The sequence below is a fragment of the Sus scrofa genome, chromosome 8 (genome assembly GCF_000003025.6).
Source record: "Sus scrofa isolate TJ Tabasco breed Duroc chromosome 8, Sscrofa11.1, whole genome shotgun sequence".
Lineage (NCBI taxonomy): Eukaryota > Metazoa > Chordata > Mammalia > Artiodactyla > Suidae > Sus > Sus scrofa.
This window is the reverse complement of record NC_010450.4, coordinates 54,278,201-54,350,289: the sequence shown is the minus strand read 5'-3', so window position 1 is coordinate 54,350,289 and position 72,089 is coordinate 54,278,201. Positions and strand designations below refer to the sequence as shown.

At 36.8% G+C, this 72,089-nt stretch overlaps 1 protein-coding gene and 3 pseudogenes across 1 annotated transcript; all 4 read right to left on the bottom strand.

Moving 5' to 3' along the window:
• Positions 26,630–27,427, bottom strand: LOC110261958 (annotated as a pseudogene).
• Positions 30,271–31,249, bottom strand: LOC110261957 (annotated as a pseudogene).
• On the bottom strand, positions 51,078–57,802 carry LOC110261956 (annotated as a pseudogene).
• Positions 62,104–63,084, bottom strand: LOC110262008 (olfactory receptor 10AG1-like). The gene has a single exon (XM_021100799.1). It carries the CDS (start codon positions 63,082–63,084, stop codon positions 62,104–62,106), a length of 981 nt encoding a protein of 326 aa, XP_020956458.1.

Below are 72,089 nucleotides of genomic sequence, written 5' to 3'. Positions count from 1 at the left end.
GCTACCACTTAGAAGCTTCTAAAGTCAAGGACAAAATTCATAGCTGGGTTTCTTTTGATCAAGAATAATATATGTCTGTCTTCTATAAACCTCATTAAAATCCTAACTCTAATGTTTACTGTAACTAGTTAGTAGATAAACACTGTATATTAATTAAGTTGGATATGAATATGGTAATGTCCTTCAGGATGAAATTTTATTATATTATTATTGTAACTTTGTTAAATCACAAATCACCACAGGAAAATAAGAATGGAAAATAAGAATTAAAAGTGAATAATCAGGAAAGACTGAAGAAAGCTTAATAACATATAAAGCAGCAGGAAAGACTAGGTCACCTGAGAAACAATCCATGTTCTCCAGTGCAAACATAGAAATTGCTTTCCCATGAAAGCCCCAATTCTTCCCCATAAACATCAAAATAAGAGTTGTGTAAACTGAGGCCTGCCCTTGGCTTGTACCACGCAGGCAGGCTTTTTATCCTGACCAGAAGCCAACCTTCAGCATGCACCATTCAGGCAGGCTTTTTATCCTATCCAGAAGCCCACCTTTGGCATATACTTTTCAGGTGAGCTTTTATCCTGTCCAGAGGCCCACCTTCGGCATGTACCATTCAGGTGAGCTCCCTTCCTTGGTTAGGAACCTGCCTTCAGGTTTTACTGTCATCAGGCAAAGTCCTTTTTTTGAGTCCTTGCATCTCCTCAGCTTCCCACAATTACACACAGTATGCACACAAAGACCACAAGACACACAATGAGCACTCAAGGCACATCACAGTCAAAATCACACCACACACACTCACACACTATGTGACACACACTCACCACCCAAAAAGATACACAATCCCATAACACACATCGCACAGACAAAATCAAACCCCATGCCTCAAGCACCACACACAGGATCAACCACACAACACACACAAATCCCTGCCACACACACACACACACACACACACAAATCCAAACACACTTGAAACACACAGGCATAAACACACACACAAACATTCCACTGACACTCACCACATCACATGCCCATCGTCACAAAACCCTACAAACCCTCCAGACACAAACCCAAAACACACCCTCACCCCAAACAAGGCCACTTCCCACCCACATAGCACAGAAAACGCTCACAAATCCCTCACAACCTAACCACAGTCAACAAACAAAAATGCTCAAATTTCACAATACACACTCTCCACCAACCTACACACACAAACCTCAACACCCTCTAAACAATACACACTCCAAAATATCACCACCCCCACACACCCACAGAGACTGCATCCACACACAATCACACATCATAACCCAGACACCCCACATGAATCCACACAACACACTCAAACCCATCACACACATCACTCCCACTCCACAAAAAGCTCAAAAACCACACACACACCCCACCAGGCACAACACAACACACAATCCCCAAACACACACCCACCATATTCCACAACAAAGCACAAAACACTCACCACTATAACACACAGCCCACAGCACCCATAAACCACTCCAAACAATACACACCCAACCGCACCAAACCAAATGTACCCTTGCAACCCAAAACACACACAATCACACACACCACAATACAACACACTTCAAAAGGCACACTCACACTTGTAATGTAAACCACAACCCCAAACCCCACGACACACTAAAATTTACACATTCCTGACTTATTTCACTGAGCATAATGCCCTCAAAGTCCATCCATGTTTTTGCAACCATGATTTTGTAGGGGAGAAAAATTTGCCATACCAAAATATGCATCCTTGGTATGAAGATTATTTTGAGTTAAATATTTTTAAGAAGTGGGCAACTTGGAAAATCTTTTTTTTTTCTTTTTTATCTTCTCTTTAACTGCCTAAAAGTGTTTAGATAGAGGATCTCTTTCCGGAAGGGAAATATTACCATAGATAAGTACAGAATAATATGAACTAGGTGTATAGATAGGGAGGAAATTAAAAGCATTAAATACAATTTCTGTCTATTCTACATTGTTTATGTACAGGCAATGAAACAGTTGTTTATATTGTCTTCCTGTGAATTTCCTTCCTCCACTTTTAATTTAACCCTACCCTTGTGAAAGATAACACATATACCTCATTTTACTGATCTTTGGAATCTCTCATATTATAGGGATTATTACTAGGTACATTTAAATTTTTTTTCCTTTGTTAATCTATCGCATACCAACTTAATTTAGGTTAGCCAACAGAATTTAGGAGTTAGAATTAATTTTTTCCTCCCTCAAAATTCCATTACTTCTAAAATGTCCACCTCCATAATGGAGGCTTTTCCACCTCCAGACCTCTCTAACTGTCATATTCTCTACCTGCTATATTTTCCTATCCCAATATGCATCTTTTTATATTTGAGAATGAAATCTCCACTCAATGAAGATTTTCTTGTGCACTAGATTTGGAATCATTCCTTAGATTTAATACCCATTGTTTTTACTTCATGATGACATTGAGATTAGAAGCAGTTATTTGGTACTAATTAACCTCCATGCCATGATGAATAGATAAGATATATTGGTATGGAAAATATTTAATGTATTTTTTATTAAGTGCTTAATACAAAGCACTTAAATGTTCCAAGTTCATTTAGTAAACACACAATAAATTTAAATATATCAAATTATTAATTGAATGAAATAATGAAACAAAACAATTGGCAGCATAAGAAAGTTTGCCTCTACAAAGAAGGAGTCACATATACAAATTCTAGACACATAATGAAGTATGACATATTTGAGGAATTGTGACATTTCTTAAGATTGGGCTTTACAATAAATACTCATTTTATCAATTAAAGTATTTGAGACATTATCATTTATCTTGTATCATGCAAAATAATTTTACAAAGAAATTAAATACAGTGTGTACCTGTAAGTGTAGTATAAACACACAAAACCACATTTTGAGTTCCAGTTTTTCCAGGGCCTCTTTCACATCATTGTTCCATAAGCTGTAAATCAGAGGGTTTAACACAGGAATCACAAGGGTGTAAAAAAATGAGGTCCTTTTTTTTGAAGGTGTTAATTTAAATTTTTAATACCTCCAGAACATTTGAAGAAAAAGATTATAGGCAATTACATGGAACAATTAAAAATAATAAGATCATGTTGAAAGAAAAATGCATCCTTCAGGAAAATGACAATGACATATCAGAGCCAGGTATAACCCTAAAAAGCTTATAGCATACCTGGATATGTACCAAAAGCATTTATTTTTCAATTTTCAGTTATTTTTAAAATTTTTATTTTGATTGATTTACAGTGTTCTGTCAATTCTTACGTGTAGAGCAAAGTGACACAGTCATACATATATCTACATAATTTTTCTCACATTATCTTCCATCGCATTCCAGGAACATGAAAAAATGCTCACCATCATTAATTATTAGAGAAATGCAAATCAAAATTACAATGAGGAATCACCTCACACCCATTTGAGTGGCCATGATTAACGAGGCAACAAACAACTAATTTTGGAGAGGTTGTGAAGAAAAGGTATCCATCCTTGGTGGGAATGTAAATTGGTACAACCACTATGGGAAACAGTATGGAAATACCATAGAAAACTAAATATAGAACTACCATAAGACCCAGAAATACCACTCTTGTGCATATATGCAAACAAAAATTTCATTGAAAAAGATACATGCATCCATATCTTTATTGCAGCACTATTCACAATAGCCAAGACATGGAAAATACTTAAATGCCCATTGACAGATGAATGGGTTAGGAAGATGTGGTGCATATATACAATATAATATTACTGAGCCATCAAAACTACAAATTAATGCCATTTGCAGCAATATAGGTGGGATTAGAGACCCTCATACTGAGGGTCAGAAAGAAAACGACAGACACCATACTTATATGTGGAGTCTAAAATATGGCACCAATGATCAACCTACAAAACAGAAAAGATCATGGACATTTTGGAAAGACTCATATTTGCCACAAGGAGGGAGTAGGATGGATTGGGAGTCTGGGGTTGTGGACGAAAATTTTTGCATTTGGAGTGGACAGGCAATGAGATCCTGATGTATAGTACAGGGAAGTACATATCTAATCACTTGTACTGAAACATGATGGAGGAAAATGTGAGAAAAAGTATATATATATATATGTATGTCTGGGTTACTTTGCATATAGCAGGAATTGACAGAACACTGTAAATCAATCATAATAAAAATTTTTAAAAAGTTAAAGGAGGTAACTCATTATTTGGACATTGCTATATTTCTATTGAACTTGTAGGGCAATATGTAGCAACTGATGTGCATGTTATGACTTGATAAACTTCCTCCAAACCCTCCCTAAATTCCTCCATATTTTTGTTTATTCTTAATATTATTAACATTCTTGTCACTTTATTTACATCATAGAGAGACTGGACCTTTCAGTTTGTCAACTGTCAAGGACTAATTTTTTTGTAATCAAATATTTGAATAAAAATATATTGGAATAAAATAATTATAGTATATTGTCATATAAAATTAATACTACAGTTGATTTTAATTACTAAAAGTAATATACATAAGTTTGAACTATGCATATATAAATATAATAAACTATTTTTGCTTTTTGGAAAAGCTTATTGGAGAGAGGTACAGTAAATTGTTAATATTTTCATGGCTTCTGAGATAAAAATGCTTAATATTTTATGTTTTTCCCCAAATATAGTCCATAAATAATTACAATTTTTATAATAAAGTAAAATTTTCTAATATCAGATTTAAAAGAACTATGTCTAAACATAACCCAGTATCTCATTTCAAAAATAAATCTGTGTACCTTAAAATGAGAGTCCTTAAACGATGTACAAATAGTAAACAGAAAGTATCGAAAATTACAAGTGTTTATACTTTATTTCATTCCTTTTAAGTCATTATTAACTAGCCGTACAAGTTATCTAAGGAAGTTATGTAATTTTCCATAGAACAAAAACATTAAGAAAAGGAACCTGTGTATAAATAAATCATTTATAAAATATTTTTTTCCACACCCTCAACATGTGAATGTTCCTAGGCCAGGGATAGAAACTTAGCCACATGAGTGACAATGCTGGATACCTAACTGCTAGGCAACCTGGAAACGTATTTTGAATGTCAATAAAATTTAATGCATACTACAATGATGATGTTTAAAAATCAAGAGAAGTTAGAAAAAGTATAAAAGAAATGTAACCAACATTAATATTGTCTTTAAAATAGCACTCTGTGCTTAAATCAGATTAATAAGAAGGGGTTTAATTTAAATATATGTGTATATAGATATTCATGTGTATGAACACTAAGAAAGACACTATAAAAATTCAAGAATGAAGATGATCACAAACTGCATTAAAAATAATTCCAGGAGTTACCATCATGGCTCAGCAATAACGAATCTGACTAGGAACCACGTGGATGCAAGATTGATCCCTGGCCTCATTCAGTGGGTTGAGGATCCAGCATTGCCATGGGTTGTGTGTAAGTTGGAGACTCTGCTCATATCCCAAGTTGCTGTGGGAAATGATTTGACTCTTAGCCTGGGAACCCCCATATGCCATGGGTGTGGTCCTAAAAAAAGACTAAATAAATAAAAATAATTATGCCCCACACTCTAGACTTGACTAGAACTCTATATAATGTTTAGAGAAAAAGAAGTAACTATCTTCTTATTCTTTCAGAAAACTAAAGAGAATGTGAATTTCCCAATTTTATTTGGAGAGTTATTCCCTGGTATAAAGTGTAAGAGAAAGTTTTATAGAAAATAGGATTTCCCATTTTGACTCAGTGAATGATGAACTCAAGTAGTATCCATGAGGATGCACATTCAATCCTTGGCCTTGCTCATTGGGTTAAGGATACAGAGTTGCTCTGAACTTTGTTGTAGGCCACAGACATGGCTTGGATTACTTGGTGTTGTGAGGCTGGCTGCTGTGGCTTCACTTAGGTTTGCCTTGAGTATGGCCCTAAAAAGAAAAAAAAAGCAATATAATTCCTAACAAGTATTCCAAAATTTGAAACAAAATTCCAGAAAATTGAAGTTGGCAATATAGAAAAATATTAATGCAAAATGTTTATCTTACCCCAGAAAATTATGTTAGGTTTAACATTCAAAAATCAAATTATGAGAGATGAGACAAGATGGCAGAGGAGTAGGGGACATGCTCACCCTCTCCCACAAACACAACAACAAAAAGCACATCTACAGAATAAATGACTTGCACAGAACAGCAACCAATCGCTGGCAGAGGAACCTAAACTCCAATAACAGCAAGAAGTTTGTGACATTACTGGGCAGAACAGGAGAAAAGAGGAGAGTGAGAGAAGGTGAATCCGAGTGGGACAGGCGCTCCTGAAAGGGAACTGAGGAGGAGAAAGGGATCCCGCACCCCGGAAAGTCACCTACTCGGGGGAAAGATCAAATGAAACGGAGGAATCTCCAGATGCAGAGAAGAGTGTAGCAGTAAGTTGGAGTACTGAAAAGCTGATCAAGAACTGAATGGACCATCTGAACCACGGGCACAGTCACCAAAAATTGAGATGCCTGGGTGAGGGCTGGGCACCGAGTCCTTGGCTCTAGAGGTTAGCCCCCGGGAAAGGGCTGGGGGTGCGGGGCAGAGCAGAGACTGCTTGGGAGGTCTAGAAACCGGTCTGTCAAGTTTGATGGGGCAGAGACTGCCTGGGAGACTAGAAAACAAAGCTGTTGCAGAGGAAGGGAGCAATACTCTAGGGGCTGGGAAGTGGAAAGCCACATCAGAGGGAACCTGGGTGAAGAGCCTGGTCTGCGCCTGTGCTGGGGAGGGGAGAGAAGAAGGGGTGGGTCCCCACAGAATACTCCCCATGCCACAGCAAGCTTATAGGCCCACTAGCTAGCAGAAAGATGTGCTTGCCAGTGCACCCCCTCCCCCCACCCCTGGCAACTCCTATGCTCTCACCAGACCTGGGGCTGCCTGCCATCTGGGAGGGCTGGCCTCAACAATTGCCTGAAGCCTACCACCACAGGGGCTGTCCCTGCACAGGCCTGCCTGCCCTTTGGAGGGGCTACACTTCTGCAGAGCAGCACCAAACACCACCAGCCCCTGAGAAGAGGCCTGCAGACAGAAAAGCTAGAACAAGCCTAGCCAGGCCATGAATAGATCTGCCTAATTCTCAGATGGTTTTTCTGAGTCGGGCTGCCCTGGGGAGGAGCCTCTTGGGTTTCCAGCGGCCCAGCTACCCGCCCAAACCACCAGGGGGTGCTGAGCTCCAGCATATCAACTGCATAGGACTGCCAGCTCCAGGCAGGACCCCCTGCAGCCCAGAAAAGCTGCAACAAGCCTGGCCAAGCTGTGAAAAGATCTCAGACGGACTTTATGAGTGAGGCTGCCCTGGGGAGGAGCCTCTTGGGTTTTCTGTAGACCTGCTAGCCACCCAAGCCCTCAGGGGGTGCCCCACTCCCACGGAATAGCAGCTTAGCACCACCAGCCCCCTGGAAGAGCCCCTGCAGCCCAGAAAAGCTGCAACAAGCTTGGCCAGACTGTGAAAAGATCCGCCTACATTTCAGGCCGTCCTTCTGAGTTGGGCTGCCCTAGGGAAGAGCCTCTTAGGTTCTCAGTGACCCAGATATCTGCTTCAGCCCCCAGGGGGTACTGCACTCCTGAGGAACAGCTGCCCAACACCGCCAACCCCCTGCAAGAACCCCACATCCTAAAAACACCAAAGCAAGATCTACCTGACTGAGTGAAATCTGCTACCATCGTGGTGTGGACCTCCCAGTCCTGTCTGCCCACAGGAAGTCCGCCTTTGCTTCAAAGAGACCCTGTTAGCCCCATCAACACTCCAGAAAAGCCACACTGCCTCCAAAAAGACTGACCAACAACACCAGCCCTCAGGAAACATTCCATGGCAGTGACAAGGCAAACACTGCCCAGTCATGGAGAGTACAACTACAGCAAGAAAAAGAAAACAACAAGCAAGGTGAAGAAGCTGAGAAACCACCTCCAGTCAAACCAACAGAAGAACTCACCTAAAGCAGTCAACAATGAAACAGATCTCTGCAGTCTGACAGACCTGGATTTCAAAGGAGAAATAGTGAAAATACTGAAGGAATTAAGAGAAGATATGAACAGTAATGCAGATACCCTCAGAAAGGAACTAGAAAATATAAGGAGGAGCCAAGAAAAACTAGAACATTCATTTGCAGAGATGCAAACTGAACTAGGGGCAGTAAAAACCAGAATGAATAATGCAGAAGAACGAATCAGTGATATGGAAGATAGAATAATGGAAATCACCCAATCAGGTCAGCAGACAGAAAACCAAATCAAAAAACAGGAAAGCAATATAAGAGACCTATGGGATAATATAAAGCAGGCCAATCTACACATAATAGGAATTCCAGAAGGAGTAGAAAAATATAAGGGAATGGAAAATATATTTGAAGAGATTATTGCTGGAAACTTCCCAAATCTAAAGGATACTGAGCTCAAGATACAGGAAGCACAGAGGGCCCCAAACAAACTGAACCCAAATAGACCCACACCAAGACACATCATAATAAAAATGGCAAAAGTTAGTGATAAACAGAGGATCCTAAAGGCAACAAGAGAAAAGCAGATTGTTACCTACAAGGGAACCCCCAAAAGATTATCAGCTGATTTCTCTACAGAAACACTACAGGCAAGAGGGGAAGGGCAAGAGATACTTAAAGTCCTAAAAGGAAAAAATATGCAAGCTAGAATACTCTATCCAGCAAGAATATCATTTAAAATAGAAAGGGAAATAAAAATTTTTCCCAACAAACAAAAACTTAAAGAATACAGCGACACAAAGCCCAGGTTAAGGGAAATATTGAAAGGGCTTCTCTAAACCAAAAAGATAGAAGGAAAGGGAAGAAAAAAGAAAAAAAAGGAAGAAGAAGAGGAAGAACTAGGACTGAGGAAACCGCAATCAGAGAGCAGTCACTCAAATAAGCCAGCATACAGATTTAATCATGAACATGCTTCAGACAAAATAAAATTAAAAAGAAAAAATAAAAAAGAGTCATCAAAATCATAAAATGTGGGCGAGGGATGTTAGGAAATAAATAACCCTTTCTGTTTGTTTGTATGTTTCTCTTCTTAATTTTAATATAGAAATGAAGTGTTTGAACTTACAGGACCATCAGGCTAAAACACACAATTATGGGAAGGAGTTAGTATACTGAAAAAACAGGGCAACCACAAGCCAAAAGCAAATATTGCATTCGCAAAAAATGAAAAAAAATACACTCAAGCAGATAATAACAGGAGACCATACAACAACAACAAAAAAAAGGAGAAATGGAGAACCATAGAATCAACTGAAACACAGGTTCAAAATGGCAATAAATAATCATCTATCAATTATCACCTTAAATGTCAATGGACTGAATGCCCCAATCAAAAGACACATAGTGGCTGAGTGGATAAAAAGGCAAAAACCTTCAATATGCTGCCTACAAGAAACTCACCTTAGGACAAAAGATACATATAGATTGAAAGTGAAAGGGTGGGGAAAAATATTTCACGCCAATAGACATCACAGAAAAGCGGGAGTCGCAACGCTTATATCAGACTAAATAGACTTTAAAACAAAAGACATAAAGGAAGACAAAGAAGGACATTACTTAATGATTAAGGGATCCATCTAAGAAGTGGATGTTACTATCGTCAACATATATGCCCCAAATATAGGAGCACCCAGATACATACAACAAATATTAACAGACATAAAGGGAGATGTAGATGAGAATACAATCATAGTAGGAGACCTTAATACCCCCCTCACATCAATGGACAGATCCTCTAGACAGAAAACCAATAAAGCAACAGAGATCCTAAAGAAAACAATAGAAAAGTTAGACTTAATTGATATCTTCAGGACACTACATCCAAAAAAATCAGAATACACATTCTTCTCAAATGCTCATGGAACCTTCTCAAGAATCGACCACATATTGGGACACAAAGCTAACCTCAACAAATTTAGGAGCATAGAAATTATCTCAAGTATCTTCTCTGACCACAATGCCATGAAATTAGAAATCACCCAGGGTAAAAGGAAAGAGAAAAAACCTACTACATGGAGACTAAGCAATATGCTACTAAAAAACCAATGGGTCAATGAGGAAATCAAGAAGGAAATTAAAAACTACCTTGAAACAAATGATAATGAAGACACAACCTCTCACAATCTATGGGATGCTGCGAAAGCAGGGCTCAGAGGGAAATTCATAGCAATACAGGCCTTTCTCAAAAAAGAAGAAAGATCCCAAATTGACAACTTAACCCTCCACCTAAATGAATTAGAAAAGAAGAACAAAAAAGGCCTAAAGTCAGCAGAAGGAAGGAAATTATAAAGATCAAAGAAGAAATCAATAAAATAGAGACTCAAAAAACAATAGAGAAAATTAATAAAACCAAGAGCTGGTTCTTTGAAAAGCAGAACAAAATTGACAAACCCCTGGCCAGACTCACCTAAAAGAGGAGAGAAAGAACCCAAATCACCAAAAGTAGAAATGAAAAAGGAGAAATCACAATGGATACAGCAGAAATACAAAAAACCATAAGAGAATACTATGAACAACTGTACGGCAACAAGTTTGACAATCTGGAAGAGATGGACAATTTTCTAGAATCTTACAGCCTGCCAAAACTGAATCAAGCAGAAACAGACCAGCTGAACAGACCAATCACTAGAAATGAAATTGAAGAGGTCATAAAATCACTCCCTACAAATAAAAGTCCAGGACCAGATGGCTTCACAGGTGAATTCTATCAAACATATAAAGAGGAATTGGTGCCCATTCCCCTTAAACTCTTTCAAAAGGTTGAAGAAGAAGGAATACTCCCAAAGACATTCTATGATGCCACCATCACCCTCATTCCAAAACCAGACAGAGATACCACCAAAAAAGAAAATTATCGGCCAATATCATTGATGAATATAGATGCAAAAATTCTCAACAAAATCGTAGCCAACTGAATCCAACAACATAACAAAAAAATCATACACCATGACCAGGTAGGGTTCATCCCAGGTTCACAAGAATGGTTCAACATACACAAATCAATCAGCATCATACACCACATTAACAAAAAAAAAGTCAAAAATCATATGATCATCTCAATAGATGCAGAAAAAGCATTTGACAAAGTCCAACATCCATTCATAATCAAGACCCTCGCCAAAGTGGGTATAGAGGGAACATTCCTGAATATAATCAAAACCCTTTATGATAAACCCACAGCAAATATAATACTCCATGGGGAAAAACTGAAAGCCTTCTCACTCAAATCTGGAACAAGACAGGGATGCCCACTCTCACCACTGCTCTTCAACATAGTTTTGGAAGTCCTAGCCACAGCAATTAGACAAACAAAAGAAATAAAAGGCATCCATATAGGAAGAGAAGGGATAAAACTGTCACTGTATGCAGATGACATGATACTATACCTAGAAAACCCTAAGGACTCAACCCCAAAGTTACTTGAACTGATTAATATATTCAACAAAGTAGCAGGCTGTAAGATTAACATTCAGAAGTCAGTCGCATTTCTGTATACCAGCAATGAAATGTTAGAAAAGGAATATAAAAATATGATACCTTTTAAAATTGCACCTCACAAAATCAAATACCTCAGAGTACACCTGACCAACGAGGTAAAGGACCTATACGCCGAGAAGTATAAAACTTTAACCAAAGTAATCAAAGAAGATGTAAAGAAATGGAAAGATATTCCATGTTCCTGGATTAGAAAAATCAATTTCGTAAAAATGGCCATACTTCCCAAAGCAATTGACAGATTCAATGCAATCCTGACCAAATTACCCATGACATTTTTCACAGAACTAGAACAAACAATCCAAACATTTATATGGAACCACAAAAGACCCAGAATCGCCAAAGCAATCCTGAGAAACAAAAACCAAGCAGGAGGCATAACTCTCCCAGACTTCAAGAAATACTACAAAGCCACAGTCATCAAAACAGTGTGGTACTGGTATCAAAACAGACAGACAGACCAATGGAACAGAATAGAGAATCCGGAAATTAACCCTGACACCTATGGTCAATTAACCTTTGACAAGGGAGTCAAGAACATAAAATGGGAAAAAAGAAAGTCTATTCAGCAAGCATTGCTGGGAAACCTGGACAGCTGCATGCAAAGCAATGAAACTAGAACACACCCTCACACCATGCACAAAAATAAACTCCAAATGGCTGAAAGACTTAAATATATGACAGGACACCATCAAACTCCTAGAAGAAACATAGGCAAAACACTCTCTGACATCAACATCATGAATATTTTCTCAGGTCAGTCTCCCAAAGCAATAGAAACTAGAGCAAAAATAAACCCATGGGACCTCATCAACCTGAAAAGCTTTTGCACAGCAAAGGAAACCCAAAAAAAAAACAAAAAGACAACTTACAGAATGGGAGAAAATAGTTTCAAATGATGCAACTGACAAGGGCTTAATCTCTAGAATATATAAGCAACTTATACAACTCAACAGCAAAAAAGCCAATCAATCAATGGAAAAATGGGCAAAAGACCTGAATAGACATTTCTCCAAAGAAGATATACAGATGGCCAACAAACACATGAAAAAATGCTCAACATCACTGATTATAAGAGAAATGCAAATCAAAACTACCATGAGATACCACCTCACACCAGTCAGAATGGTCATCATTAGTAAGTCCACAAATGGCAAGTGCTGGAGGGGGTGTGGAGAAAAGGGAACCCTCCTGTACTGTTGGTGGGAATGTAAACTGGTACAGCCACTATGGAAAACAGTTTGGAGATACCTTAGAAATCTATACATAGAACTTCCATATGATCCCACAATCCCACTCTTGGGCATCTATCTGGACACAACTCTACTTAAAAGAGACACATGCTCCCATATGTTCATCGCAGCCCTATTCACAATAGCCAGGACATGGAAACATCCCAAATGTCCATCAACAGATGATTGAATTCGGAAGATGTGGTATATATACATGATGGAATACCACTCAGCCATAAAAAAGAATGACATAATGCCATTTGCAGCAACATGGATGGAACTAGAGAATCTCATACTGAGTGAAATGAGCCAGAAAGACAAAGACAAATACCATATGATATCACTTATAACTGGAATCTAATATCCAGCACAAATGAACATCTCCTCAGAAAAGAAAATCATGGACTTGGAGAAGAGACTTGTGGCTGCCTGATGGGAGGGGGAGGGAGTGGGAAGGATCGGGAGCTTGGGCTTATCAGACACAACCTAGAATAGATTTACAAGGAGATCCTGCTGAGTAGCATTGAGAACTTTGTCTAGATACTCATGTTGCAACAGAACAAAGGGTGGGGAAAAATGTAATTGTAATGTATACATGTAAGGATAACTTGATCCCCTTGCTGTATAGTGGGAAAAATAAAAAAAAAAAGAAAGAAAAAAGAAATACCAAGTATTGTATGTTAAAAAAAAACTCTAATAAAAAATTAAGAAAAACAACAAAAATCAAATTATTATTTCCTATTGTGGCCCTGTAGGTTAAGAACTCAGCTTGTATCCTTGAGGATGCAGATTGCTTCAATCCCTGGCCTCCCTCAGTAGGTTGTATCTAGTGTTGATGTACCTGATGCAGCTATGGTATAGGCAACAACTAAGGTGCAGTTTTGATGCCTGGCCTGGGAATTTTCATGAGACATGGGCATGGCCAAAAAATAAAATATAAAAAGATCAAATAAAAGTCAATCTAAATACATACCATTTTAATCACTCCAAGTATAATGAAATACTCAGGTAGAAACTAAGAAAACATGTAAATCCCCCAAGTGTATGAACACTTTTGTGAAACTAAGGAAAAATGGACAAGATCTGTATACTAAAGTTTAAAAAGTGCTGATTAATAAAATCAAAAAGATCTGAAAGTGTTGGTAACACTCTCAGTCCACAATCAGAAGACTAAATACAACGGTTCTCTCCAAAATTATATATAGGCTTAATACAAAGCCAATAAAAATCTCAGCAGGAAATTTTGTAGATAGAGATGAGATTACACTAATATATATATATACACATATACATATATATGTGTATAAATCCGAAGACCTTGCTTAACCAAAACACAAGTTAAAGTGTAGAATAAAAAAAAAAGGAACACCACTTTATGCTAAAACTTACTATATAGCTAGAGTAATCAAGAATGTGTGGTACTGGAGGTGAGGCAGACATATCAATCAATGGGACAGAATGAGAACCTCGAAGTAGACCTTGCAAAAGTGTGATTAGTTATTCATGAACATGCAAAGGCAATTCAATTAAAGACAGACTGTTTAAAAATGATGCTGGATTTTTTTTTTGGTGGAGCAAGATGGCAGAGGAATAAGAGGTCGTGCTCAACTTCTCCCACAAATACATTAAAAAACCACATCTACATGTAAAATGACTCACACGGAACATCAACTGAATGCTGGCAGAAGAACTTAAACCTCCAAAAAAAGACAAGAAACTCTTGACATATCTGGGTAGAACAAAAGAAAAAAAAGGAGAGTGAAAGGGGTCAGGATGGGACTAGCATTCCCAAGAAGGAGCTGTGAAGGAGAAAAGGAAACCATATCCTGGGAAGCCACCTAACTGATGGAAAGATCACCTGAGTTGGAGGGACCTCAAAGTTGCCAGGAAAAGCACAGCAGGTGGACAGAGAACAGCAAAGCAGAGTGAGAGCCTCACAAATCATCTGAACCACCATCCTGGACACCACACACTAAGAAGTTTGGGTGCAGGATGGGTGCTGAGACTTAGGGTATGAAGGCCAGCCCCAGGGAGAGAGGACTGGGGCTGGCTGTGTAGGGACAGCCTGAGGGGCTAAGGATCAGTGGGCCACCAGCTGGGAAGAGGCACATCACAGGCTGAGGAGGGGAATGCCATAGAAAAGGGAACCTGGGAGAAGGTCTGGACCAACAGAAAAGGCAAGGTGCCATTGTTGGGGAGGGCAAGGGAAGGAGGGGTGGACTGCCATAGGAACTCCCTGTAAGAGTGCCTGCAGGCTCACAGTGGGTGTGGTGGCTATGGTGCAGGCTGTGGGTGGCAAGTACCTTCTTGCTGGTTTAGGGGAGACTGGGCACTTCTTGTGTAGGCTACTGGTAGCCAGGCACCTCTTGTGTGGGATAAGGGCATCAGGGGGCTAAGTACGATGTGTTGCCTTTTGCATGATCTACAGGTGTCAGGGAGAGACCACAGAGGTCATTTCAGAGGCCAGAGGGAGGATGGCTTTCTATAACTGGGGGCCTGTGAGTGGGCTCCAACTGTGACACCAGTCACATCAGGGGTTGTCAAAAAGAAAAAAGAGAAGGCACTTCAGCCAAGCACCATACACTGTTGCTCTCACTCTCCTGGGACCACTCTGACCCTGCAGCTGACACTGCCAAATTCTCTGGGCAGCACCAAGACACTTGTTCACTGTCCCTTCCCAAGACCCTACAACTAAGAGCAGCTGGTGCAGCACCTCCTGTGTGGGCTACGTGGGACAGGATGCATCTTGCATGGTCTGCAGTTGGCAAGGGCAAGGCATCACAGTTACCTCTGGCTCCAAAGGTGCGAGTGGCCTGCCTCAAACAGAGTTCCATAAACAGACACCAGGTGCAGCTGCATTCACCTCAAGAAAACCACAGAGGAGGGCATTGTAACCCAATAAATCCTCTTGGGTAAGTGAGATGGGTTGCTTCATGTATGGTATACAGGTGGTGGGGGCAATCAACCACAGTTATCACTGACTCTAGAGATGATCATGGCTGCCCCAACTAGGCATCCCTGAACAGGCACCACCACCTGTGGTTCCTTCACCTCAGGGGGGAATTGGAATTGAACACAAGCTGTTGTTCTCACTCCCCTGGGAACACATGCACCCTGCTGCTGCTCCTGCCAAATGTTCTGGTCAACTTATAGATCTGGCTAGAGCTCATTACCACTTTCAAGGACCCTGCAACTAGGAGTAGCCTGTGCCACCTTCCTGCAGGTCCTTGCTGCTATTGAAAGCCCAACAACTAGGCACTGACTGCTGGCCCTACCCATTGCCTCCTTCTCCCTGAAAACACACTGAGCATCCAGGGAATAACAGTCTGCTCACACCAAAGAAAGAGACAGCAAAGATTAAAACTCCCACAACAAAAATAAATAGCAATCCCCCCAAAAAATGCAAAGGGGTATACTTGTATAGAAATATCCTTACAAGACTATAGTTTGTGTTCACTAAACTCACAGAAAAAGAAAAACACAAGCAAGATGAAGAAGCTCAGAAACTGTTCTCAGTTAAAGGAACAGGAGAGTTCACCTAAAGCAGGCAACAATGAAACAGACCTCTGTAGTCTGACAGACATTGAGTTCAAAAGGGAGATAGTGAAAATACTGAAGGAATTAAGAGAGAATATGAACAGTAATGCAGATTCCTTTAGAAAGGAAATAGAAAATATGAGGAGGCAAGAAACTAGAAAATTCATTTGCAGATATGCAAGATGAGCTAAAGGCAATAAAGACCAGAATGAATAATGCAGAGGAACGAATTAGTGATGTGGCAGATGGAATAATGGAAATCATGCAATCAGTATAGCAGACAGAAAACCAAATGAAAAAAAAAAAGAAAGCAATATAAGAGACCCATTGAATAATATAAAGCAGACCAATCTATGCACAATAGGAATTCCAGGAGGAAAAGAAAAGGAAAAAGGCATTGAAAATATATTTGAAGAAATGATGGCTGAAAACTTTCTAAATCTAAAGGACACTGATATCAAAATACAGGAAGCACAGAGGGCCCCGAACAAGGTGAACCCAAACAAGCCAACACCAAGACATACTGTAATAAAAATGGCCAAAGTGAAAGAAAAAGAGAGGATTCTAAAGGCAGCTAGAGAAAAAGCAAAGTTTTAATTATAAGGGAATCCCAGTAAGTCCATCAGCTGATTTTTCTACAGAAACACTACAGGCCAGGAGGGGGAAGCACCCAACAGCCACATCCACCACTGCAGCTACAGCCCCTGATGTTGTCACAGTAATCACAGCCAAGGCAGCACCTGCACCTTTTCCAGCTGCAGCATCAGCACTGCTGAGCCAAGTATGGAGTCTGCCAACTACAATCACTGTTATGTGGGCTGCCTATGAAAATTGTGTGGTGTTTAAAAGTTGGGACACATTGAGATGGGATTAAGATGGTGGAATAGGACTGGAGTTAACTTCTCTCCTAAAAACAACAAAATTCACAACTAAAGACTGAGTGCTCTTCACTAAAATGGACTGGAAACCTTAAAAAAGATATCCTACTCCAGAAGAAAAAGAGGAGGATACATCAAGAGGTAGGAGGGGCGATTTCAAAATATAAACAACCCCATACCTCCTGGGTGGGAAGCTCCACAGACTGGAAACTAACTGGTTCACAGAGACTCATCTACAGGAGTGAGAGTTCTGAGCCACACAACAAACTCTCACATGTGGGGATCTGGCACTGGGAGAAAGAGCCCTGAGCACCTGGCATTGAAGGCCAGTGGGGCGTGTGTGCAAGAGCTCCAAGGGACTGGGGGAAATGGAGAACCCTTTCTTAAAAGGCACACACAGACTTTCACATGCACTGAGTCCCAGGGCAAATCAAAGTCTCCAAGGGAATCTGGGTCAAACCTGAGCACAGTTCTTGGAGGACATCTTTGGAAAACAGGGGTGAACGTGGCTTATTGTGAGGGAAGGACATTGAAAGCGAAGTTCTTGGAAATATTCAACAGCAGTGCCTTTCTCTGGAGGTGGCCATTTTGGGAAAATCTGGCGCCACCCTTCAGCCAGCTGCTGAAAAGTCCCAGGGCAAACAACAATCCAGGTGGGATCTCGGCCGCAACCCTCAGTAAACAGGCTTCCTAAAGAGCCCTCAGGCACACAGCTGCCTCTAATCCCATCCAAAGGCTAAGCCCCACCCATCAGAGGGAGTAAAATTGGCTCCTCCTACCAGGGGGCAGGCATTAGCCCCTCACATCAGGAAGCCTACACCAAGCCCCCATACTGACTTAAGCCACAGGGGGGCAGACATCACTAGTAAGAGAGGCTTCAACTCTATTATCTATAAAAAGGTCACCACACCAAAAACCTATAAAAATGAAAAGACAGAGGACTATAACTCAGACAAGGGAGAAAGGAAAAACCCCAGAAAATCAGCTAAGCGAGGAGGAGATTCTCAGCCTCCAGGAAAAAGACTTGAGACAGTTGATGCTGAAGATGATGCAAGACATTGGAAATAAACTGGAGGCAAAGATGGATAACTTACAGGAAACATTGACCAAAGAGATACAAGATATGAAACTTAAACAAGAAGAGATGCAAAATACAATAACTGAAATAAAAAATTCACTAGAAGCAGCTAACAGCAGAATACAGAATGCAGAAAAATGAATAAGTGAGGTGGAGGACAGATTAATGGAAATTATGGATGCAGACCAGAAAAGATAAAAAATATTGAAAACAAATGAAGAGAGTCTCAGAGAACTCTGGGACAATGTGAACTGCAACAACACCCATATTATAGGTGTGTCAGAAGGAGAAGAGTGAGAGAAAGAGACAGAAAAAATATTCCAAGAGATAATAGACGAAAACTTCCCTAACATGGGGAAGGAACCACTCACTCAAATCCAGGAAGCATAACGAGTACCATATAAAATAAACCCAAGGAGGAACACCCCGAGACACATACAAATCAAACTGACCAAAATTAAAGACAAAAAGAAAATCTTGAAAGCAGCTAGGGAAAAGAAACAAATAACATACAAGGGAACCCCAATAAGGTTATTGGCAGATTTTTCAATAGAAACTCTGCAGGCCAGAAGGGAGTGGCATGATATACTTAACGTGATGAAAGGAAAAAACCTCCAACCAAGATTACTCTACCCAGCAAAGCTCTCCTTCAGATTGGAAGGAGAAAGCAACACCTTCACAGATAAGCAAAAGCTGAGAGAATTCAGCAACACTAAACCAGCCTTACAACAAATACTAAAGGAACTTCTATAGGCAGAAAAGAACAAGAGAAGAAGGAAAGGAAAAAGAGCAGCAAAAACAAATCCAAAGCAATTAATAAAATGGCAATAAGAACATACATATCCATAATTACCTTAAATGTGAATGGACTAAACGCTCCAACCAAAAGACATAGACTGGCTGAATGGATACAAAAACAAGACCCATATATATGTTGTCTTCAAGAGACCCACTTCACATCTAGGGACACATACAAATTGAAAGTGAGAGGATGGAAGAAAATATTTCATGCAAATGGGGATAAAAAGAAAGCTGGAGAAGCAATACCCATATCAGACAAAATAGACCTTCAAATGAAGAATATTTTAAGGGACAAAGAAGGTCATTAATAATGATCAAAAGATCACTCCAAGAAGATGATGTAACAATTTTAAATATCTACACACCCAACAGAGGTTCACCACAATATATAAGGCAACTGCTAACAACCTTAAAAGGAGAAATTGACAATAACATAATCATAGTGGGGGACATTAACACTGCACTTACAGCAATGGACAGATCAACCAGACAGAAAATCAATAAGGAAACACAGGCCCTGAATGAAGCATTAAATCAGATGGACTTAATATTTATAGGACATTCCATCCAAAAGCAATAGAATGCACATTCTTCTCAAGTGCACATGGAACATTCTCTAAGATTGATCATATCCTGGGCTAAAATTCAAGCCTCAGTAACTTTAGGAAAATTGAAATCATATCAAGCATCTTTTCCACCACAACGCTCTAAGACTGAAACTCAACAACAAGAAGAAAAAAACTGCAAAAAACATGAACACGAGAGACTAAACAACATGCTACTAAACAAGTGATGGATCACTGACGAAATCAAAGAGGAATTAAAAAAGAAAAAAAACCTAGAAGCAAATGACAACAAAGATAGGACACTCCAAAACCTATGGGATGCAGCAAAAGCTGTTCTAAGAGGAAAGTTTATAGCAATACAAGCCCACCTCAGGAAACAAGAAAAAGCTCAAATCAACCAGCTAACTTTACATCTAAAGCAGCTCGAGAGAGAAGAACAGACAAAACCTATACTTAGCAGAAGGAAAGAAATCATCAAGATCAGAGCAGAAATGAATGAAATGGAAACAAAAAAAACAAACACCATAGAAAATATCAGTGAAACAAAAAGTTGGTTCTTTGACAAGATCAACAAAATTGATAAACCCCTAGCCAGACTTATCAAGAAAAAGAGAGGACTCAAATCAATCAAATTAGAAATGAAAAATGAGAAGTAACAACGGACATCACAGAAATGCAAAGGATCATAAGAGACTACTAGATGCAACTACACGCCAATAAAATGGAAACCCTAGAAGAAATGGACAAATTCTTAGAAAAGTACAATCTCCCAAGACTAAACCAAGATGAAATAGAAAAGATGAATGGACCATCACAAGAACTGAATTTGAAACTGTGATTAAAAAACACACAAACAAACTTCCAAAACAAAATTCCAGGACCAGATGGCTTCACAGGCGAATTCTATCACACATTTAGAGAAGAGCTAACACCTCTCCTTCTGAAACTATTTCAAAAAATGGCAGAGGAAGGGACACTACCAAACTCATTCTATGAGGCCACCATCACCCTCATACCAAAACCAGACAAAGATACCACAACAAAAGAAAACTACAGGCCAATTTCACTGATGAACATTGATGCAAAAATCCTCAATGAAATACTAGCAAACTGCATCCAACAATACATCACAATGATTGTACATCATGATCAAGTGGGATTTATCCCAAGGATACAAGGTACTTCAATATCTGCAAATCCATCAGTATGATACACCACATTAACAAACTGAAGAATAAAAACCTCTCAATATATGTGGAAAAGGTCTTTGACAAAATCCAACACCCATTTCTGATAAAACCCTTCAGAAAGTGGGCATAGTGGGAACCTACCTCAACATGACAAAAGCTATATAGGACAAACACAGAGCGAACATCATTCTCAATGGTGAAAAGCTGAAAGAATTCCCACTGAGATCAGGAACAAGACAAGGATGTCTGCTCTCGCCACTACACTTCAACATAGTTCTGGAAGTCCTAGCCACAGCAATCAGAGAAGTAAAAGAAATAAAAGGAACCCAAATTGGAAAGGAAGAAGTAAAACTACCTCTATTTGCAGATGACATGATACCATACCTGGAGAATCCTAAAGACCCTACCAGAAAACTGTTACAGCTCATCCACGAATTTGGCAAAGTCTCCAGATACAAAATTAATACACAGAAATTGATGGCATTTCTATACATTAACAATGAAAGAGCAGAAAGAGAAATTCAGGAAGCCATCTCATTTCTCATCACATCCAAAATAATAAAATACCTATGAGTAAACCTACCTGAAGAGACAAAACACCTGTACTCTGAAAACTATAAGATGCTGATGAAATTAATCAAAGATGACACATATAGATAGAAAGACATACAATGCTCTTGGATTGGAAGGGTCAATATTATCAAAATGACCATAGTACTCAAGGCAATCTACAGATTCAATGCAATCCCTATCAAATTACCAAGGACATTCTTCACAGAACTCAAACAAAATATTTTAAAGTTTGCTTGGAAGCACAGAAGACCCAGAATAGCCAAAGACATCCTGAAAAAGAAAAAATGGAGCTGGAGGAATCAGGCTCCCAGACTTCAGACTATACTACAAAGCAACAATCATCAAAACCATATGGCACTGGCACAAAGACAGACATATAGAGCAGTGGAATAGGATAGAAAGCCCAGAATTCAACCCATGCAGCTACAGCCAACTCATTTATGACAAAGGAGGCAAGGATATACAATGGAGAAAGGACAGCTTGTTCAATAAGTGGTGCTGGGAAAACTGGACAGCCACATGGAAAAGAATGAAATTGGAACACTCCCTAATACCATACACAAAAATAAACTCCAAATGGATTAAAGATCTAGATATAAGACCAGACACTATAAAACTCCTAGAGGAAAACATAGGCCAAACACTCTCTGACATAAACTTCAGCAACATCTTCTCAGATCCACCTCTTAGAGTAATGACAATAAAAACAAAAATAAACAAATGAGACCTAGTCAAACTTCAAAGTTCCTGCACAGCAAAGTAAACCCTAAACAACACAAAAAGACAACCCATTGAATGGGAGAAAATCTTTGCAAGTGAGTCAACTGCCAAGGGATTAATCTCCAAAATTTATAAACGACTTCTGCAGCTCCATACCAAAAAAACAAACAACCCCATCCAAAAATGGGCAGAAGATCTAAACAGACAGTTCTCTGAAGACATACAGATGGCCAAGAAACACATGAAAAGATGTTCAACATCACTCATGATTAAAGAAATACAAATCGAAACGACGCTGAGGTATCATCTTACACCAGCCAGAATGGCCATCATCAAAAAGTCTACAAACAATAAGTGCTGGAGAGGATGTGGACAAGAAGGAACCTAGTACACTGTTAGTGGGATTGTAAATTGGTGCAACCACTGTGGAAATCAGTATAGAGATTCCTCAGAAAACTAAAAATAGAATGACCATTTGATCGAGCAATCCCACTCCTGGGCACCTATCCAGAGAAAACCATGACTCGCAAAGACACATGTACTGCAATGTTCATTTAAGCACTGTCTTCAATAGCCAAGACATGGAAACACCCTAAATGTCCATTGACAGAGGAGTGGATCAAGAAGATGTGGTCCATATACACAATGGAATATTGCTCAGTCATTAAAAAGAACGAAATACTGGAATTTTTAGCAACATGGATGGACCTAGAAGTTATCATGCTAAGTGAAGTCAGCCTTAAAAAATACCTTATGCAAAAGCATTTACATGAATGTCTCATTCAAAAATGCAGCCTTATAAGACACAATTTCAGATAACATATGTAATGATTTTGGATAATTGAAAAGGCTATACATATGTTACATCTGTTTCTGGTGTTCATGATTTTGGAGTTATTATTTCATTCTGAAAATAAAATTTCAGGAGTTCTTGTCATGGCTTACTGGTAAAAAAAAAAAAAAAACAATGAAAGAAAACAACTAGTATCCATGATGATGAGGGTTTGATCCCTGGCCTTGCTCAGGGGGCAAATGATCCTGCATTGCCCTGAACTGAGTTGTAGGTTGCAGACATGGCTCAGATCTGTCATTGTTGTGGATATGGTTTACAGAAGCAAAAGCTCTGATTTGACCCCTGGCCTGGGAATTTCCATATGCCGCAGGTGCAGCCATCAAAAAAAGACAAAAAAAAATTTAAGAAATTAAAAGTAAACTTTCATATGAATTTCTTTTAATGAATGTCTAATATATAGTAAGAATTCAGTTTATTGACTTCACAGTGTGAAATCATTCACTTAAGTGACTTTGTCACTGAGGAAAATAAAAGTTGAATCTAACCCACCCTGTAAGACCATGAATTAATTTTAGAGCATCCAGCTCTTTTGTTGTACTGCTTAGCCAGCTGCGACTAGTTATTTCAGCATTTAAAAGAAACCTTAAAAACTAAAAATAATTTTATTTGTAATGAAGGTTTTATTTCTTTTTTTAATGGCTACAACTGCAGTATATGGAGTTCCCATGCTAGGGGGTCAAATCAGAGCTGAAGCTTCAGGCCTTTGCTATAGCCACAGCAACTCCAGATCCAAACCACATCTGCAACCTATGTCAATGCCTGCAACAATACCAGAAACTTAAGCCCTGAGCAAGGCCAGGGATCAAACCTGCATCTTCATGGAGGCTAGATAAGGTTTTTAACTTGCTGAGCCTCAAAGGGAAGTCCTGAATGTATTCTTGTAAATACTGTTTTTTTTATTTTTTAATTTTTATTTTTTAGATAAGGCACTTTATGCCAATTTAGGAAAAAGAGATCCCTATGAAAGAATCAGTATCCACTGGCTTGATTTTATCATTATGCACCTGTTAATGTAATTTGAATCAGCGGAAACAATTGTATCCACATGGTTTCCCTGTGTAGGATACAGTGAATAGGTTTTCTCCTTCCTAGTTTACCTTCAGGGAATTTTTTGTCTAAGGTCTAAAGAAGATGTGGAAGATTCTTAAAAGAAAGTGGGGATGGAGACTGAGGATTAATGATTTCCCAATAAACGTGGAAGTGTCCTTTCTTAAGGCTAAGTTTTCTCTGGTGTTAGTGGCCCTTCCATGTGAACTAATGAAACCATGGTATTCTAGCTTGCTCAATTTCATGTGTAGTCATGGAAACCAAGGCCAGGAAAGAAGAAATGGTTTGACTAAACCCTGTGATTGGAAAGTTAATCAAGAAACAATTTCTTTTTCTAACTATTTTTGAGTGTTTACATTTATTTTGCCAAGTATCTGACTATAAATAAACAGGGCCAATTCCAGGAGCATATATCTGGGAGGGTGTTTTTTTTTGGATAGTCCAAGTACAATGTTAAGTGCAAAGGCCATAATATCAGATCTACATTCAATGTGACAATGAAAGAGTTATTTACAAAAAGATAGATGTCTAAATATGAAAACTAAGTGGAAAGACTGAAATTGAACATAATGCACTAACTGTACTATGGCTGGCTTATTGGATTGTGATTGTGATTTTCTCTTTGTGAATTTTGGAAGTCATGTTTTCCCTGATGAATACAAAATATGTCAGATAATAGGTTGATTGCTACAGTTATTTTTCTAAGATCAGAATATCAGCATAATTTAATGTTCCTATATGATTTAACAATTCAAATAAATTACATTCTAAATTAGAAATAAAGGATTTTCTTTAAATTGTCTTGTTTGTAGTTCAGAACAAATACCTCAGTCAAAATTCTCTGTGGTGTGATTCCCCAAAGTCACTCACGTAGATGCAAAGTCACTCAGCATGGTCCCAAATTTAGTTGAAAGTCTGGTTCACTCTATGTTGTCCAAATTTATTGTTTTAATGGGAAAAATATAATTATCTTGAAGTCTTTACTGGAATACACTTTGGAAGATATTTTGATACCCTAGTATTATAAGCTACAAAAATTTTGTTATTAAAGTTGTGTTTTAGAAATAATTTTCAAGAATCTTATTTAAATCAAAGATCTCAGTCAATAAATCTAGAAAGAATATCTGTGTTCTGGTGAGTTGTTAAACTAAGTGTAATACTTTAATTCTGATGTGGGAAAATCTGAAATCAGCAATACTTTTGGTAGAGAAACACATTTGCAAATCCAGTATCAGTACAATGCTATATACTAATTCAGTTAAGAATAAAAATATGAGTTACAGAATTCTATTTCTTACATCTTTAAGATTCTTGGAGTGCATTTGTCTTTGAGTGTTCCTTCTGTAACTTACTTGATGGATATTCAAGTAATATTACCTGTTCTCTCAATTTTAAAAAAATATTTTAGGACAATGATAAAAATAACTTCATAAAACTGTGGAGAAATATGTCAGACCTTGATTTAAAATTTTGAGTTTAAAACCATGTAGGGGGAAACAAGTTTGAGCAGTAAAGTAACTTGGAGTTATGGATTAATTACCAATGCTGTCTGGAAGAGTTTTGCCAGGAATTTGATGTTAAAAAGTAGTGGTGCTTAAAATCTGATGGGAGTAAAGGACAATGTGGTCAATGTGATGAAGATATGAAGTTATACAAATGTGTTTTATGCAAAAATAATCAAAATAACTGGTGTGAGTTAAAAAAAGGAGTATCAGTTAGAGTCTGGGTGATATAGTGACCTTTGAGATTATGGAAACCCAGACAGAAGGGTTAAGATTTCAATAATTTGTAAGGAGGTAAGTTTGAAAATGTGTAAGGATTTAAGCACAATTCTACAATAAAATTTAATGAAAGATAGTCCTGAAGGGTAGATGTAGGCAAGCTAAATAAATATGACTGCTACCTAAGTGAGTAGATGGTGGTAGCTAGGGATAAATATGGCAGAACATGTTGGAGAATACTTTCATTTATCCTGCCTTTCTCAAAACCTGAACCTGAGAAGAAAAGCAAATCAAAGAAATCCAAATTAAGATAGGGTAGAAAAATGGAGAAAAGAAAGTTTATGCATGGCTGGTTTGAGATGATAGTATAATATGTATCCAAGAATAAAGCATTAGAAAAGAATCAGGTAAAGACAGCTATTTCCTCTATGCCTCTGCAATATCTTTTCTATGTCATATTTTCTATTTTTGCTGCTTCATATTTCTAAAGTTACAACTGGTGCTGCATTCTAGATTATTTTGCAATCATATTTTTAAATTTCAAATTATACTTATTTAAAAACAGAATTAGACATTTAAGAGAATAAATTAAATTTGAGGTTACATTTGCTAGATGTTCAATTTAATCTTAGATGTTTAAAAAACAGCTATCTAAATTTATGCCTTGTATAAAATTGTACAATAAAAACAAATATAAATGCTTACACTGTAGTATTATTTCAATAGATAAGGGAATGTGTTGCAGATTGATTAAATTACTTGTCAGAGATACATATTGATAGGTGTCTGAGGCCAAATTTGAACCTAGGTTGACCATATTACAAAGCCTAAGATCCTAATACACACTTTTTTTTTAGTAAGGAGAATATGATGACATCTCTCTAGCCCAGACCCTGTAGATGTGACCCTGTGGCCTGCTGTTAAAACCACTGTAGAGTCCAGAGCAAAAATTCTTATAGCTTATGATTGAGGCACAGTATCCCACTCATGGAAAACCTGGGTCTGTAGTGCTGATGCCTGTCCTATTGGCTCATTTGGGATCACCTTGATTTGTTTTCCTCTGAATAGGGACTAATCTAAGGCCAGGCAAGTCCTCACTGATTCTTTGTTTGAGAATTTTATATATGCAAACCCTTTGAGATTGCCACTAAATTTGTCACAGAGTATAGTAACACAGTTAACTGAACAAGAGCCAAGAAAGTGTGCTTCCAGCTCTTTGGATTTTGTGCCATAGTCAACATTGCCAACAAAGACAGATGGAGCATCAGCCTCCACCTTCTCCTCAATGGAAATGATAACCAGGCCAGTATTGCCTGGAGGTGGGCTCATAATCATCTGCTTCTCTACCTCCTTCTCTAGCTCATTTAGCTTCTCAGCTTCTCCCCGACTGGAGCTTTGATCACCTCCACCTCAGGGTGCTCCATGGTCCCCTGGGTGACACTCAAAAGTGCTGGCTCCTCTTCCTGGCTTCCAGGGGTTCCTAAGTCAGGCCTCAGGCCAGGAGCTCCCCCTGAGGGCATGGGGTGTGGGTGGCTCCTCTTCAGGGCTCAGGCTCTGATTTGTACTCCAGCAGCAGCATCTCAGGCTCCAGTTCCTCAGACTACAAGCCATACTCATTGTCCCCTGGGCACCCCCGGACACCCCTCCCCATCCTCCATGCCCTTCCCACTGGCCCCTCAGCCCCTGATGCTACTGCTTCCACTGCCATTGCTGCAGCTCAGAATGGATGTAATTTATTTATTATGTAATTAAATCATAAAATCAATATGGGAAAAGATCAACAGTCAAATAAAATACATAAAATCATCATTAGATAATTCATGAAAAAGGAATACATACCACTTTAAACATGTAAGTAGATGCCAAAATTCAATTATATATATTTATTTATTTGTAATTAAAATATACAAATGAAATAATTTGTTTAATCAAAATTTCATGTATCATAAAAGTTCATTAGGCATGTGTTGTTCAGAATGTGGTCAAAAAGGTTTTTTCCAGGCTGAAGGGAATGGTAAGTTTGGTCAAGGTTATGAACTGTATATTGGAAATGCTATGAACATGGGCAATTTCAATACATATACCAATTGACTCAGCAATTCCACTTCTAGGAACTCACCCTTAGAAAATTTCAAAAAGATTTCCTTGCAGAATTATTTCTCCCAGAAAAAGACTGAGGATAACATAAAGAGGACTGGATACACCAATCTTAATATGACTTTGTACAATAGTTAAGCAGGTGAAGAAACAGAATGAGTTATGTCTACACAGACTGGCATGTAAAGATTTTCAGGAGGTTGAGAAGTAGAATGCAAAAAATAGTCATAAAGGCAAACCCATATATGTAAATATATTTATTTTTGCAAAATTATTACTTAAAGAATTTTAGAAACAGACTAGAGTGACTGCCTCTGGAAGAAATAGAAGACTCTGGTTTGGGATGTTAGGAAGCTTATTTTACAATATTGCATTTTGCATAAATTCAATTTTTATTGTATCAATATTATCAAAATGACTTTACTACACAAGGCAATTTACAGATTCAATGCAATCCCTATTGACTTACTAAGGACAATTTCCATAGAACTAGAACAAAATATTTTAAAGCTTGTTTGGACACACAAAAGAACGAGAATAGCCAAAGCCATCTTGAGAAAGAAAAATGGAGCTGAAGGAATCAGGTTCCCAGACTTCAGACTATACTACAAAGCTACAGTTATCAAAACCATATGGTACTCACACAAAGACAGAAATATACATCAGTAGAACAGGATTAAACCCAAGTACCTACAGTCAACTAATCTGTGACAAAGGAGGCAAGAATATACAATGGAGAAAAGATAGTCCATTTAATAAGAGGTGCTGGGAAATCTGGACAGCTAGATTTAAAAGAATGAAATTAGAACACTTCCTAACACTATACACAAAAATAAACTCAAAATGGATTAAAGACCTAAATTTAAGACCAGACACTATAAAACTCTTAGAGGAAAACATATCCAAACACTCTCCGACATAAGCTACAACAATATCTTCTCAGATCTACCCTCTATAGTAATGAAAATAAAATAAAAAATAAACAAATAGGACCTAATTAAACTTAAATGTTTTTGCAAAGCAAAGAGAACCCTAAACAAAATGAAAAGACAACCCACGCAATGGGAGAAAATATTTGCCAATGAAGCAACTGACAGGGGATTAATCTCCAAAGTTTATAAACACCTCCTGCAGCTCAATACCAAAAATAATAATAACAACAATAATAAATAAAAAACCCCATCACAAAATGGGAAGATCTAAACAGACAATTCGTTGATTGCCAAAAAAAAACCACATGAAAAGATGTTCAACATCACTAAATATTAGAGAAATGCAAATCAAAACCACTATGAGATACCAGCTTACACCAGCCAGAATGGCTATCATCAAAACATCTACAAACAATAAATGTTGGAAAGGGAACATTTGGAGAAAAGGAAACCCTAATATACTATTGGTGGGAATGTAAATTTGTGCAACGACTGTGGAAAACAGTATGGAAATTCCTCAGAAATCTAAAAACAGAATTATCATTTGATCCAGCAATCCCACTCCTGGGCATCTACCCAGAGAAAAACATGACTCAAAAAGATACATGTACTACAATGTCCATTGTAGCACTATACACAATAGCCAAGACATGGAAAGAACCTAAATGGTCATCAATAGAGGAGTAGATAAAGAAGATGTTGTGCATATACAAAATGGAATATTAGTCATTAAAAGGAAAGAAATAATGGCATTTGCAGCAGTGCGGATGGACATAGAAATTATTATGCTAAGTGAAGTTAGTGAGACACCAACATCATATGCTATCACTTATATGTGGAATCTTTAAAAAGGACACAATGAACTTCTTTGCAGAATAGATACTAACTCACAAAATTTGGAAAACTTATGGTTTCCAAAGGAGAAATATTTGGGCTGGGGGGATGCACTAGGTGTTTGAAATGCTATAATATTGGGTTGTGATGATTGTTGTACAACAATAAATGTAATATAATTAATTGAGTTAAAATTAACTTACACAATTTTTATAAAATAAATAGTAAAGGATTCATTAAGTGTAACCTGAAATAATTGTCAAAGCCATCTCTGGGGTATGAGTTTTCTGGTGACAATTCCAGAGAATCATCTGAGACCTTCACTTATCTGATAAGCTGGGAATCAGCTTTACTTTGGAAACAGACATATAAAATTATACTGTCCATGATAAAGTGTTTAAAATAATTTATATATATGACAAATAATAGTCAAATAATTTTATTTTTTTATATTTGGGTTTATATGTTGTTTACAGTTATTCTTCTAATCATTCATGTGTGCAACAATCAATAATCAATAGTCAATAAATGTCTTACTATAGATATATTTACTAAAAGTCTGTTGATTAAAACATTTGAATTTGAATAACTTATTCTACTACAAGAGTTGAACAATATGAAGCATAGGAAATCACATTATCTTCAGAAACAATATAATGAATCTCACAATATTATGTTGAGTGACTATGTAAATTTGTGACAGTTTACTGAATGTGTTATTCACATCTTTATTTTGAAGGCTATAGATCAAGGGGTTCAGCATGGGAATCACCTCTGTGTAAGATGCAAAAGCCACTTTAACTGTGGGCCAAGAAGTTTTAGGGTTAGAGATACAGTAAAGGAAAATGATGTTTCCATGTAAGATGGTGATAGCTGTCAGGTTGAGGCACAGGTAGAAAAGGTTTTATGGTGTCCACTTGCAGAAGGCATCCTCATAACAGTGATAAAAATGAGTGTATATGATGTCAGAATAATCATCAGGCTACTTGATTCATTGAATATGTCAATAATAAGACATAGCCTCTGACTGATATACGGTTTTGAGCAGGAGACAGAAAAATTACAGAGTGGTGACAGGATTATTCACGATGTTAGACTCATGATAAGATAATGTAAGAAGAAAATATGCTAAGTGTCAGGGAACACACCTTACCCCATAAGTAAGACCCAGCCACTAGCAGAACACAAAGCTTCTGAGATATGGCAGTGATATAGAGAAAGGGGTTACAGATGGCCACACAACCATTGTAGATCATCACTGCTAACATGAAATTTCTGTTATTCCAAATATGCAAACAAAACAAAATTGCACAATACACCCAGAGAAGGAGATGTTTCTGTCCTCCACAAGCAAGTTCTCCAACCACTTTGGTGGAACTATGATAGAATAATGGAAATCTACAAAGGACAAATGACTAAGGAAAACACATGATCATGTGGACTTTTGAATTGATCTTGAAGATGATTACCATGACCAGATTCCTCACCAGAGTGACTGTGTAGATAGACAAGAAAAACAGGAAGAGTGGAACCTGGATTTCTGGATATTCTGAAAAACCCAGAAGATTATTTGTGGGTATGATACTCTGATTTCCTTCTGATAACATCATGACCTCTGTTGGATAAAGAATGAAAAGTTATTCCTAAAAAATAAACATTAATACAAAAGAGAAACAGAGAAGGAGGAAACTTCATATGTCTCATTGATGTTAATAGAGAACAGTGATTTTTGGAGTTCCTATCGTGTCTAATAGTGGCTAAGAATCTGAGTAGTATCCATGAGGATGCAGGTTCTATCCCTGGCCTCATTTAGTGGATTAAGCAAATGGTATTGCCACAAGCTTCAGTGTAGTTTGCAGATGTGGCTTGGATCCTGCATTGCTGTGGCTGTGGATAGGCTGGCAGCTGCAGTTCCTATTCAACCCATAGCCTGGGAACTTCAATATGCTGCAGGTGAGGTCCTCAAAAGACACAAAAAAAAGCAAAGAGAGAGAAAAAGAAGAGTGATTTTCCAAGTATGGTCCTCAAAAGAGCAGCAGCAGGAGCACCTAAGAATTGTTAGGGATGCAAATTCTCCAGTATCATTGCTAAATTCCAAAATCAAAAACTCTAGAATGGAGTCTGCAATTTATGGTTTAACTAGATTTCCAGGTGATATTGATGAATGATAAATTATGAGAATCACTAAAATATGTACTAATTATCCTGTTATCTAAAATTCAGTCTTTATTACTATTTTTATTACAGAACTGACATATAAATTTAGACAAAAAATAAATTATAGAAAACAAATGCAAAAGAGGTAAAACAGAATCAAAGAGTAGCTTGTTATTGTTCTAAGAATGACACTAACAAAGGTCCCCTAGTGGCTCAGTGGTAATGAACTCAACTAGTATCCATAAGGATGCATGTTCAATCCTTGGCCTCATTCCCTGGGTTAAGGATTTGATGTTGCCATGAGCTGCAGCTTGGATGTAGTGTTACTATGGCACAAGCCATAAGCTATAGCTCCTATTTGAACCCCCAAGCCTGGGAACTTCCATAGGCCACAGGCACAGTCCTAAAAAAGACACACACAAAAAAAAAAAAAAAAAAGAAAAGGAAGAACTACAAAATGATCCAGACAACACACGACATTGCAAATGGTGTCAGATAAATCTTAATATAAATTTTTATGTTTTTGATTTTTTTCAGACATTATAAATAATTAAATACCCATAGAATGTATGAGTTTGGATAAATCTAAAATTGTATCTAGTCCCATGACTTCCAGCTAGTGCTTAAAAGTTGATTACAGAAACTTACTTATGAAATGATCATGTAGTTGCCATCAAAACCTCCATTAATGGTACACTGCCTCTTGATGAAATTTTATGGGTCTTTCATTGAGATTTTATTTAGCATTTTAATTTTTAATTATATTTAATTAATTTAATTGCACTAATTACTATTAATGTGTTTTTAGGTCATCGATTCTGATATATATTTTAATATTAATAAATATATACAATATAAAATATATGTAATCTTTTGAGCAATAGAACAGACATGTATTAATTTACCAACAATGTTTTCATACAAGATATGTCCTACGATACAATGAACATTACATTTTTTTCAGCTAGTAAGAAATAAGACCACTTTATGATGAAACAAATTTAAGGAAGATGAGGAGGTGAAAGCAGTTAGGACATAGAATAAATGACTGCAAGATATGAACATAAAACTGCCACAAAATTATATGGATGATTCTATTCCATCTTACTAGTTTTTTTTTTTTTTGGATCAAGTGTTGGTCTCTAGATACAGCTCCATGAATGCTTACTTGACATGCATTATAAACAACCCCAGACATAAAGCATATGCCTTCAGAATATTCTTCTAAATAGCAAATGGGACTGGGCAGATAAATTGCAGATATCCATTATTATTCAGGCTTATTTATTTATTTATTTATCCAGTTGCACCTGCTGATATGTGGAAGTTCCTGGGCCAGGGATCCAACCAGCATTGCAGTTACCACCTGTGCCACGGCTGCAGTGAAAATGACAGAATTTTAACCCACTGTACCATGGAAAAACTTCCTGTTCAGGATATTTAAATAAATTAGTCCCATTCAACATCTGAAAATATTAGAAAAATCCTGGTATATTAGGGTGAGTGATACTACTGTTCTGATTTATTGGAACAATTATGTTAATAACAATAGATACTCAGAAAGTGACTTGGTATTCAACCCTAGCACTTTCAAATGATTTTGGCAAAAATATCTGCATTAGGATTAGGTTTCTTCTCAAATTGAAACAAGGCCTATGAGATTTAAAAATCAAATATCCTATAAATTTTTTGCAGCTTCTCCATTACTCACCACTGCAGGTTTCTTTAATACAAAACTTAATTATCAGAAACACTTCATGCTGTCTTAGTGAAAATTAAAATGTCTCTGACCAGGAGTTTCCATTGTAATTCAGTGAGTTAACAACCTGACATAGTGCCCTTGAGGATGTGGGTGAAATCCCTGGCCTTGCTTAGGGGGGTTAAGGATCTAGCATTACCACAAGTGCCAGAATAGGTTGCAGATGTGGCTCAGACCTGGTGTTGCTGTGGCTGTGGCATAGTTACAGTTCTGATTTGACTCTAGCCTCATAACTTACATGTATTACAGATGTGGCTTTAAAAAGAAAAAATAGTCTCTGATCATATAAAAGTGCTGTCTATAATTTTTGGAATAAGCTATATGAGCTGGAGCTCCATCTTTCTCATCTAAATTGAAAGAAACCAAAAAAGGCATGAACTGACCTGAACCCAGAAGATCTTGATTGGTTTAGGAAGGCACTTTCCTTCTCAGTAATCAAACATTCTTTAAGATGTAAACAGGGGAGTTCCTGCCCTGGCTCAGTGGTTAATGAATCTGACTAGGAACAATGAGGTTGGGGGTTTGATCCCTGGCCTTGCTCAGTGGGTTAAGGATCCAGCATTGCCACGAGCTGTGGGGTAGGTTGCAGACTCAGCCTGGATCTGGTGTTGCTGTGGCTGTGGTGTAGGCCAGCAGCTACAACTCTGATTAGATCCCTAGCTGGGAACCTCTATATGCCATGGGTGCAGCCCCAGAAAAGACAAAAAAAAAAAAAAAGTATCAACAGACTTATGCTTATAACAATAGTGGCATTATATTTCAATGAGAATTCAAGTAAAATGGCATTTTATATGCAGGACAAAGAAAAAAACTAAAAGTGGAGGTCTCTTTCTAAACTTTGATAAATTGTGGGTCTTATATTTGCCTCCATGACAATAAAGTTTATATAAAACTACAGAGAATTATAATTGGAGTACTACTCAGTGGACCACAAAACCATATACTTATTTGATACACTGACTCTTGTGTCACTATGGTAGATACATTTTCTTCTAAATCATTAAAGACAATTATACCACCACATCTATTTCATTACCTACTTTTAGATTTTGAATTATTGAAATAATATACAGTCAAAGAAGTAAACATTGCTGAGACCAGCTCAGCAGGATGGGGTGAACAAAGGGTGCTGTGAAACTTAAGGAAAAAAGTTAAGATAAAGCAAGGCACAGAGTCATTTATCTTAAGTAAAGATGGGAACCAGGGGACTCAGGGTCTCAGGGACCAAGCACACTGCCTTAAGAAACCACACTGCTTTTATTGTGTTTTTTAGGATTATGTAACGTGAGAAGAGGGTTGTAGGTGCAGGATATAGGGTTTTTTTAAGTTATTTTAAAAGTCACATAATCAGTTGCTGATTAAGCTTTTACTCTGACCTTTAGGCATTGAACAATCATTAGCATATGAAGAAGCTTGGCATCAGCTATCTATAACATCTAGAGAATCACCATTGTGCTTCTGCAGATGGCATGCCTAGGTTTGCACCTCTGTTCTTCTTTGCTAATGCATATCCAGCTAAAGACCCCTCATAAACCCCTTGGGGCTATGGGGCTCCTCTTTTATTCTTAAGAGGACATATCATGCTGTGTAAAGGGCATGCCAATCTGCACAGGTCAGGGTGCCTAGACCAATGCATTAAGTCCTATTCAGCTGACCCTATGAATAACTTATGCCTTTAGGTCTTTGTTCTTAAGCTTAAGTCATTCACCATCACTGGGACTGTTTTTTCAAGCAGGAAGATGGGGTAAAGTAAAGCAGAAGAAGATAGTTTTCAGCAAAGAGGCTAAGAAAATATTGTAGAAACATGTCACATGACAAAACATGAACTGAAGCATTTTAAATAAGGAAAAAAGAACAATTTAGTAATAATTGTTATGAATGCAACTGAACTTCCAACCCTATATTCAGAAATAGAGTAGAGAAACTTGGCCATCATGACTGGAATCAAAGGATGAAGTTTACCCTCACAAGTCATATAATGTGCTTATAATTTCCCCCTAATATGATGTGAGGACAGAAATTATACCTCTGTGGTATGCTTTCCTCAAATGCATAATCCCAGACTACTACGAGATAAATTATTAGACAAGCCCATATTTGGAAACATCCTATAGGAGACCTCACCATACTCTTTAGAATCCTCAAAGCCAAGAAAAACAAGGAAAGAGTGAAACCCATCACAGACAGAGGTGATTTGGGAGACATGCCAACTTAATGCAATGTGGTCCACTGGACTGGATCCCAGAAAAAAAAAAAAAAAAAAGAGCATTAAAGGAAAAAAAACTGATAGACTCAAAATAAAATTTAGATTTTAGCCATCATAATGCAACATTATTTTTTTAAATTTTATTTTACTGTGGTAAAAACACTTAATGTGAGGTCTAATCTAAGGTATTTTTGTTTTTTCTTTTTATGGATTTCCTGGACTGGGGTATTAAATCTGAGCCACAGTCACCATCTACTGTGGCAACAATGGATGCTTTAACTCAGTCTGCAGGGCTGGGGATCAAACTTGTGTCCTGGCACTACAGGGATGCTAATGATCCTATTGCATCATAACAGGAACTCCTTAAGATATATTCAAGTGTACAGTAAAGCATTGTTGACTACAGATGTAATTTTTTACAGCACATCTATAGATCTTATTCATCTTATTTGACTGAAAATTTGTGCCCATTGATTTGTAACTTCCCATTTCCCCCTCCACTAGCCTCTGGCAACTAACATTTCCCTCTTTAATTTTATGAATTTGATTACATTATATATGCCCTATAAATGGAATCATATAGTACCTACCTTTCTCTGGCACTTACCAAAATGCTTTCAGTGTTCATCCATGTAGTCACATATTACTGAATTTCAATTTTTTTAAAGCCAAAATGTATTCCATTGTTTATAAATAATGCATTTTTTAAATCAAAATGTCCACAGATATTTAGATTGTTTCCATATCTTGGCTGTTGTTAAGGTCTGCAATGAATATTGCAAGCCCAAGATCTCCTTGAAAACTTGATTAGAATTTTTTTTGATAAATATCCAGAAATAGGATTACTGGATCATGTACAACTCAATTTTTAATTTGTCAGGAACCTCCATACTGTTTTCCACAGTAGGTACACATTTTCTTTAATACTAACAATGTACAGTGAAGTGTGATGAAAACTCTCTGCACATGTTTGCACCTAATTTTGTAAATCAAAAATGATTAAAAATTTGAAAATTTATTTCTAAAAATATATAATTTAATAGTCCCATTTTATTGCATCTCTAATAACACAAACAGTCCTTCTTTAAGCCAACACACCATCCCCTCTGAACTGAAATAGTGTAATAATAATAAGCAACCTCTCAACCTATACTTCCCACCAACTTTAAATCATTTTGCTACTCCCCTTGTCAGATTTTTTGTTTAATATCTGTGGCTGTGAGTGTATTGGGGCAAGGTTGAAGGTTAGTGGTTGGTGATAGTAATATTTTTGAATTCTTATAACTAAAAAAGAACTAATTTAGTGAATCCAAACTACATACTATTAACTGTTAATACACACATTTAACAAACAAGACACAAAAGTTCTAATTCCCTAGACCACAGAATTGGTATGTGGAGAAGTCTGGCTTCAAACACCATCCTCAGAGTTCCTGTTGTGGCTGTTAGAAAGAAACACATACAACTGTAAAGAAATATGTCAGACTTTGCATGAAAATTTTAGTTTAAAACTATGGTGGAAGCAAGTTGGAGCAGTAAAGTAACTTTGAGTGCTGGGTTACTCATCAATATCTTCTGGAAGGTTTTCTTGCCAGAAATTTGATATTAAAATGTATTGATTCAGAAGTTTCTGTTGTGTCTCAGTGGGTTAAGAACTTGACTAGTATCCATGAGGATGCATATTTGATCCCTGGCCTTGATCAGTGAGTTAAGTATTAGGCATTGCTGTGAGCTGCAGTATAGGTCACAAATACAGCTCAAATCTGCTATTTCTGTGGCTGTGGTACAGGCCAGCAGCTGCAGCTCTGATTCAACTCCTAGCCTGGGAACTTCTATATGCCTGGATACAACCTTAAAAAGTGAATACCATCATCTTCATGAAAGAAAAAATACAAAATCACAGAAACTTTAGGATGTACTCCAAACATAGCAATTATTATAATGGTATTTTTTTAATGGCTGCATCAATAATGAGGACTTTAAATTATAAAATAAAGTGAGGTATTGCTACTCACCCACCAACTTGAAAATAGGACATATCCCGCAACAATATTAAATGTTGGCAAGAATGGCAATAATTAGAACTCAGCTGCAAGATGTGTAGAGTGCAAACTAATACAACTACTTGGGAAATTATATGATGGTATCTAGTAAAAGAAAAGAAGCTAGTTCCCTTTGATGCAGAACATTCAACATAGGCCTTATCTCACAGAATGATAGCTTATGTGCAATGCAGCACATCCTCATGTTAAGAATGTTCATAGCAACATTTCCATTAAGACAGAAGAGAAATATCCAGGAGAGAAATTGCTGGATCATATAGTAGTTCTATTTTTAATTTTGGGAGGAACACCTCCATGATGTTTTCCATACAGGGTGTAAATGGCTGCACCAATTTACATTCCCACAAATGGTATAAAAGTGTTCTCTTTTCTTCACATTCTCTCCAACACTGGTTATTTGTAGACTTTGTAGAAGGAAGGGAGATGGGGAACTTAGGGATATTGAATTAAAATACACAAAATACTGTGTATGCAATAGATAAGCAACAAGAATATATTGTTTAGCACAGGAATTATAGCTATGATCTTATAATAATTTTGTTTGTTTTCCATTATAGGGCTGTATCCACAGCATTAGGAATTTCCTAGACTAGGGGTCCAATCAGAGCTGCACCTGTCAGTGACAACACAGCCACAGGAATGCCAGATCCCAGGTACATATGCATCCTACAATGCAGCTTGCAGCAATGCCAAAACCTTAACCCATTAAGCCAAGCAAGCAATCAAACCCACATCCTCAAGGACACTGCATCAGTTCTAAACCCACTGAGCCACAACAAGAACTCCTTTCATAATAATAATATTTGGTGGAGGATAACTTATAAAAACACTGAATGACTATATTGTATACCTAAAACTAATATAATACTGTAAATAACCTGTACTTCACTATAAAAGAGGAACTAGCCAAACTCAATTGGTAGTAGTATGAATAAGAAAATTATGATATATTAATTTTATGGAACATGCTTTAGCAATACACAATGAACTGCTGTTACAGTTAATCACTTACATATTCTTTTTTTTTTTTTGTCATTTTGCCCTTTCTAGGGCTGCTCCCACGGCATATGAAGGTTCCCAGGCTAGGGGTCGAATCAGAGATGTAGCCGCCGGCCTACGCCACAGTCATAGCCACGCAGGATCTGAGCCGCATCTGCAATCTACACCACAGCTCATGGCAATGTCAGATCCTTAACCCACTGAGCAAGGCTAGGGATCAAACCCGAAACCTCATGGTTCCTAGTCGGATTCATTAACCACTGAGCCATGACGGGAACTCCAATCACTTACATATTCTTTTAATACAAAGTGCTAAACCAAGTAAGCCAGATATGAGGGCATATTACTCTAAAACTTTATGTGGAATTCAAAAGGATTCAAAAAGATTACTTTGAGACTCTCATAACCTATTCTCAGGGGTTTTAACTGAAAAGAAAAAGTTCTGTATATGACACAGTCATTGAAGCAGTTTGCTTCTGTTGGTATTAGAGAGGTACCATGACTAGAAAGTGTATATGGAAATGTAAAGTGCTGATAGTGTTTTATCTTTAATTTCTTGGAGAAAGTAGCCTACAGAATCCTTATTCAGAATTTTTTCTGCTTGTTTTTCATATTTCCTGATGTGAAAGAGAGAGAAATAGGAAAGGCAAGGCAGCAGAAAAGAAGGGAAGATAACACAGAAGGGTAATAATTTACAGGCTTCTGGAAATTAGGATATGGACATCTTTAGAGGAATGTTTTTAAGCCTCTTACATTCTGGGAATGATACATAAACAGAAGTTTCTTTTTTTTTCCCTTATGGACTGAAGATGATTTTTTAAAGCACAGTGAGATTTAATGATCATATATATACACATATATTATCTGATTTTCTAAATAAATTGTAATACCATTACTAGAAGAAAAACTTAAAAGTAAAAATGTATAGTGGTTTTGTTTTTCATTTCTCTAATAATGAGTGATGTTGAACATCTTTTCATGTGTTTTCTGGCCATCTGTATGTCTTCTTTGGAGAACTGTCTGTTTAGATCTTCTGCACATTTTTCAATGGGTTTGTTTGTTTTTTTTGTTTTGTTTTTTTTTTTTTGGTATGTAGCTGCATTAGGTGTTTATAAATTTTGGAAATGAATCCCTTGTCAGTTGATTCACTTGCAAAGATTTTCTCCCATTCTGTGGGTTGTCTTTTTGTTTTGTTTAGGGTTTTCTTTGCTGTGCAGAAATTTTAAAGTTTGACTAGATACCATTTATTTATTTTTGTTTTATTGTCAAAACCACTATGAGGAACCACCATACACCAGCCAGAATGGCCATCATCAAAAAGTCTACAAACAAAAGTGCTGGAGAGGATGTGGAGAAAAAGGAACCCTAGTACACTGTTGGTGGGATTGTAAATTGGTGCAACCACTGTGGAAAAGGAGGGGGATTCCTCATAAAACTAAAAATAGAACTCCCATTTGATCCAGCAATCCCACTCCTGGGCATCTACCCAGAGAAAACCATGAGTCGCAAAGACACATGTACTGCGATGTTCATTTAAGCACTGTCTTCAATAGCCAAGACATGGAAACAACCTAAATGTCCATCGACAGAGGAGTGGATCAAGAAGATGTGGTCCATATACACAATGGAATATTACTCAGCCATTAAAATGAAGGAAATACTGGCATTTTTACCAACATGGATGGACCTAGAAATTATCATGTTAAGTGAAGTCAGCCATACAATGAGACACCAACATCAAATGCTTTCACAGACATGTGGAATTTGAAAAAAGGACAGACTGAACTTCTTTGCAGAACAGATGCTGACTCACAGACATTGAAAAACTATGGTCTCCAAAAGAGGCAGTTTAGGGGGTGGGGGGATGTGCTTGGGTTATGGGATGGAAATCCTGTGAATGATCATTATACAACTACAGATGTGATAAATTCAAAAAATAAATAAAAGATATTTTATACCCAATGGTTAAAAAAAAGTATATACACACTTAAGAAATAACTACTCTTTCTTGTCAAAATTACATTGAGTGAGAAAACAGTGGTTCAGCATTGATTAACTTTCTGATTGATACTTTCACATCATTATTTCTAAGGCTATAGATAAGGGGGTTTAGCATGGAGATCACCACTGTATAAAACACAGTGGCTATTTTGATGAAGAGAAATGATCTTTTGGAGCTGGGTACAGAAGAAGAAAAAATGTCCCATGTAAGATGGTAATTGTGGTCAGGGGGGAAGCACAGGTGGAGAAGGCTTTTTGGAGCCAACCAGTCAATGGCATCTTGATAATTGTGACAATGATGAAAAGACAGGAAGAGAGGATAATCAGGAGGCTACAAGCCTCATTGAATATGGAAATGATAAAACTCAGCATCAGGTTGAAATAAATGTCAGAGCAGGAAGCAGAGTTGATGGCAGAATACTGACAGCCAATGTGGTTTATAAAGTTAGAACCACAGAAGGAGAGTTCCACAAGAGAATACATGAGTGTCAAGGAATATAACTCATCCCATGAGCAAGCTGAGGCTACCAGGAGGGTACAAGGATTAGGAGATGTAGCAACCATGTAGAGCGGGGAGTTACAAATATCCACAAACCAGTCATAAGCCATCATGGCTAACATGAATATATCCATAATCACAAATGTACACCCAAAGGAAAACTCCATCATGCAACCCATGTAAGATGTGGTCTTTATGTCCACAACCAAGATCTCTAAGTGTTTGGGTGTAGTTACAGAAGAGTAACAGAAATCAAGAAAGGAGAGATGGCTGAGAAAAAAGTACATGTGTGTGTGGAACTTGGGATTGATTTTGATGATCACAATCATACCCATGTTCTGCACTACAGAGACTGTGCAAATGGCCAAGAAGACCAAGACGAGGGGCACCCATAGTTGTGGTTTTTGGAGAAGCCCAGGAGTATGAGGGTGATTCCAACACTTTCATTTCCATTTTCCATCACTATGGTTTCTGTTGCAGAAAATCACAGTCCCTCTTGAGCAACAAAATGTGACAGAGCTAGTGGCTATTTTTTTTCTCCTCAAGCTGGGCTGGGTCCTGGAACAGGTGAGTGGAGTCTGGGGTTTCCCAGGAAGGCAAACAGGGCACAGTTGTAACCTGAAGGCTGCACTCTGTGTCTTTGGGTGTTTGTGGGGGAGTAAGTTTGGGTCCTGATGGAGGGTCAGAGCAAGGATGGACTAGAATGATTTGAGCTTAAAGGGTGGCTCAAGGAATGGACCCATTTGAATTTGCTCATCTTAGATATTTCCCACTTCCCTCCACATGAATATTTCTTTAAATAGATTCATTTAATTAAAACTATTGGCTACATCTACAAATTCCTGTTTGCTCTGGACATTTTAACTGGCCAAGATGTTTGCCCTTTCACTCTCACTTTTCCTCACTTTTCTGTTTTTCTTGTCACTTTTCCTCTCTAACCATCAGACAAGCCCCAGTTTTACATCATTTTAATATTTCCTCAACTGGCTTAACCTTATTAATAGGTCATTTGTTGCATCTTCTAGTGAATATGAATAGCATCTTGTAAAGACCATATGTTTTTTTATATGGTCAACCTGGGTTCAAATTTGGCCTCAGACACCTATCAATGTGTGTCCCTGACAAGTTATTTAATTGCCTTGCAACTCATTCACTTATCTACAGAAATAAGATAATAGTATAAGCATTTATTTTTATTGTACAATTTTATATAAGGCATAAATATAGATAGCTGTTTTTTAAACATCTAAGATTAAATTGAAATGTAATAAATGTAACTTCAAATTTAATTTCTTCTCTTCTTATATTTCTAATTCTGCTTTTAAAGAAGTATACTCTGAATTTCAAATATATGAATGCAAAATACCCTAGAATGCAGCACCAGTTAAAACTTTAGAAATATGAAGCAGTGAAAATAAAGAATATAACGTTGGAAAAATATTGCAGAGGCATAGAGGAAATAGCTGTCTTTAACTGATTCTTTTCTAATGCTTTATTCTTGGATATGCCTTTCAATTATCATTTCAAGACAGCCATGAATAAACTTTCTTTTTCTCCATTTTTCTACCCTATCTTAATCTGGATTTCTTTGATTTGCTTTTCTTCTCAGGTTCAAGTTTTGAGAAAGGCAGTTAGGATAAATGAAAGTATTCTCCAACATGTTCTGCCATATTTATTCCTAGCTACCACCATCTACTTACTTAGGTAGCAATCATATTTATTTAGCCTGCCTACATCTACCCTTCAGGACTATCTTTCATTAAATTTTATTGTAGAATTGTGCTTAAATCCTTACACATTTTCAAACTTACCTCCTTACAAATTATTGAAATCTTAACCCTTCTGTCTGGGTTTCCATAATCTCAAAGGTCACTATATATCCCCCAGACACTTTAACTGATACTTTTTCATTTAACTTGCACTAGCAGTTTTGATTGTTTTTGCATAAAACACATTTTTATAACTTCATATCTTCATCACATTGACCACATTGTCCTTTACTCCCATCAGATTTTAAGCACCACTACCTTTTAACATCAAATTCCTGGCAAAACACTTCCAGACAGCATTGGTGATTAATCCATAACTCCAAGTTGCTTTACTACTCAAACTTGTTTCCCCCTACATGGTTTTAAACTCAAAATTTTAAATCAAGGTCTGACATAATTCTCTACAGTTTTATGGTTTCTTTTTGATATTTTCCTTAAATATTTTTCAAATTTGAGAACAGGTAATATTACTTGAATATCAATCAAATAAGTTACAGGAGTAATATTCAAAGACAAATGCATTCCAAGAATCTTAAAGATGTAAGAAATAGAATTCTGTAACTCATATTTTTATTCTTAACTGAATTAAGTATATAGCATTGTACTGATACTGGCTATACAAAGGTGTTTCTCTGCCAAAAATATTGATAATTTCAGTTTTATACATCATAATTAAAGTATTAACAACTCATCAGAACACAGATATTCTTTCTAGATTTATTGACTGAGATATTTGATTTAAATAAGATTCTTGAAAATTATTTCTAAAACACAACTTTCATTAAAAAATTGTAGCTTATAATACTAGGGTATCAAATATCTTCCGAAGTGTATTCCAGTAAAGACTTCAAGGTGATTATAACTTTTCATAAATCAATAAATTTGGACAATATAGAGATCCTCTCCAGGGTGAGCCAGACTTTCAAACTAAATTTAGGGATCATGCTGTATATTTGCATCTACCTGAGTGACTTTGGGGAATCACACCACAGAGAATTTTGACTGAGGTGTTTGTTCTGAACTACAAACAAGACAATTTAAAGAAAATCCTTTATTTCTAATTTAGAATGTAATTTATTTGAATTGTTAAATCATATAGGAACATTAAATTATGCTGATATTCTGATCTTAGAAAAATAACTGTAGCAATCAACCTATTATCTGACATATTTTGTATTCATCAGGGAAAACATGACTTCCAAAATTCACAAAGAGAAAATCACAATCACAATCCAATAAGCCAGCCATAGTACAGTTAGTGCATTATGTTCAATTTCAGTCTTTCCACTTAGTTTTCATATTTAGACATCTATCTTTTTGTAAATAACTCTTTCATTGTCACATTGAATGTAGATCTGATATTATGGCCGTTGCATTTAACATTCTTTCTACCTCAGTGTTTACCTCTTTTATTAAAACTCATATTTAATGTATGCTTTTTAATGTGGAATCAATAGGTTTGCCAAATACTACGGTATGCTAATGTTTTGTTTCATCATGATAAACTGATGCAAATCCAGTGGCTTAAACAATATTCATTTATTTGTTCACAAATAAACAATATGTCTGAAAGCAGGCATGCAAAAATTGGCCCATTTATTCAAGTTATCACAAGGCTGAAATCAAGCTGTCAACCTCAATGATCACAATTATTCAAATTAAAACTGCAAATTAAATATTTTATATCAATTATGTAGTCAAAATCATAAATTTTGATAATACTGAAAATGGGTGAAGATGTGGCTCACAACTTTAGAACTTTCAACATTGCTTTTAGGGAGTCTAAATTGATACAATCACTTTAAAAAATTAGAACTAAATAAATGTGTAATAGTTCTAGGTATAAAATCCATCTTCATGAGTAAATATGCACAGTCTAATAGTATGCATGCACCTAAATTGGAGCTTTCCAATGTCCATCATAGTAGATTAATGAAAAAAATCTAAAATATTTATTGTATGAAATATTAAATTGAATCAAAATTAATCACACTATAAATACATCAACAACAATATGGATTACTGGGAAGCATAAATAATGTTCTCTCCTTTATTTTGCTTAAGCAGCTGAGTAGATGTTGATGTCATTTACTGATATGGAGAAAACTGCTAGGTGGGAATTTTTTTTGTGTGATAATGGATGATCAAATAATACATTTTACTAATCTTAGTTTTAGTAATATTCAGCAATCGATATGTCTCCTTAGAAATAAATTTAATGTTTTCTTAGTATTCCATATTATTTGCAACACCTTTTGTTGAATTATCATATATTACATTGATACTCAAAAAATGAGCAATGCAATTAGAGACTACTTAATAGTTTCAACATCTTCTTAATTAAAATCAGATAATATTTTTCATAATGTAAATGCCATGGTCTTCCTTTGCTTGGAATGAAATAAAGTTTTGAGAAAAACAAAAGGTTGAATTTTATAGAAGTATTTGAGTCAAAAGTGTTAGTTATAAAAACTGTTGGTTATAAAAACCTGAGTGCAAGGAGTCCTCATTGTGGCTCAGCAATAAGGAACACAACTAGTATCTTTGAAGATGTGGGTTTGATAACTGGCCTTGCATAGTGGGTTAAGGATCTGGTGTTGCTGTGGCTGTGGCATAGGCTGGCAGATACTGCTTAGATTCAACCCCTAGCCTGGGAATTTTCATATACCATGAATGCAACCCTAAAAAGACAGAAAAAAAAGTTGAGTGCAAATTTAGTAACAACCGTTACTATCTGTATTTGCAGCAGTGTTGGAAATCACAACATAAATTATGACTGACCTAAATAATAAGTCAGAAGGTACAATTTCTCTATTAACCCAGAGGTAATTGCAAGGCTTCATGACTACTGAAGAACATGGAAAGGGCAATATTTAATTTATTTAAAACATAATAATATATTTACTTAAAATACATACAAACTGTCATAAGAGAAATATATATATATATGTATATATATATATATAACTTATTGGCCATCATTCAAACATAAGCATATTAATTTATTTGAATTACATTGAGTAAGAAAGCAGTCTGATGTTTATTAAATTCCTATATTTTTCACATCTTTGTTCCTAAGGATGTAGATAAGGGGGTACAGCATGGGAATCATGACAGAGAAAAACACAGTGGCCACTTTGACCAGGACCCATGAGTTTTTGGAGCTAGGCACACAGTAGAGAAGAAGAAGGATGATCCCATGGAAGATGGTGGTGGTGGTCCGGTGGAAGGCACAGATGAAGAAGGCTTTTTGGAGTTCCCATGTAATGGCATCTCGATGATTGTGACAATATGTACACATAGGATGAGAGGATGATGAAGAGGATGCATGCCTCACTGAATATAAAGTGTCTAAACAGGTCCTCTGACTGAAGTAGGTGTCAGAACAGGAGAAGAGATGATGGCAGAATACTCACAGCCAAAGTGATTAATAACATAAGAACCACAGACGGATAGATGCATAAGAGAATATGTGAGTGTCCAGGAACAGAACCCACCCCATGTGTATGTTTCAGCTACCAGAAGGGTACAAAACTTAGGAGACATAGCAACTGTGTAGAGCAGGGGTTTACAAACAGACACAACAGGTCATAGGTCATCATGAATAACATGAATATTTCTATAATCATAAAAGCATAAACAAAGAAAAACTGTACCCTCCATTCTTTGAAAGAAATACTTCTATCTTCTACAATCAAGATTTCCATAAGATTGTGTATAAATACACTGGAATAACAAATATCCAAAATAGACAGATGGTTAAGGAAAAAGTACATGGGCATGTGGAGTTTGGGATTAATCCTTATGATTACAATCATACCCAGGTTCCCCACAAGAGTGACTGTGTAGATGATCAAGAAGATCAAGAAGAGAGGTCCCTGAAGGCATGGGTATTCCATTCATCCAAGTGGATGAACATGGTCATAGAACTCTGATTTCCCTCATTCAGCACCACGGCTCTGGATTAAAAAATAATAAATAGAATTAAAGTTGAACAATGAAGGTGAGAAAGTGGGGTAAGAGGAACCCAGGACAGATCAGCCTAAACTAGTGATGACAGTGTTGTTTGTGTGTACCCATGAGTGTTCTAAAGCTTCAGTTTGGCATCTTACTTGATGACTTAATAATTTTTTTTTGTCTTTTGTCCTTTTTTAGGGCCACACTCATGGCATAAGGAGGTTCCCAGGCTAGGTGTCTAATTGGAGCTGTTGCTGCCAGCCTATGCCAGAGTCACAGCAATGCAAGATCAAAGCCACATCTGCAACCTACACCACAGCTCACTTAACTCACTGAATGAGGCCAGGCATCGAACCCATGACCTCATGTTTCCTAGTTGGGTTCATTTCTGCTGTGCCATGATGGGAACTCCAATAAAATTTGATTATGGGAAATTAGATTTATAGTTCAGAATTGTTTCCTCATCTGGTAAATAAGAAAAAATAATACTTATAAATAGTATTATTTTATATAAATGATACCTAAATGCATATGATACTTTGAGCACTGTATATTCTCATGATAAAATATAATTACATGAGAACAAAGGAAACATATAGGGAAATCAGAAAAAAAAACATTGAATGGATTATAGCATTCTTATGATAATGTCATAAGAGGCTTTGGGGAAGTTAAATACTTTTAATACATAAAAAAAGAAAATTTCTTTGGGGGTAAAATGTATTATCATACCTTCATAATTATGTATTGATATATTAAATGTTTACTATTTTAGGCATGTCCCATTATTATAGACTCATAGAACATCTACTTAAGAGAATCTGAAAGTTGTCTCATCAAAAATTTGACTAATAACTGTGTTCTCTCATACCCACCATATGGTAATATATAAGGCTCAAAATCAGTTCCCAGTTTTCAAAGTGTCTTTGCAAGGCAAGTCTAAGTTATTTTAAAAAGGGTTTTATATCCTGGAATCATTTTAATTTTAGATTTTCCACGTATTTTCATTCTGGGATTCACAATTTTATCTTTTTCTAATTTATCAATATGTAGTCATTTCCCCTTTTTTCACAAATCCCATCTTGTTCTTTCTGACTCTTTTTTGGTCATCTCATATTTTTGGCCATGTGAAAGGCAATCAGAGAAAAATTTTGAAAGGAGAAATATTCAAAATATGCCACCTTCATTTTTATCAACTATCTCATCATCTGAGCTTAAGATTTCCATATTTTTATTAAGCTATAGTCTAATCTATAAGATTAACTGTTGATTTTCACTTAGCCTGGAATGTAGTTGTAGTATAAGTGGTTCTGAAGGCATTTTATACTAAATAAATCAAATTGAAACTTTTCCACTTAGATTTCTGTAGTAACTACATACTAGAACACTACTTTGTTCATAGATGTATTTTAAATCTTTATTGTACAAACACAAGTTATTTGCATTTAATCAATCTTCAAATTTTTATACCTCTAAAATGTCATTTTTTCCCCACATTGCATCATCACTTCACAAATTACTACATAGCTGTTTCAAGAAAACTTTGCTGCTTAGTCTAAATGTTGTTTCTTTTGCTGTATTTTCTTTCTGCTTATATCATCATAATATTTGTACAATGCCTAGCATATAACTATTTATTATGCATTTATGTGTCTGTGTGTATGCATGCATGTTGGCATATTATCATTTTTCTTGAATAATATCACTTCTTTAGGATAAGACTTATACTTAATGTTTCTTCTGTTACCCTCTAAAGTAGCTAACATAATGATTAGAGACATATTTTCAGTTTTAGGACAATGGTCCTGTGAATAATAAAAGTAGAATTTAGCTTATTGAATATAAACCACAAAATTAATGTTTGTATTATTCAGCTTACATACACAGGTTTCTGCCTCCAAAAACTTGCGGGATTCCAATATCCCTCTGATCATAGTGAAAAGATGATCCTAGGTTGAATCAACTTACCAAAAGTCAGATTTTCCCAATTTATATATATTTATGGCTTCCTTGCTAGTATTAATAAGCTGCATACATGTCCTCTCTCAAAATTGAAATTTTTGTTTAAATGTTTCCTGTCCTTTAATCAGAAAGTTGATGATTCATGCAAAATATAATTAATAAATGACTAAGAAATGGCATATTTTTGCAACAGTCAAGAAACTGTGACAGGAGCTTGGAGATACCCTTGAGGAATACACAAAACTAGAAGTTATACTCTGTGATGGTGTCATTTATTTTATATCTAACAGACACTGGAGAATTCTGATAGAGTTTATTGTCATGGGCCACAAAAAAAACAAAAACTATTAGAGGGAACTTCCTCTTCTGCAGATGCTGTGTGTGTGTTTGTGTTTGTGTGTGTGTGTGTGACTCATAAAATGTTAACTGATGAGACCCACACTTACAATATGATTTTGTTTTTGGGAACACTTTACTGTGCGTCTGCTTTCAAAAAGACCATTACTCAAGTGGTCCAAGGAAGATTTCATACAGATAGGTGTGTAGACTGAAGGTTAGCTGATCTGCTTAGCTCAGCTGTGAAGCTCAATGACCTAGTGGGTATCAACAGTGCTACCCCAGTAAAGCTACTAATTTAAAATGATTTATTGTTGCATCCTAATGGAGTTTGTAATTGTTTATTTTTCATCCATGAACAACCGATGCTTTAATAAGATCTGAATATTATGTAATTATCAATTTATTGATATGTTGTACTATCATGAGTAAAACTGGGTAAAAAATATTGCAGCTTAAAATGAATCTAAAATTATTCCAGGAGTTGTCTTCTTGTGCAGCAGGTTAAGGATCTGGTGTTGTCACTACATCAGCTTGGGTTACTGCCAGGGCACAGGTTAAATCCCTGGCTCAGAAATTTTCACATGCCATGAGCCCACCAAAATAAATAAATAAATAAATAAAATGTAATATAATCATCCCAATAAAATCTCCAGTAATTAAATAATGTACAATCACATTGATATAAATGGATAAAACCATCATTTTCTTGAACTAGCACACAGAAAATATTTTATATTTGGTTATATCACTAATTCTAACTTAACAATTTCATATTCTTTACTATTTTTTTGGCTGCTCCCAAGAAATGTGTAAGTTCCTGGGCCAGGGAAAGAACCCACACCATAGCAACAAACCAAGCCACAGCAGTGACAATTCTGGATCCTTAACCTTCTCAGGCACCAAGGAATAATTCTGGTCCTTTTCAAGCAGATATATTTCTTCTTTATTTTGTTTGTCTGAGAGTCTTTAAAAGCCAAATGTTTCTTAAGGAATTAAATATAATTTTAAAATATATTTTTGAGGTTTTATTTTAAACAGCTCTTAATGAACCACTTTTATATTAAGTAAACTTCCATCGTAAACTATAACTCTTCAGATGGTTTCAAAAATCCCATACATTGTATAGCTAGAATTAAAATGAAATTTGAGGAGTTTCCATCATGGCTCAGTGGAAACAAATTTGACTAGTATCCATGAGGAAAAAGATTGAACCCTTGGCCTCACTCAGTGGGTTAAGGATCTGGTATTGCTGTGAGCTGTGTTGTAGGTTGCAGATATGGCTCAGATCCGGCATTGCTGTGACTGTGGTGCAGGCTAGCATCTATAAATCCAATTCAACCCCTAGCCTCAGTACCTCCATATGCCACAGGTACTGCCCTAAAAATAAAATAAAATAAAATAAAATAAAATAAAATAAAATAAAATAAAATAAAATAAAATAAAATAAAATAAAATAATAAATAAAATGAAATTTGACCAGAACAAATCACAAGGTCAGGAATACTAACAACAAAAAAATTATATTTCAATGTCTGAATCAAAAATCTTAAATAGTCTTTTATGTATATTATTATATGTAATTTAAAGTTGTTTTAGCAAAAGAGTAAACAGATGTTGAACTGCCAATTGCAAGATTAGCATAGATTCCTCTATCGCTGTTATTGAAAAATTCATTCGGTACTCAAAAAAAGAAATAATGATTATGTCTAGCTTTATATTTTATCAACTTACCATTGATTTAATGATTTAACATTGATTAACTTCTTCACTGATTCTTTCACATCTTTATTCCTGAGGCTGTAGATCAGTAGGTTCAGCATGGGGATTACCACTGCATAAAAGTTAGAGGCCTTGACCATGAGCCATGGACTTTTGGAGATAGGAACACAGTAGAGCAAAAGAATGGTCCCATGGAAGATGGTGATTGTGGTCATGAGGGAGGGACAGGTGGAGAAAGTTTTGTGGCATCCCCCCAGTTGAAGGCGTCTTCATGACACTGATAAAATTGAAAACATAGGAAGTAAGAATGATAAATCAGGCTGCTTATTTCATTGAATGTGGCATGGACTAAAATGATCTGCTGGCTGAGCAGGAAAGAGCAACAATGGTGGCATACTCACAAAGTTTTTTATAAAATTGGTCCCACAAAAGGATATGTCAATAAAGATTTTGTGTATATTAAGGAACAGGCTATTCTCCAAGAGTGTGATGCATCCACCATCAAGGATCAAAGCTTCAGGGACATGACAACTCTGTAGGGAAGAGGGTTACCAACTGCAACAAGTAGGCCACAGGTCATCACTAACCCATGAATATTTCTGTCACCACAAATATGCAGGTGAAGAAGAACTACATGATGCATCCAGTGAAGGAAATTGTTCTATCTCTATAACCAAATTTTATAAGAGTTTGGGTGTAACCGCTGTGGAGTAACAGAAATCAACAAAGGACAGATGGCTAAGGAAGAAATACACAGGGGTGTTGAGCCTGGGATGGAGCTTAATAATCAGGATCATATTCAGATTCACCAGTACAGTGATTGTGTAGAAGGTGAGGAAGACCAGGAAGAGTGGCAGGTGGAGTCCTGGATATTTTGAGAAGCCCAAGATAATAAAAGTGACTTTCACACTCTGGTTTTCTTGGTTCCTGTGGACAATGTGTAAAAGTTGATTTGGAGAAATAAGAAGTAAACTTTGGTTATGGCAGGTTAAAATGAGGAAATGTGAAGAGGCTTAGTGAATATCTAAAAATAATGTTATTAAAAACACTTGGTTTCTACTTTTTACATTATTTTTAAAAGTTAGAATTTACTTATATCACAATTTTAGAATGAGTATGAAAAATGTGTAACTTGAAAAAAAAGAAATCAGTTGAGTTATGAAGACCAAAAAAGGAGTTGGCTCTATCTCAAAGGATGAGACTCAGTATCTTCAGAGGCAGTTGGAATCACGAGACTGATCAGTCTAACTTTTTCAATAAATATAGTTTTATTTAACATGCTGCTCTTGAGGAAACATATGCAATTAGGAACCTACATGTTCTGGAGTTCCTGTTGTGGCACAACAGAAATGAATCCAACTAGGAACCATGAGGTTGTGGGTTTGATCCCTGGGCTTTCTCAGTGGGTTAAAGATCCAGTGTTGTTGCTATGAGCTGTGGTGTATGTCACAGACATGGCTTGGATCTGAGGTTGCTGTAGCTGTGGCATAGGCCTTCAGCAGTAGCTCTGATTTGACCCCTAGCCTGGGAACCTCCATATGATGCAGGTGTGTCCCTAAAAAGCAATAAATAAATAAACAAACAAACAAACAAATAAATAAATAAATAAATACTACAAGTTCTTCCCTAACTTGTATAACTGTGAGAATGTAGAACTCAAAATGCAATTAATGACTCAAAAATTTTCTATTTTTATTTTGCTATTGTTGCTATACCTATTTCTGGATTTTCTGTTCCAATTACCTTCTTACACTTAATCACACATTTCTCTCCCCACATTTTAGATATTTCCTGCAGACAAATAACATACTTCATCAGTTATGTTTACTTAATTACTGAAATTGTAAAAAGCTTTCACCCTTTCTTTGGTATATTTATAATATGAGATATTTAGTGAGATGTGTGGTGGAAATAAACTTAATATTATCTCCAGACTATTTTTTTATTATGCTGGAGGTCATTCTACAACATCAATATCAAATGGTCAACTTAGTCCACCTCAAAGCCTCCAAAGATGAGGTAGTGCTCCCTAATGTGTTACAGTATGGTTATTACCTGATTTGAGATTATCTTGCTTTGAGTTGGTTTCAACAGAAATAGATGATTTTTCCAATGCCATATGCACTTAGTTTCTTTATCTCATCCGATGGCTTTTTCTATGTTACTGTGGTAAGTGCCTTCCCAGAAAAAAGGCAAGGCAATGTGGCATAACCAGCATCTGTGTGTTCATGTATAACTCAGCAAGACATAGTCAGTATCCATGTGCAACTTTATAATAGACTATCCAACTAGAATTTACATAATGTATGTTATCTTATAAGGGGGACAAAAGGACCAAAATGTAAAAAGAAAATAAAGGGTATATAAGACAGTGATCCATTGCATTCAGGGCTCAGCCTTTGGATAAGACTCTGCTGTGCCAGTGCCAACATGAACAAATGCAGCTTCCTGGCAAAAAGGCTTTGTGTCTCATCTCTCTGTATAAGAATCCTGCAACCCTTTTAGGGGCTCATCTGTGATTCAGAGACAGTGACTTCACCTCTCTTGTCCCTGGGATGCAAACCATGAAATGCCAAGACCAGTGACCTCACATGGCATCAGTGGACTGATTGATTCACAGGGGACTAGACCTCCTGGTATGTGAGCACAAGGACCCTGGGAGCACAAAGGAACCCAGTGAGGCCCAGGAACCAGCCAAGGGAGTGCCACACATGAGACTGGTAAGCATCCAGGTTCAGTTTGGTAAGTCTGCCCCTAAGAGGCAGAAGGGGAGTCTGATAACCTCCCAGAGTTGCCTGAGTAATCATGGCAGATGAAACCATGACTCTAAGGTGCTGGGTGGTGAGTTGGAGATGTTGTGTGAATATGAGTGAATGAGACAGACAATGGGAGAATTCTGACTCTACCAAGGGCTGAAGCAAGTGTGGAGTCCCGATCTGACATTCTGTAGCAATCCTCATACTGATTATGGTGGCTATATTCAGAGAGATCCTGATGTTGGTGTTTGTAGAGTCCCACCAATGCTAAGAGGCACCTGAAATAACTCTGTAAGGAGAGCTAGAGACAGATGAAGCAATTGTTTACTGATTCCTTTTCCCTTGTGTGTGACTCTCATCTTTTGGAGGAAGAAATGGGTGGCCCCCACAAAGTGTTTAGATTCATCATGAAGGAACCAGGCCCCCCTGACCAATTCCCTTGCATCGACTGTTGGCAAGACATAGTCTTCTCTCAGCCACCTTGGCTAAAATCCTGTATAGAAGAGAATTATAAAATCATGACGGCCCAAATGACAGTTTTTTCAAAATGCCAACCAAAGCCCTAGAAGAACATTCTTCCTGGGGAGTCAGAGGAAGTTCCCCAATGCACCACTGTATCCCCCACTAGTGCTGGCAATCCTTGCACCTGCCACAACTAAAACCCCACCAGAGGCCACCCACACCCCAGAAGCCACTGATCCCACAAAACCACCCAAGATGCCCCTAAACATAGCCACTCCATAGCAGCCAGTCATAAGCCCATATACTCTGGCCAGGAGGTGCCAGGAGGACTCTTCTGGCAGTCTCCTTTCTCATAGACACCAAGGTGATTCACAAATGCCACTGAGGAAACTTGGGGTCCCTGCTAATATGATCAGGATGGTCAGGTACAAGGGTGCCACTGTACATTCATATATCAGCCTTTTACCACTACTGATCTCCTGAACTGGAAGAACCATACTCCCTCATTCACTGAGAAACCTCAGGCAATGATTGATCTAACACAATCCATCATCCAGACCCATAAGCCCACCTTTACTGATTGCTGCCAGCTAATCTTGACTCTGTTCAGCACTGAAGGGTGCCACCAAATTACTCAAGGCACTTTAAAATGGTGGGAGGAACATGCCCCAACAGGAATAATGAATGCACAGGCTTAAATCCAGGATGAGTTCCCTGAGAAAAATCTCTGATGGAACCCTATTGATGCCCAGGGATTTAAAATGCTTGAGTGCTACCAAGAGGCTCTTTTAAGTGACATGAAGGATGCAAGGAAAAAGGCTATGGACACGAGCAAAACCTCAGAGGTGCTCTAGGGACCTGAAGAGAGCCAAGCCAATTTTATGAGAGGCTATGCAAAGCATTCTGCCTTTACATGCCCTTTGACTCAGAAGCCTCAAAAAATCAATGGATGGTTAAGGAAGCCTTTGTTGGTCAGGCCCAGGGAGATATCCAATGTAAGCTATAAAAGGTAGAGGACTTCACTGAAATGAGTGCCAGCCAAAAGTTGGAGTTTGCATCAAAGTCATTTGGCAACGGAGATCCAGAGGCACAACAAGAAGCAGATCCAAAAGTGAAGAAGAAGGCAGATCTGCTTCCTGCTGCTCTGGTGGTGGATCAATCTGGACACTCCTGGAGAGGTGCCCCACTGGGCAGGGGCTGAGGTCAGAGAAGGACACAACAAACAGGATTGCCTCACCCAGAGATGAGATTGTGATGAAATCAATGCACTAACTGCCTCCAGGAAGGGCACTGGAAGAATGAGTGCCCTCAGGGGTCAGAAAATTATTACCCAACTCCTGGACAGAGGGGGAGGGGCTGGGTGATTTTCAAGAATGGTACCAACCAGTGCAGTGACCATATAAGGTCCCTGACGACAGTTGTGTTGGTCTGGCTGCCATGGGAAACTATGAGAAAGACTAGAACAGACTGGGATCCATTTTGTTAGGCTCCCATGAACCCATGGTCCGAATGACAGCAGGGCACTGGCCCACTGACTTTATGGTAGACAATGGGGCAGAACATTCTGTGGTGATCCAAACTGGGCTCCCCTCACAAAGACAAGCCACTGTTGTGGGAGCCAATGGTGACTGCACCTGTTGTCCTTTCTTACTGCCTTGATAATACAATTTAGGTGGCCATGAAGTCATTCAGGAATTCCTATACTTCCCCAACTGTCCCGTGGCTTTGATTGGTTGGGACTTATTGGGAAAGCTGCAGACCCAGGTAACTTTCAACTTCCATGGCCAAGCAGCCCTTACCCTATGGAAACCAGGAGCAAAAATCATGACTCCCATGGTAACCCAAGGAAAAGAATGGCACCACTACAGTCTTATAGGGAGGACACAACAGGGACCTGAGCTTCCCTTCAAGCTCCCTGGAGTAAGGGCTGAAGACAACTCCCCCAGACTGGCCTAAAACATACCCTAAATTATAGTAGAACTAAGTCCAGAGGTCAAAATTTCCCACCATAAACAATATTGCATTCCTCTCAAGGCACAAACTGGGATCCAGAAACACTTGGAGAGACTTCTAAAGTATGAAATCCTCTGACTCTGCCAGTTGTCTTGGATCATGCCTCTTCTGCCAGTTCAGAAACCAAGAAACAGATGCCTACTGGTGAGTTCAGAACCTGGGAGCAGTAAACCAAACCACCGTTACCCTGCACCTAGTCGTCCCTAAACTCTGCACTCTTCTGAGCCTTATCCCCAATGAAGCTGCCTTCTTCACATGCCTGGATCTCAAAGACGCCTTCTTCTGAATCTGCCTGGCCCCTCTGAGTCAACCAATCTTTGCCTTCCAATGGGAAAATCCAGAAAATTGTGACAAGGACCAGCTGGCATGGACTAGACTGCCTCAAGGATTCAAAAATCCTCCAACTATCTTCTGCACTGCATTAGCCTCTGATTTAAAAGCCTTCCCAGCAAGCCAACATGGCTATACACAACTTCAATACATGGACAACCTACTACTGGCTGGGCAGACTCAGGAAGAATATATGGAAAGGATGAGTCTGCTCCTCATCTTCCTATGGGAGGCAGACTATAAGGTTTCAAAGAAAAAAGCCCATATCTGTCAAGAAAAAGTTAAGTACCTTGGCTTTCACCTATCCCAAGGACAATGTCAACTCACTGCAGATAGAAAGCAGGCTGTCTGCTCAGTCCCACTTCCATCCACCTGACAGCAGTTTTGGGAATTTCTCAGGGCTGCAGGTTTCCGTAGAATCTGAATACCCAGCTTCTCCATCTTGACAAAACCTCTTTTTGAGGCCACAAAGAGGGGAGAATGGGAATCTATGTTGTGGGAATGAATGCAACAAAAGGCTTTTGAAGAGATCAAGTGAGCCCTCACCAACATGCCTGGCCTGGGACTCCCAGACATCTTCAAGCCCTTCTTCTTGTACATGCACGAGCATACCAACATTTCAGTGCCAATATGCTGGGGTCATGGTGTTGTCCAGTGTCATACCTCTTCAAGCAACTTGACTCCATTGCCCAAGGATGGCCATCTTGTCTATGGGCACTTGCAGCCATGGCTCTCTTAGTGTCAAAGGTTGACAAATCCACTATGTGACAAGAGATAACTATCCTAGTGACACACTTGGTATTGACATTATTGGAGTATAAGGGACAATACTGGCTAACTAACACCTGCTTGGTCAAATATAAGGGAATGTTATGTGAAAACCCATTCATTCACCTAGAAGTAGTGAGGACCCTAAACCCTGCAACTCTACTACCTGTTGGGCTGGGTCAGCCAAATCATGATTTTATTGAAGTCATGGATGAGGTATTTTCCAGCTGATAAGCCTTAATGGACCAGCCCCTCAAAGACCTGTACACTGAGTATTTCACAGATGGTAGCAGCTTTGTAAAAGAGGGAGAACACCTTTCTAGGTGTTCCGTGGTGACCCTGAAGTCCACCATTGAGGCAAAGTCCCTGCCAAAAGGAACTTCTACAAAGAAGGCAGAACTCATCGCATAATCCAAAGCCCTCCAATTGGCAGCAGGGATACATGTCAATATATACACGGATTCTAAATATGCCTTCAGCACCCTCCATGTACATGGGGCCTTATACAAAGGAAAGGGCACAATCAACTCAGGAGGAAAAGACTTAAAGTATGGCAAAGAAATCCTTGAACTCTTAGATGCTGTGTGGGCCCCTAAAAGAGTGGAAGTCATACATTGTCAGGGACATCAAAAAGGACATGCTATGGTCACTTAGGGAAACCATAAAGCAGACCAAAAAGCAAAACTTGAAGCCTCCAAGGGGATATTGGAACCAGTGGTTCTGACCAACACACTGTTCCCTAGTCCATTCTCAGAATGGGACCCTAACTACTCACAACATGAAAACACTTGGTTTAAAATTAAAAATGGGAACTACCTCCTAGGTAGACAGTAGAAATATGGTATAGTATGACATCCAGACTAGGATGTCATACTATACCATGTGGGGAACTACATTGGGAAAGAGGGTACAGACTTAATGACAAATATATGTGTGAAAAGTCATGGGGCAGATGTGATGACCTGGACTACTCTTATTGCCACCATTGGAACTGTGTTACATGGGCCCCTTGGAAAGATAAAGACAAAAAAGCACTCCTCCAACATGGTATAGCCAACCCCAAATGTACATTAGGACCCTGCAACCCCATTAATTTTTACTAGCCTAGACCCACAGGATCCTATGTGTAAAAATGGCCACAAGATCAGTATATGCATCTACAGGCAAGGCATTTATCCAGGAACTATTCTGTGCTTCACGAGGGTCACAGTTCCACTCTGAGCCCCAACTCATAAAGACTTTCATTCATTTTATGAGGAAATAGAAAGTAGCCCTCCTCCCATCTCCATCATGACCAGAAACCTGTTTCTGGTCCTGGCAGAGACTATAGCCCAGACTCTAAAGGCTTCTTCTTATTACATATGCAGGGGAAATAACATGGGAGATCAATAGCCATAGGAGGCCAGAAAGCTAGGTCCCCATGAACCTTATAATGAGGCAGGATACACCAATTCTGACACCGGTATTTGGCTTCTGAAAACCTCACTCATATGAAAGAACTGCCTTGCCTTATGGGAACAATGATTCAATACCTCTGTTGGGAGCCTGATATGCCTAGGCCAGAGATCCTATAATGTAAACACCCAGAAATCCCAATGGTGGGTATCCCCAAACCACTTTGAACCTAATCCTCACCTCCTGTCCAATTTCTCTCATCTCTGACAGGCCTGGGACAAAGTTGACACTAACATCAAATGGCAGGTCTCAGGTGGATTATACTGGATTTGTGAGAGAACAGCCTATACTGTTCTTCCCCCAAACTGGTCAGGATCTTTTGTGTTGGGGTCAATCCATCCATGTGTCTTCTTGCTCCCACTTGTCAGAAAGGATCATTTGGGAGTCCAAGAGTATGCAGACTGGGAGACACAGAGAAAACATCATGCTCTACAAATTGGCAACTGGAAAGGTGATGAATGGCCCCCTGAGCATATATTCCATTATTATGGTACAGCCACTTGGGCAGAGGATGGATCTTATGGATACTGTACTCCCATCTATGTGTTAAACCAGAACTTCTGGTTATAGGCTGTTGTTGAAATTATAACTAATGAAACTGCAAGAGCCCTTAATATACTAACCAAGCAGAAAACCAAGTGCCATAATTCCATCAATCAATACTGCCTAGGTTTAGATTACTTGCTGGCCTCTAAAGGAGGGGTTGAAGGAGGAATAATGGCTGCTTAAAAATAAATGTGAAGGGAAGATCATAGACAAAATCACAGATTGAATATGAAAAATCACTCATGTCCCAATCCAAACCTGAAAAGGCTAGAACCCCAAAAATTTGTTTGGGGGATGGTTTTCAACTTTCATGGGATTCAAAACCCTCATAGGTGTTGTGTTTTTAATTTGGGGGGCTTGCCTGATCCTTCCCTGTCTAGTTCCCCTATTTATAAGGTCTCTCCAGCATCATTGAGGCCATGGTTGAAAGAAAAATGGCCATACATGTAATGGTGTTATGGAAATATAAATCCCTAAACCAAGATGATGTTCTTTGACCTCATAGGGGGGCCCAAGCATCAAAAGGGGGAAATGTGGTAAGTGTCTTCCCAGAACAAAGAAAAGGCAACGTGGCATAACCAGCATGTGTTTGCACATGTATAACTCTGTGGCAGCAAGACATAATCAGTATCCATATGCAACTTTGACCATATCCATATGCAACATAGACCATCCAAGCAGAATTTATGGAATATATGTTATCTTAAGGGGCACACAAAGAGACCAAAGTGTAAAAGGAAAAAAAAATAATGGAAGGTATATAAGACAGTGCCAACCTGCATTTGGGGCTCAGCCTTTGAATGTGAATCTGCTCAGCCAGTGCCGGCATGAATAAATGCTGCTTCCTAGCCAAAAAAAAAAAAAAAAGCCTCAGTGTCCTGTCTCTCTGTATGAGAATCCTGAAACAATACAACTTGAAATACCTATTATGAACTAGTGTTGTATGATTAAAATGCTAAAAATATTTGCCTTAAAAACACATATGTATTAAAATGAAATTAAAATAAAAACAAAATATATGGTTTTACTCATATATTTATCATAGTTAATGTTTCTTTAGTTTATTTCTAATATGAAATTTCCCCTTTTATGATACTACATGTGAAAGATTTGACATCGTTGGTAGATCAACACATACAGGAATAGATCTCTGCTTTCTTTTACTGAAAGTTTCTGTGCTTTTATTTTAAATCCTTAAAAAATTTTAACACTTTGTTACTATTTAACTGAAGCATAATAAAAAGTGCATATCAGAAACTAAAAATTTGACATAATTTGTGTGAGTATATACCAGTGAAACCGTCACCTCAATCAAGATAAGGAACACTTGTGTCATACCTTGAAATGTTCTCATGCTCTTCCCCTTCACTATTCCCCAAACCTCATAAAAAAAATAAAATTGAAATTGAATTCTATGGTAGCCAGAGAACATACTCTCTTTTTTTTTAAGTATTGAGTTTTTTTTTTAAATTTGGTAGAGTTTCCTATATTTATTAATATTTTCTTTTAAAAGAATGCACAAGCCATTGTGTTGAGAATTGTAGATTAAAAAATTAGGTCATGCATTTTTATCTCCATTTTCAATATCTAAAATTGTGCATGATTTTTGTCTTTGTATGATTATTGAAGGCCTTTCAAATTGTGATCTACAGTACTCAGCAGAGGATTTTATTTCAGAAGAGACTCACTTTGTGAGAGAAATATTCATATATAAAGCAATTAGAAAATCTGCCATGTATGGGCATTCCAAAACAACAACTAAAATGCATATTCCAAATACAAAGAGATTGGTAAATTTTTAAAGTCTACGAAAAATATACGATTTAAAGCACTAGTAGAGAATATCTCACAATAGATCCAAAACCACTTTAGCACGTTGTAAATCTGTTGAAATTTTATTCCAACTTTATGTAATTTATATATGAACTGTGGCTTCTTTTCATGTGCTCTTTCATCATCAGGAGTCTAGACTGAAATTTTTGACACAGTGATGGAATGATTTGGATTGTTATGGCACGAATGCCGAAGTGCTGGTCATGATTATTGATGTTCTCTTGGCCAAAGATTATCACATGGATAATCAAGAGCAGTCTAGGGAGGATGACAAAAAAATGGATACAAGAAGAAATGACATATTGGGGCCATTATCGCATATATGTAAGATGAGTTTTTAATGACTGTAATTCTATTACATTGTGCATAGTATTTCTTAAAATATTTCTCAATAAGAGCATTCATTTTCCTTTTCATTGCTGAGAAAAATAGTATTGCAATAAACATTATATTGCACACATGTGTATTAGTACTTTTTATATCTTTGGATTTAGTTATTTTTTTCTATGGGGGAATCACATAGTAATGACTCTGTAACATCTAAAAATGTTTCATTTTTAAAATAAGAATATATTAGTGTATAGAAAGACATGAATAAAATAGAAAAATGACATAATTTCAATTATAGAACATACTGCATATCACATCATCTGGTTTAGTTACACATCTCTATTCATGAGTTTTCAGTGAGGGGGAAACTGATCTTTAAAAGTAAAACACAACTGCCATAACTGAGAACATAAGGTCCTACTAGAAGGAAATAACATCATTATCTTATTTAAAAATGGAGAACATTACTGAAAAGTAGATTTCAATTAGGACTCCTTACAAATTAAATACATAAAATAATAATTTGTGTTATTTCAAATTCTCACAATGCTGATAATTTGTGAAGAAATTTTCTTATTGCCTTTCTCACATCTTTGTTCCGCAGACTGTATACCATAGGATTAAACATTGGGGTCAAAATGGTGTAGAAAAGAGAGAGCAGTTTGTCTATTCCTTCATATTGATTGGATTTAGGTTTTAAATAGGTGACAGCAGCTGATCCATAGAATAAAAGTACAACTATGATATGGGAAGAGCAAGTTGAAAAGGCTTTGGTTTGTCCTGTTTTTGATGGCAACTTCAGAATGTTGGAGATAATTCTAGTATAGAACCCAAGAATTAACATAAAAGGAAGAGTGAGAAATAATACAGCGAGTATATAGACCATCATCTCATTGTAAAAGATATCTCCACAAGCCAGCTTCAATAATGGGGGGATATCACAGAAGAAGTGATTGATTTGGTTAGAACCACAAAAGGGCAGAGAGAAAATCTGGTATGTATTTCCTATCTGGACTGGAGCTCCACTGATCCAGGAAGCAACCACCAGCTGGACACAGACCTTGGGATTCATAACTAGAGGGTAGTGCAGAGGGTTACAAATGGCCACATAGCGGTCATAGGCCATCACAGCCAGAAGGAAACATTCTGTGCCTGCCAGCATAAGGAAGAAACACATTTGTGTAGCACAGGTAAAAACAGAAATTTTTCCTTTCTGGGTCCAAATGTCCATGAGCATCCTGGGAAGAGTGACCGATACATAGCATATTTCTAGGAATGAAAAAATGCTGAGGAAAAAATACATGGGGGTCTGAAGAGTGGCATCTACTTTTGTTATTAGAATAATGATGCCATTCCCCAACAGGATAATCAAATAGATGACTAAGAAAACCCCAAACAGAAACCAGTGAAATTGGGGAATATCAGCAAAGCCCAAGAGAACAAATTCAATCATTATAGTAAGATTTGTTTCTGTAATTTTCAAATTATTTTCCCTCTGAGGATTTACATTTCTTGACTGCATTTTCTTCTTTTATAATTGGATCAAGACATGAGCTTTTGCTGTAATAAATTCTGAGTTATTTGTCACACTTATGTTCTGTGATTCTGGGAGATTTGATGTGAAACCAGGAGCTATAAACTCATCTGCAGAAAAAAAATCAATTTGATAAATAAATTGCTTAAATTATGTTCCATGTTAGATCTTCATTTTAATTATACCAATATGAGTCAGATGCCTAGATAGTTTAATTTAAACTACGGTATGATAAGGGAGTATGCAGATGACTTATTTCTTTTGGTCAAAACTCAAATTCAAACATTATTTGATCACTACCATGATTTTATTTACCAATCAATATGGTATATAACATAATATCCATCCTCTAACATCTAATGCAATGTCCCACTATTTACATATCTTTTCTACCCTTATTATATGCAATGACTCTATAAAGAATATAGCACAAGACTCTGACCCAATATTTTATTCCATAGATGTTTCTGAATTACATTAAAATTAGAAATTACAATTAGAATTGATATTTTCATTTGTGCTGGATATTAGATTCCAGTTATAAGTCTTCAGAAAAGAAAATCATGGACTTGGAGAAGAGACTTGTGGCTGCCTGATGGGAGGGGGAGGGAATGGGAGAGATCGGGAGCTTGGGCTTATCAGACACAACTTAGAATAGATATACAAGGAGATTCTGCTGAATAGCATGGAGAACTTTGTCTAGATACTCATGTTGCAACAGAACAAAGGGTGGGGGAAAAAATGTAATTGTAATGTATACATGTAAGGATAACCTAACCCCCTTGCTGTACAGTGGGAAAATAAAAAATTATGTAAAAAAATAAAAATAAAATAAAGAGAAATTTTCCTATGAAAAATAAATAAAATTTTAAACCAAAAAAAAAGAATTGATATTTTCCAATAAGGGGGAAAGTATTATTATAACTATACAAATATAAAAGCCAATTTTTTTTTTTTTTTACTTTCAACACCCTGTAAGTTTCCAGCAATGCTCATTTTAATTTTTTGAATTAGATCACATTGCTTATAAAACACATCTTTGGCATTTAAATAATTTTAATACTAATAATATTTGGGAATAGTGTTTTATTTCAGGCCAAAATTAAATGTTCCTAGGGAAAAGTAAAATCAATAAATAAGAAAGTAGTCCAATATTACATCCAGCACCTTCCCTGCTTATGATCCTATTTGATTGGGTGCCATAAGTAATATTAGAACATGGGCTAAAATGTTGAACCAAATATTCTTTAGCAGGAGATTATAATTTGAAATAAATCCTCCACAAAATCCACAAGAAAAGAAGGTTCGCTAATAAGAGGTTATTCCTTCTCATGGAAATATTTTACCTGTACTGGCAATGTTTACTTTATTATTAATATGGTAAAATCTTTAACTTGAATGCAGTACATCTTCTTTGAGTATATTCTCTTAATAGGTTATTCCTTAAAAATCATAAATTTAACATTATCATTATTAACAACAGACAAATTAGAAATGCATATATTTTAAATGCTTCAAACATTAACTTTTTAATCAAAAAGACAGAAATCCATCTTAAATACTGCTATCATTAATAATGAATACATTTCTGGACCACATATATCCATGATTTTAGTTGTTTAATATTATTTTTTGACTCTTGATCATTAAATAAATAAAATTACCTTGAAGTAAAAAAGAATATCAAAATATTTACCTTTTTCAATTTGGCTGATGTAGCTTTTCTCTTATTGAATAAGTATTTATAACATTTTAAAGTATTAAGTAGTTATGATCTATAAGTTTTTTAAACAAGTAGTGCACTTGCTTTTAAAGAGCAAGAACTCTTTCGGACAAAACAGTCACTTCTTCCTCCTGGGAATATCTCTATTCCCTATTTACACATAATTGTTAGTTAAATGTTTTTATTTGCAATTAAATTGATGTGTTTTTGAAAACAATTCTTCCATGATAGACCAGACTTTGCAGCAGGGTCTCCACAGAATATGATTGAATGTACTTTCCAGTTCCCAAACACAGTCAGAAGTGCATGGATGCCCTAGAAAAAAAAATACTCATAATTGTCCAAAATTACCTGCATGAAAATGTTCATATTCTTTATCAATTTATTTCTTACCTGTGCTAGTTTATTCTCTATAACTCATTTGAATAAACCTTTTCAGCAGATCATGTGTTGTTATCATCTGGTCACACTCTACTTATTTTTGTAGTTTTAGGGGGAACTAGTTTTCTTTGAAGAAGGAAACATTTGTGGTTGTGGGATAAATTTTGTGAAGACAGACGCAACTCTGTATTATAAATACAAAGATTACTTTATTCAAACTATGGTTTTCTCTCGGATATCATGGGAATCCCTTAAATAGACACACCCAGCTCATTAACAAAATTCTATAAACAAGGATTAAGAGAAACTATTATCTATATTTTTTGGAATGAAAAACCCCTCTGTCTCATCACAACATTTATTAATTTAACACTTTTCAATTGCAACCCTCCTCAAAATATTTAATGGGGAGAAACACTTTAAGCATGAATGTAATTATTTCCAGCCCTGTTCTTGCTGGAACTTGGCCTCTGCTCACTGGTGCCAAATAGAAACACAGAGACAGAGTTTTGGATGAAGGAGAAAAATATCTTTATTGCTTTGTCAGGCAAAGGATGGTCACAGCAGACTAATGCCTTAAAACTGTTCCTCCTCCCTTTCAGAGTGATTGGGAGTTGGTTTTATAGTTTGGGGAGTGAAAAATATGTCTACAGATAAGGATAATGGTGGATGCAGGCTTGCATTGTTTTCAAAGCTGATGTTCAGTGGTCTGGTGGCCTTCTTTCCAGAATAAAGAATGTTAGGGGCTATGTGGGGGCTCATTGTTAAAATGGCTCTTTATGCTGACTCATGAGATTGACCACCTTGCTCAATGGACGACCTTGAGTTTTCACTGCTGGTGCCTACTTTCCCAAGACTGTGAGACCCTCCCCACCTCACCATGGGACACTACACACCTCCAGCTTTCTCAGGATTACAAGACCACCCAATAGTGAGACACCTCTGACTTTCTCATGAAAGTCAGAGTCCAGCTGCAGGTGAAAGATAAATTAACTCCTCCCACTGCAGGGAATCCAATTTCCCATCCACAGGTATAAGAAGGCCTTGTGAGAAGGGCAGGGGGCTGGCTCTTCTCAAGGGTCAGTCACCGTCTCCTTTTTCCCTCTAATAAATTTTCTTCTCTTTGCCTGAACACCCGGCTTGTTCTCTTTTTCTCTATGCTTGCCTTACAAAGAATTCTTCCTTAACATCTTCTTTTTTTTGGGGGGGCGGGGGTTCTTCTGTAGAAGAACTTAGAGATATTTTTATCTACATTCCTTGAGGAGTGTCCAGGACAATGCCCCATAGCTGCACTAATGTTGTAATAATCTGCACAGATTTCTCCTTTCTGGTCTCTGCATTCCCTCCCTTCCCTGATTAGCAAGTGTTTGAAACTGCTTTTTGGAACATAGGGAAGGTCATGGAGGCTGAAATTCATTCCCAAAAAAATAAGAAATGGGGGGCACAGAAAGGCTCATGTGTCCAGGAGCCCACAGGATGCTGCTTGGTTTCAGTAACTGGCTGCTTTATATTTCATCAAGTTTTGCTATTGTTCCTGTAACATTGTAATTTTCCATGCCTGAGTTTCTTCTCATCTTTCCCATATCAGAATATTTCTTCCAACTTTGCTCTTTTCTGTCTCTCTTTCTCTCACTCTATATTTTAATCAACAGGTTATACTCCCTTTTAATTATTTTACTACACTTGCATTCCATGATGCTAGGTACTTTCTTTTTTCTTTTCTTTTTTTTTTTTTTTTTGGAATATAGTCAATTTACATTGCTGTGTCCATTTCTGCTGTATAGTGACCCAATCACCAATCATACATATAGGACCTGGGAAGGCTCCACCCCCCCACCCCCACACTGCTTCCCTGACATATGGATGTTCCCAGGAAAAGGATGGAATCTTGGAATCCAAGAAAGAGCTGTGATTTACAACACAGCTGCAGCAATGCAGAATCATTAACCAGATGCTGGAAAGATGTTACTGGAGTCTGGGTTTTTGTTCACACAGTTGTAGAATGAACTTCACAAACACACAAGCAGCAAGCAAGCAAAGTCTTTATTACAAGAAAGCAAATAGCTCCCAGGGCTGCTGGGAGAGGGTGGAACTGACAGTGCTAAAGTAGGAGAAAAATGTCCCTATAAAAATGTGGAAAGGAAAGACCATGGCCATGACGACTAAGGGAAGTCCAGCCAACTGCCCTTAACCACCCCTCCCCCATGCATCTGCTTCTGTAAACTTGCTTCCACAAATTTGCTTCTACATCTGCTACCTTGCCTGGCCTCACTCCAGTCTGCTAACATGGACCCAAAAAAGCTAGCCCATAAAAGCCTTGTGAAACCCTGCTTCAGGGCTCAGACTCTAGAGAACAGTCTCCTCTGAGTCCAATGGCATAATAAACCTGAGTTCTCCAGCTCTCCGTGTGGTCACTTGGCTTCTCAAAATGTTCCCAATGAATAGTAACATTAATGAAGATTTTCCATCGACTTCAGCAATCAGGATCCATTAACTAGATTCAAGTAATCACTGACCAAAGTATTGTGACTCAAGTGACTTGAAAAGGAAATAAGATATTTTAATTGATATCTTTTTTATGTTCTTTTATCCTGCCTTGGAGTAGCCTTTTCTCAATCTAAGGGAGGAAAGAATGTACAGAGTAGAATTTTGGAAGGAAAATTGAATTAAAATTAAGAGACTATTTATCCTGGGTGGATACGAATGCAGCAAAACCTAGAGAAAAACCAGTCTAACTTACTGGGCTTTTATTTTCAGTTTCTCTCTTATATGTGCCAATCTCTTAAGAGTTGAACTTTGAACGCATAAGAGAAGTAGATTGTGTTAGAGAAATACAAGAAAAATCAAATTTAAAAATCTAAGTAGAATCCTATTGAACACCTGAAAGCATACCCAAAAATCACATTCTATGATTTCTTTTTTGTAATATGATCAATCCTCCATAAATAATTAATGGTCCATTGGCAGTTCTAACCTGTGACTTTCAGTTCTTTCTTTACCAAAATTTCCATTTTAGCAAGATCTAGCCTAGCTATGGAGAGTAGAGAGGCTTTATTATGTCAAACTATTTTTTATTATTAACAATTTTTGAACATTGATGGTGTGATAACATCTCTCTTACTGACTTTATCTCTGTTATATCATTTATTCCATTCTGAATGAAGAAGGTACTGTTATTCACATTTTCCTGAGGAACCAGAGGTACAGAGAGGTTAAGAAACTTGCCCTATTCAGGAAGATAGTATGTGACTTAGGCAACTTCAAATTCTGCAGTGTAATGCCAGAGTCCATATTCTTAATGAAAACACAAAGGGCTTCATAGAATATTCAATAAGAAATAATATTTAATTTTATATTCTGAATATCAATACAACTAATTAATATAAAACTCACAAGAATAAGTTGATCTCACATCCATTTTATATCTCATTTACTATTGTAAAGATGAATGACTGATTTGTTGCAGTTACAGTCTGTGAATTTCAAGTTCTAGAGATTTATCTCTTAATGAGTCTAATTGGAAGTGTTCTTTTATAAGATGTTTGATTATTGAGTTAAACAAGAATTGCACTAAAATTAAAAAGGCAATTTCAATAATTACTGCTCATATTTTTTTATGTTCTGTGGAAATCATTATCTGTTGCTATTATAATAAATATAGGATCTTATCTAAAATAAGTTTCTGGATTGAATTATTCAGGTACAAACTCAGCCATTCTTATTTTTCCTTGAAGAGTATATTTACTTAAATTAATAGTTACACTTAGGTAGAAAATAGTCCCTTATTTTTGTGGAGACAGCTTCTCTGCATGGCATGCTGCACTTTTAAATTCAGTGAACTGTTTATCAAGTGGCAACTTAATAATAACCATGGCTGTCTCTGGGTTGACTAGTTCTTTGTGGAAGTTCTCTGTGAAATATGGTTTGAGGAGCCCTAGCCTCCTGGCAAATCTTCCTTGCCTGTCTCCGCATCATCTCCACCTTTGGAAAGTAGAGTAATTCCCCTCCTGGGAAAGTCTGTATAAAACATTCAGTCTTAAAATTGGTCTTTATGTATACTATCAATAGATATTAATTTTGAAAGTATTAAAACATCTTTTCTTAACCTCACAGAATGTAACTTGGAGAATTCATGCACCATGTTGTTTGTTTATGTGTTAAGGCCATCCTTAAATCTCGTAAGAGTCCTTTTAATATTTCACTCACTTAAATATTGTGATCCTTAGATTCTTTACTACAGAAAATGGTAATTTTATTTTTGATTTTTCCCTTAAATCTAATGATTTTGGTTTTACCTTCTCTACATGATATTGATTATCTCTGTCCTTCTGAATCAAGGTCAGAGTAAGTAATAGCTTATACTTAATATTATTTAAACAGAGTCAAGTAAGTTAGGATTATTGTTTCACTTAATCACACTACTAACACTTTATTGTTGTTTACCAAATATATAACTTATTTTAATAGACCTATGAAAACTCTTTTGTATGTTAGTTTACATTTTAAATTTAAATTAAAAATTAATGTTATATATTAATATCAAACTGTCTTCTGCACATATTTTGCCTAAATTCAAGACTCTGTCTCTTAGTAATAGTGTTTGTTTGTTTGGATCCATGTGATACTTCAATATTGGCCATTTGATTCCTCCAATTTATTTATTTACTCTTTTGACTTCTTTAAAATGAGGCATTCCTAGGTTTTCTAAATCTCTGGTTTATCTTACCAGTCACTAATTAACATTAAGCAAAACAAAGGATAAGGCATACATTTCAAACTTCCTTCATCAATTTTAGTAAGTAAATTACTCAAAGAAATGAAAAAGGCAATATGTGGATTGATAGCTGCATATATGGGGAATGTGGTAACATTAAACAGTGAAGTAAATTAAAATACTTGGGAAATTAGAGAAAGAGGAAACAAGGGAGATAGGCTAGCAAAGAGGCACAAAGAAAGTACGTTCACAAGGGAGGGTTGGAAAATGTGAGACTGTAAATACAGAAGAGAAGGATAAAATCACATGCAGTATAATAACTAGAAGTCTCCTAATGGTTTTGCAATTTAAATTTTTTATTTAAAAAATAAAAAATGTTATGAACATGTTTTACATAAGGGTTTTTAATAATAAACAAGAAAATATGATAATTTAAAAAATACTTTTTACAAAGAATTACAGGATAAACATAATCTAAGTTCATTTATGAAGCATACATTCTATTAATTAAAAATTGCCATTATCATTAAGAGCTAATAGGTCCCAAAATTAAAAATTTTTGCAGACTTTGCAAAAGAGATTAATCAAATATAAAAGACAAAATTGGAGAAGAGAGAATATTGCTCAAAACATGACATGTTTAAAAACCCAAATATTGGAATAACTGGATTTCTTCCCCCATACAATATTTCTATTCCTAAGTTTTACTAGAAGTTAAAGCATTTAATGTCAGGAGTATAATATCAGTATTTACTCATGAAATATCTTGAAATTACTTGCACAGACAATACAAATATCTCCTTGAATATTCATCTGGCCAAGATCAACTACATGAACCACAGAGGGCCCTAGATAATTGATCTGGAGGAACTTTGGTGACCAGTCATAAGGTCTGATTTGCCATATCCTAGAGAACTTGAGCACCACAGCTTCTATCAAGGCCAAATTCAGTAGAAAGTGCAAGAGAAGGTCCATGGGAAATTTCCTTCCAAAAACCTATAATTGAGGTTGTCATTTTAGCAAGCCCTGAAACCATCTCAATTTCCTTTAGAGTTCTGATTAAACCAGCTCCCATATGACTTTCATCTTAGTGCTAAGGTCTAATATTACAATTAATTTTAATGGCTTTTTATTGGAAATTGATAGAAGATTTCTTTAAGCAGGAAATCCTAGAGCTTTTTGTGAAGAATATGCTTTATTTATTTTTGGAAGTGCCTGTGTCATGTGGAAGTGCTCAGCCAGGGATCCAACCCTAGCCACAGCTGTAACTAGAATTACAGCAGTGAAAATGCCAGATCCTTAACCTGATCAGCCACAAGGGAACTTCCCAATGAATATGTTTTAGATTTATCCATTTAACATTAATCTACCTGCTTTGGAATTATGAACTGATTAAACTCTGAGTAGCTCAATGTGTGTTCTGGTGATATCATCCAGACAGAGAAAGTAAGAGAAAAATAGGAACATTTTGAGAAGAAATGAAGAGAATGGCAGAAAAACTGTTGTAATTGGTGCATTCTAATCAGACAGCAGTTTTTAAATAGCACTCTTTTACAAAATTATTCTTTACTTATTCTTTAATGGATATGTTTGTATTTGCTGGAGTTAAAGGAAATAAAAGTTGAGGAATTCAGTGTTGCAATTAAAACTATACTCCTGAAATTTGATTTATGTATTTTCCTAAGAAATAATTAAATTAAATAATATAGAAATCAAATTTATATTTAAATATTTTTTCATTTGTGATATATAACAATCTCTTACAAATCATAAATGATGAAAAATTAATCATAGAAAATATACATACTGACAATTACAAATATTCTACATGGTTAGTTTCATGTGATATTGTTACTTTTTCTGTAAATACATAATCTTTTATTTCTCTATCCAAGATTACTTTGTAAAGCCCTATTTTTGAGACCCCAATGGAAATATAGAATGTTAAGGTAAAAGTTAAATGTTCTTATATAAATTTGGTAATTTTTGCCTAATTAGATACTGGTACTTGAGTAATGATAGAACAAGATTACTTAGAAAATATCTTAATATATTCTAACTATAAACTCAATCTACTATTTGAAAGTTCACTAAATTCATTAATACACGATTTACAATAAACTAATAAAACAGTAACAGAAAGGAAGGGACAATTTTCATAGTAATTACATCCCA

What these genes read in the sequence shown, in the direction of transcription:
- LOC110262008 (XM_021100799.1), bottom strand. Translation starts at nt 63,084, where the DNA reads ATGCAGTCAAGAAATGTAAATCCTCAGAGGGAAAATAATTTGAAAATT.